At 44.6% G+C, this 60948-nt stretch overlaps 1 protein-coding gene and 1 non-coding gene across 6 annotated transcripts; one reads left to right on the top strand and one right to left on the bottom strand.

The window, feature by feature from the left end:
* Positions 1-213: 213 nt before the first annotated feature.
* ABHD6 (abhydrolase domain containing 6) lies at positions 214-48580 on the bottom strand. 5 transcript variants are annotated; one of them, XM_027522774.1, is made up of 10 exons: positions 48437-48580; positions 34614-34678; positions 26631-26783; positions 15968-16124; positions 14476-14589; positions 12953-13085; positions 9794-9951; positions 6448-6502; positions 6072-6172; positions 214-1303 (listed from the first exon to the last, which is right to left on the bottom strand). In XM_027522774.1, the coding sequence occupies exons 3-10, from the start codon at positions 26747-26749 to the stop codon at positions 1127-1129; spliced, it is 1014 nt and encodes a 337-aa protein (XP_027378575.1). In that variant the 5' UTR covers positions 26750-26783; positions 34614-34678; positions 48437-48580; the 3' UTR covers positions 214-1126. The 5 variants fall into 5 exon arrangements, with proteins under 5 accessions (XP_027378575.1, XP_027378576.1, XP_027378578.1 ...); XM_027522775.1 differs by having other exon boundaries at positions 48442-48577; XM_027522777.1 differs by lacking the exon at positions 26631-26783 and having other exon boundaries at positions 48437-48577.
* LOC113881085 lies at positions 12278-12385 on the top strand. The gene has a single exon (XR_003507939.1). It is a non-coding gene; the product is annotated as a U6 spliceosomal RNA (small nuclear RNA).
* Positions 48581-60948: the final 12368 nt, after the last annotated feature.

The following is a 60948-nucleotide window of genomic DNA, read 5'->3' as shown; positions in this document are numbered from 1 at the left end:
AGCCCCACATGCTGCAACCAGGAGCTCACATGCCACAACCAAAAAGATTCTGCATGCTGAAACTGAGACCTGAAGCAGCCAAACAAAAAGTAAAAACACTTCGGAAATAGATAAATAAATAAGAAAGCAAACAAGAAACACATTTTAAAGTTTACAGAAAACCTGCCAACACTGCACTTCATTAAGAGCTTAGAAACAGAAACCACTGGCATGTTGCTGATCTAGACTTATTATATTTATTTCATGTCATTGTGGTCACTTTTACAGCAGTTTAGATTTTCAATTACATTATTGTTCACAGAATTCACAGAATTCATTAACAAACATCCAAAGGAAGGTTTTTCAGTAGCACAGCAAGATAGAAAAGAGGTGCTTTGGAGTGGAACCCGAGTCTGATTATTTAGATAGATGTCTAGAATATTATTGCTTTATTATTATTTTTTTTTAATAATAAATTATGCCCAGGAAACCCACCCTGCCAGGGTTCTTTGTACTGCACCACCCAGGATCACGGGGAACATCATGTGACACAGAGTGCCGGTCAGATCAGCCCCCTGTGCTCCTGCTGCTCTGCAAGCTTGCTGAGGCACACCGTGTCTTCTGCGCGTGTACTTCCTCCAGCCTGACGCGCTCCTCCACGGTCCTGCAGCTGACGGGGGCAGTCACACATGGGACGCAAAACTTCAATCAGACATAAACAAGGGCTTGGTGAAGGGGGGCTAATGCCCCTAAAACAGCCACTAACTACGCCCGGGAGAATGTCGGAAGCAACAGAAACACCTGGAATCTCAGTCTGTGAGGAACATCTTAAAGGAGATGTCCTCAGTGGTCCAATGTGGCCGCTCTGCAGCAGGAACGTGAGGACTTCTGAGGAGATTTCATGGATGGGTTTCTTTTGTTGTTCCATGTGAATTTGCATTTTGTGAAAAAACATCTTGGAGATTTCTTCATAGCCCCTGAGGCTCTGTGGATCTATAGAGACCAGGGTTGGAGTGGGGGCTGGCTTCCTCAGGGACTGGGGTGCTCCCTCTGCATTTAGGGCAGGGTCCCTGAGAAGTGGTGGCCGCATCAGGTTCTAGAGACAGGAGTGGAGGCTGGGTGTGGAGCTCAGGCTGCGGCCGGGGCCTCAGTCCAGCTTCTTGCTGTTGTCTGTGCTGTGTACAGAAGCCAAGAAGTCGACAAGGAGCTTGGCTGTCTTCCTGGGCCTCTCCATCACCACTGAGTGCCCACAGTTTTCCAGGAGCTCCACCTGGGAGTTGGCGATTGACTTGGCCAACATGTCTGCCCCGGACACATCGAGCACCTGCAGGACAAGAGAGGAAACTAGATGGAAAGGGTTCAGGTGCCCGAACACACTCCGTGGACAGAACTCCCGTCCAGGCCTGGCAGGGGTGATTTTTTGAACCAAGTCACTCCGGTGTTGGGGCCTGTAGCTGTCTGATGGAAGTAACCACGTGCCTCACGTTTTACTCTGCAGCTCGGTGGCAGGAGGTGTGCTGCTGCAGGGTTACTGTGCTGGAAACACAGGCCCTGCCCTGAGGATGCCCTGGTGTGGTGGGGAAGCCAGACTGGAAAGCAGTCAAGAGCAGCGCAAGGTGGTAAAGACTCTGATGGGGGAGGATCCTGAGAGCTGAGAAGCCACAAGGGAGGGGGATCGTGGAAGAGGGACCCGCACAAGGGTGGGAGGATGGTGCGTGCAAGGGACAGCCGTGTGAGCAGGGAGTACATCTGGCCGTGCTGGGAGTCGGGTCTCAGTCTGAGGGCGGTGGGGAGCCTTGGGGCTGTATTAAGGACAGGGACGTGATCAGGCTGGGCCAGGAGAATGCACCCTGCAGCTGGTCCAGGGAAGGCCAAGCTGTGAGGAGGCCACACAGGAGAGATGCAAGAGGCAGACACGAATTATCACAAGCCAGAGGACTAGCTCCTGAAGGCCCTCAGGGGATCCCCGAGCTGCGTGACCTCAGACCCTGAAGTGTGTGAATAACAGCCAGTGCTTTTCCCAAGTGAAGCCCACCATTTTTCCAGGTTTTCAAACTCCCTTTCATTTCCACCTGGGTTACACCTTGCTATTACCAACTCAGTTAACTGACTTTCTTCTCCTTCAGGGTCAGATTTATATTCACCCTCTTCGCTTCACCGCTTTCACCTTCACCTCACCACCCCCCAGACCAGAGAAGGCGGCCCCTCCGCTCTGGCCTTAACGCCAAAAGCAAAATCCCAACAAATTCGAGCACTGTCTGCTTTTGAGCTTTATTCTCCCCAACCCAGACTGGTAATACTAAGATTTGCTGCCCACCAGGAAGTGGGGTGAGCAGAGCGCAGGGCACCCGGGCTGAGAAAACACAGGAAGGAACAGCTGACGGGGAGCATGACGCGATCTCGCCTCTCCCTGCTGGTCCCTGAGAGCCCAGGTCACCTTGGGGATCTGAGATGAAGCAAGGCCGTCACTGTCCCAGCTCTGGTTTCTGACTGACTAACCGCCTCCTGGCCCCACCTGAGTCCCGCGTCTCTGCTCAGGCGTCCACAGAGTCCCTTGGCTGCTGTGAAAGGGGCAGATGAGTCCTCCCTGCTCCTGACGCCCTGGTTCCCGTGCTGGGCATTCTCGGGCGCCTGGCTGATGTTGAGATGGCTGCACACCGGTGCCTCTGCCCCTCCTGCCCCCTGCGCCGGGGCACACCTGGCTTCTCCCCAGTCTCCTCTCCTGGGCCTCCCACAGTCAAGGACAGTTGAGGTGCAGCCTGACTTCCTGCCTCTGCTCACACCACACATGCGATGGGCATGTGCAGTCTGCCCAGGGCTCACAGTGGTGGCTTTCACCTCAGCGTCCACAGGGGCGCTCTCTCAACAGGGACAGCTTTGCTCCCATTTCCCTTCTCACGATGGTCAACAGCGTGAGACGACCAGATACCCTTTGACAGACGGTGTAATTCTGTCTGCCTGCGGGCCTTATAAAGGCTCCATTTCCCACCACCACCTCTTGTTTTAAACTTTTCAAGAACATTCAGTAAGATATGATTTCTAAAGAACGGCTGCAGACAAAAAGGGAGTTTCTTAAGTATAAATCAGTATTTCATTGGCAGGTTTATTATGGATGGATTGTGCCCCCTCCCCAAATTCATATGTTCAAATTCTAACAAAATGTGACTTTACTGGGAAACAGGGTCATCATGGATGTAATTAGTTAGGATGACATCATTCTGGAGCAGGGTGAACTCCTAACCTAGTATGTGGACCCCTAATCTATCGTAACTGGCGTCTTACAAAAATGAGAGGTTTCAACACAGAGATGCACAGGCACCGGGACAACATCATGCGAAGATGGAGGCAGAGGCCAGGGTGAGGCGTCTACAAGGCACGGGACACCAAAGTTCACCAGCAAACTCCCAGGAGCTCAGGCAAAGGCAGGGAACAGGCTCTGCTTCCCAGCTCCCACAAGGAACCAGTCTGCTGAGGCCTGGGTCTTGGATCATAGTCTCCAGAACCGGTGTCACAGTGTTAGTCGCTCAGTCATGTCCAACTCTTTGTGACCCCACGGACTGTAGCCCACCAGGCTCCTCTGTCCCTGGAGTTCTCCAGGCAAGAATACTGGAGTGGGTTGCTGTTTCCTTCCCAGGGGATCTACCCGACCCAGGGGTTGAACCCAGCTCTCCTGCATTGCAGGCAGATTCTATACCATCTGAGCCACCAGGAAAGCCCCCAGTGTATCTGCATGCCAGAACTGGCAGCCAACGTAACTGTGTTGTTTAAGCCTCCCAATTTGCGGTACTTGGTTACAGCAGGCCTAGCAAACTAACAGAGCCATCTGACAAAGCCTGTCAAAGAGCCCGTCAGCATTTTAAAACGCACAAAGCTTTGATCAAGCTATTCCACATCCAAGAACTGACCCTCAGATACGCTCTCACACTGCAAACACACACGTATAATGGTGCACATCAAGGTGTGGTTTAACGGCAAAAAACTGAAAATGACCTAAGTGACCATCAACAGGGCACTAATGCAGCAGGTAATGGAGTACTATGCAGCTCCCAAAAAGAACATAAAATTTTGTTTTGGGCAACAACCATTCACAGATGGTAAATCTAGAGGGAAATGTTTGATGAGGACCAAGATACCCACATGGTCTCGAAGTGCCTCCCTGCAGACTGCTTATTAGTTGCAAGTGGAGAAATAATGTCTATAATGAAGAAATCAGATGTCACAATCAAAATTCCCATCACTGGGATGTCCCAGGCAGGCCAGAGGTTAAGAGGCTTCCACTGCCTAGGGCACCGTTTCAATCCCTGGTTGAGGAACTAAGATCTCACATGCCATACAGTGCAGCCCCCAAAATAAATAACAGTTTTAAAAATTCCCACCACTGAAGTAAAGACATTCTCCTTCTGAGGATGTGAAGTCTTACTACCCATGAGATATTCTGGCCAGGGATATGTATCCCGAATTTAATCATGAGGAAACAGCCAACCAACTCAAACTGAGGAATATTTTGTAAAATAACTGGCCCACACTCTTCAAATATCTCAGTGTTATGAAGGATAAAGGCAGAAAGTGGGCATCATTTTATATAAAAGGAAACTAAAAAGACAAAATATGCAGCATGTGATCCTGGCTACAGGGGCAGGAGGAGGAGCACTCTAGGAAGGACGTCACTGGAACAAGGAATCCATTTGAAATAGGGACTGTACGTTAGTTAAAAGCTATGTCATCAATGTTACATGTCCCAGGTGTGACAATGTCCTGTGATCATGTGAGATAATATTCTGGGTTGCAGTAAATACCCCTTGAAGCACTGGAGGTAAAGGGACGTGACGTAAGCAGCTCACTCCAAATGGCCCCAAAACACATATTTCTAGACCTGCCTAGATGAGGCGGTAAATGTTAAAAAGTTGGTAGTAAGTAAGATGTGGCACATACGTATCATGGAATGACACTCAGCAATAGAAAGGAACAAACTGTTGGCATAGGCGACGATATGGATGAACCTCAGAAACATCACGCTTGAGTGGAAGAAGCCAGATGCAAAAGACCACCACTGTAAAATATCATTTTATGAAAATTTTAGATAACTAAATTCTAGACAAGACTTCAGAAACAGAAAGCAGGTCAGTGGTTGAACAGTGCTGGGGCAGGAATGGAGATGAACTGCAAGTGGGCAAGAGAGAACCTACAGGATGACAGAAGCATTCTGCACCGGGGCCGCAGTGGGGTGGGCAACAAGGTAAATTTTACAGCACGTGAGCTTTTGAACAAGCAGTTAAAACTGATGAAACTGGGTAAAGGCAGATACAGGAGTACTCTGTACTACTTTTACAATTATCCTGTAAATTTGAGATTCTTTCAAAATAAAATATTTAAAGCACTAGAATGTGTGGATCTCTTCAAGCTGATATTAAATGATTTCCAAGGTACATATTTCTCATATATATTAAGCAATTAAGGTACGAAACTGTATATACTGCATGTCTGAAAATCTTATACACAACACTTCTTTATGCACACTGATAAATGCTTAGAATAGAAACAGGCAAACAACAGCCCCTGCCTGCTTTGTGACTGCAGGCTCCCGGGAGCTCTGCCTGCCATTTGCTCTGCATGTCACCATCACAACAGAAGAGCTGAATAGATGTAACAGGAACTTATCACCCACAAAGCTGCAAATATTTAATATCTGGCCCTTTTAGAGAAAGCGTGTGCCAACCGCTGCCTTGGAAAATTTAAAAGAAACACATACAAACTGTAAGTGCTGCCTTGAAGAAATGGGAACTGGGATCTAGGATGTCAAAGAGACCGAGTGTACTCTTATCCATCTTTCCGTAGTCTTACAAGGTTTCTGTACCATGTGACTATCTGGCTTTGAGAAAGATAATTTATGAAAATGCTTTCAAATTGTCTTACATTTTAAGAGGTCAGCGTCACTGCCCTCAACTCCCTGTGAACGCCGGCACTTGGCACCAGGCATGCGCCACCTCTCCCTGGTATCAGAGAGCAGCCAGGCTCCCTTCATAAAGGACCACGAGTTTGTCCTTGGAGGCTAGTGTAACTGGCACAGGCAGCCCCAGGGACGCGCCACATACCTGGTCTTGTTTCCCCCAGATGATCTGCGTGGGGACCTTAATCTTGTCCATGTTCTGATGGAGGGAGTATCTCGACTTCTCACTGACGATTTCCAAAAACACTTCGTAAGGAAGGAAAATAAAGTGAGTGTGGGCTGTGCTGTGGACACCACCAAGTACAGGAATTAGATAGTGTGTATGTATATATATAGGGCTTCCCTGCTGGGTCCCTATGTATATACAGGATATATACAGGGTATATAGTCTTTGAGTCTAAGGCACTGTGTCTTTCTTGAGGGGTCCCAGAAAACTCTCAAAGTCTCAGAAATGTAAGGAAGACGAGCAGGCCACCCATAAGATGTGTCACAGGCTTAGAGGTCAACACAGGGCTACTTACGCTTTCGGTAGAAGGTGTTGTGAGGGATGCGGACATCAACAAGGCCCTGCAGGATCTAGGGATAAATAACCCAAAGTCAGAAGGCAAGGGAGGATTCGTATTCTCAGGCCTCAGAAGGGTCTGGGACAAAGAGGGGAAATCAAAGGCCAGCAGTTTCGGGCATTGTCAAGGTTTGTAAGGACTGGTCTCCAAATTCCCTTGATGGCCATGCAGTGTAATGGGGACTTAGGTTCATAAGAGGCTTTTTCTTTCTCATAAGGAAGGAACTCTGGGAATAACTGTGAAGCCAAAGGACCCCGGTGGCATGTAAGCTGCCTCACCTGTGAGGAATCCTCTGCTTATCCTGAGACATAATCAGAATGAAAATAATATCAAGTAATTACTCAGTGATACCCAATATAAAACAAGGTCTATTAAAAAAAATTAACCACTGGGGATGATGGGCCTCTTAAGCAGTGAAATCAACCACTGGGGAAGTTCTGGGAAGGCTTTCGATGTCCTGAGCTCACTGTGTGACAGGCAGGCTGTGGCGCTGCAGCACATGCCGACGGCCAGGGCTCCTGGACCTGGGAGACCGACCCAGAGAGGTGCTGCGGCCAGAGAACACGGCCCGCCTCTTCCCCACCTCAGGGTTCTGGAGGCAGGGTCCCAGGGCCACATTAGCAGCCGTCACTCCTCTCATCTCCCTAGGAATGGACTGAACCCCTTCAATATACTCTCAGGAGTCCTGCGCACTGACTGAAGTGGGAAGACCCAGTCATAACTGCTCTGGATGAAACCCACCCGCTGGAGCATCTGATTATTCTGGAAGTGGAAGCCCAGAGGTGAGACCAATGGCAAACTGTCCCAACACGGTGCTCAGCATCAGATATTTCCTTTGTTCTACTGTCCATCCTGTACCCACGCATCTCTCCATCTTGCATTCACCCATCCACCCTCCACCTCTGCTCCGCACCCCTGCCTACCCATCCATCCTGCATCTCTGACTCAGACATGCACATGTCCATCCGTGTGTCCACTTAGCCTGCAGCTACCCATCCATCCTCCATCCCTGCTTCATGCAGACATCCACCTATCCATCACCCACCCACGCAGCACCTCTGAATCACATATGCATACATCTACACATGTATCCATCTATCCTCCATCCACCAACCCATCATCCTCCATCTCTGCCATTTCTAGACACCCTCCCATCCATCCATGCACTCGGCCATCCATCTCTCTAAACCCCTAAATCAGTGATGTATGCACACACATCCGTTCATGCACCCCTGTACCCTGCATCTCCCCACACATCCATTCTCCATCTCTGCATTGTTCAGGCTTCCTCCCGTCCACTGATCCATCCCCTCTATACCTAGTACCTATTTCATGCAAGCACTTTGCTGCAGGCTGGGAACAGAACAACCAAAGACACAGTCCTTGCTCTTACTGAGGTAGGAACGGAAGACGCAAAGCAGCCAACACAGTCATTACACAACGTGACACAGTAGGCTGAGTGCCTAGGGGCTCCTCCCTGACTACAAGGGCAAGATTTTGGGATCTGCATTACTTTTTTCCCAGTGTCTTCACTTCTCTGACAACTCAAAACATGGAATTTTCTAAAACCCTACTTGGTTACTCTATTCTGGAAAGAGATCAGTGCTGAGAGAGGACCAGTGTAAAGTCATGACTGAAAAGAGAACTTCATGGACAGAACATGCCACAGAATCTGATTCTGTGATGCTTCCTCAGAGATGGGCCACATCCATTAATGAGTCATGTTCACGACCTCTGCACAGAGCCCATTCTCTCAGCTCCCAGGAGGACCCATCCCACCCCAGGCAGCATCCAGCTCCTGAGACAGAGTGAGAGAATGTGCTGTTGTGAGGTCTCACTCATGGACTCTCGGTTCCCCACACTATCTCCTGCACAACCTCATTTAGACCCATGACTTTTAATACCATCCTTGGCTGATGGCTCTCATTTTACAGCGCAGGCCAGACTTCCCTCAGCTCCACTCATATTTCTAACTGTCTACATGACCCCTGCACGTGATGGTGTCTCAGGGAACTTGAACTTAACACATCCAAAATGGAGCTCTTAGCAGATGCCCCAATCCCACCCTCCCTCCCCTTCCCCTACTCAGAAAACACAACCTTGGGACTTCCCTAGCAGTCCAGTGGTTAAGACTCCATGTCTCCACTGCATGGAACACAAGTTTGATCCCTAGCTGGGGAACGAGAATCCCGCGTGCCACGTGGCGTGGCCAGAAAATAATAAAAAAATTTTTAAAAGGAGGAAGAAAACACTACCTTTATCCAACTAAAGTATCAGAAGTCACCTGTGACTCACATTCTCTCATCCTCCACTTCCCACTGGCCAGTAAGTCCTACCTCCTTCCTTCCAAAGCTTCTCAGATCTCATTCTCCACTACTACTACGCCGTCTACACCCTCATCCTGGAGTAACACAGCACACTCACGGGCTTCTCCGTTTCTGTCTGTGTTCCCCTACAACTCTTAAGTGTTTCTCCTACTGTATTTAGAAGAACTCCAGTCTCCTTCCCATAATCTCTTAAAAGTTCTACATGATCCAGCCTAGTGGTTCTCAAAGCGGTTCTTGGGATTATAAGACATCACACAATTTTCATAATAACACTAAATGTCGCTTGCCTTTTTCACTTTGATTCTCTCAAAAGCATGCTGATTTTCAGAGTCTACAGAATGATGGATAATGTCACCATTCTGACAGCTAATGAAATGAGTACTTGTGTATTCTTGTATTTTAAGTTCTCCTGGGGTTTAATTTCTAATGTGGTACACATCAATAGTTACAGCTTTCATAAAAAGAAGCTCGTTGGGGTTGTCAATAATTCTTAAGGGTGTTAAAAGGGCCCTGAAACTTTTTTTTTTAATGAGAATCTTTGATTCAGCCCTTGTGTACTATTCCAACCTCACCTCAACCCATTCTTTCCCTCACACTCTGGGCTCCAGTCACCCTGGCCTCTCCTTCCAGCATCTTGGACTTGACTGTTTTATGCATCCCTGCTCAGGCTGTTTTCTTACAGAGGCTTATCAAAGTTTCTCCTGCCTCTCTGTTTTCAAGCACAGCACTATCTTCATTTCCTCTAGAAAACTTACTACAGTGTGAAATTATCTGTCTTGTTAATTGACTGCTTCTCCCCCTGGCCTTCTGTCTCATTTCTTCCCCAGGGTGCCCAAGCACAGTGTTGGATACATCGCAGACATGGCACTTGCTGAATGAATGGAAGCTGAGGACAAGGAGGGAACGTTGGGGGATGCTGGCCCTGGCCACCTGAGCACTGGGCAGAGGCAGGCACACTGCCGTGGAGGCCACGGTACCTGCTGGGGCACCTTGAAGCGTACGTAGGAGCAGAGCTGCAGCATCTCACTCATCTCCTTCGGGGTGGTCGGGATCAAGGGAATCTTCTCTACGGCGGCCGACTCCTGCAGTTCTTTGAGCCGTTGCACAAATTTATTATCAGTTGAGTACTGCAGACCTGGGGGATTCAAACCAAAAAAGCTTGGCAATATATCTACCTTCTTACCAAACCCCATTGTATATAGAGAACTTCCAAAATCAGCCCCAGACCTAATGTATCTTAGGTGCTTTCCACTGGTAGATTTCTTTTTAATTGGTACTGGCATCCTTGCTCAAAGTCAAAACCACAATTTGAGAAACACAGGAAAAAAATTTTCTTCTTCAGAACATCTTAAGGGCTGGCTACGCAAACTGGGAGCCCATAAGCACCTCAGCCCCTCCCCTAAGTCTCTTTCATCAGAATCTGCACTTAAGTTGCCACGGGATTCACCCGTAGGACCAAAATTAAGAAGAGTTTGAGAGTCTAGAAGACAACTTGCCTGAGCCCCTCTCACACATCTGTAAGGGTTGAGAGGAGACCTGGTGAAATGCATGACTAGAGTGGACTGACTGAGTACTCCTTCCTTCAGCCTGGACCCACTTAACAATCTCTTATTTGGGGTCAGCACATAAAATGCAGTGAAAGTTGAGTCCCCTTTGGAGCTGTCCCACACGTTGGGGCAGGAGGGCAGGAGTGCCCTCTACACAGTCCCTCTTCCTCCAGGGGACCATTAGGCAATCCTGAGCCGGAAGAGCCTTGAGACTGACCATTATTTTCTATCACCTGACACAGGACACGAGAGTTCACACAAGCTGGTCTATGAAGGGGCGTAAAATTAATTTCATTTCAAACACTCAACAAGTTTCTAGGTGTTTAACTTAGCTGAAGAGCTAGAGCTTAGAAAGAGAGGCAGTGGAAGCCACACTGTGCTAGAGAAACCTACATTTCATAAATCTCCTATATTCAGCAACTCCTCTAAATCTAACGTGCGTATCGTGCAGCTCTCATGATGCCATGGGCAGATTACATGATCTATTTCTTTTTGCTTTAAAAATAATCCTAAACTAAATGTCATGTGGTATATCCTGAATAGGATCCTGGAAAAGAAAAGGACAATTGTAGAAAAACTAATGAAATCTAAATAAAGCCTGATTTTAGTTAATAGTAATACACCCATGTTGGTTTCCTGGTTGTGACAAATTTGCTGTGCTATGTAAGCTGTTAAAGGAGAGAACTGGATGAAGGGTACTATCTTTGCAACATTTCTATAAATTTAAAATTATTTCAAACTAAAAAAAAAAGTGTATCTTTTCATTTTTACATACAAACAAATTCAATTATAACTTTCTAATGGAAACTCAGGTATAAAACTCTTCTCTGGGCAAATCAATATACACTCAAAAAAGTCAGTTAGTCAGTTAGAGCTGACCTTCCACAAGTGATTTAAAATCTAATAACATTCCAGAGGGCTCCAATTCTTCATTTTTTCTTGCCTGAGTTGTGCAACATACGGGATCTTAGTTTCCCAACCAGGGATTGAACCCACGCCCTCTGCTTTGGAAGCACAGAGTCTTAACCACTGGACCACCTGGTAAGTCCCCTCCAATTCTCAGACTGTATCATTATAAGATCAAACAACTTCAGACACAGTGCTTGGGAAAAGGAAAACCCTTTGGGAACTTGCCTTCAATTTCAACGAGCTTGCTGCTGCTGCTGCTAAGTCGCTTCAGTCGTGTCCGACTCTGTGCGACCCCATAGACAGCAGCTCACCAGGCTCCCCCGTCCCTGGGATTCTCCAGGCAAGAACACTGGAGTGGGTTGCCATTTCCTTCTCCAATGCATGAACGTGAGAGGTGAAAGTGAAGTCACTCAGTCGTGTCCGACTCTTGGCGACCCCATGGACTGCAGCCTACCAGGCTCCTCTGTCCATGGGATTTTCCAGGCAAGAGTACTGGAGTGGGGTGCCATTGCCTTAGACCTGAAAACTTAACTTTCTGAATGAGTTGAAAGGTTTCAAAGATAAATTTAGTTATGTTTCAGTAGAAGGTGCACAAGTTCAGTTCATGGTTGGGTTCTAGTGGGTAAAGAAGGTAATGGATATGAGTCATATAAAAGAGGTAGTGAATATGAAAGGACTTCTCCAAAACCCACAGCTTGAGTTCTGGAGTCAGATAGCTTAGGGCCAGTTCCTATCCTGGCTCCAGCACTAACATAATGTGCGCCTATAAAATGGGCATACTATCCTTATCTGGACAATAATTACATAGGTAAAAAGCCACTGAGATAGGTACTGAAAATCTGGACAATTTACTATGTGTAAACCATACTCCAGTAAATTACCAGCGATGAAGAGGGAAGCAAGAGAAGGAAAAAGAGAGAAACATTTTTCTTACTAACATACTATAAATTCAAGTATGAAGATTTATATACATATATATGTATATAAATTTTAAATCCAATTTTAGTGTTCATCTCAGTAGCATATATGCTAAAACTGGAACAATACAGATTCAGATCAGCATAGCTCTTGTGCAAGGATGACATGCAAACTCATGAAGTGTTCCATATTTTAAAAATTAAAAAAAAAAATCCAACTTCAGATCATAATTTCTGAGGACATGTTATAGCTCAAGTAGACATGAACACATTTAAGATCAGACACCAAAGTTTGTTGATTTAAAAAAAAAGCCTGCAATGACAAAAGATCTCTGAGTTTTCAGCCAAAAAAGAAAGACACATAATAACAGTACTTTCACCTCACAAGGTTATGGCAAGGATTAAATCCATATAAAGAGTTTAGCTCATAAAAATTCAATAAAATGTTAGATGTTAATATTATCATTATACTTCAAAGTATTTACATGCTGTGAAGTTTTATACACTTTTAAAATAACCAGCTCCGATTCTTTGTGGGACAAAGCTGGCTCTGTATTTTAAAGCTCAATATAGTTACAATTATGGTTATGCAACTATTGCTTGATTGTACCACTAAGGCAAACTTTTTTAGTATCTCTACAATATTGTCAAAAATATGATTCTAAAAAGACAGTCACAGCAGAAACCACCATTAACTTCTTCAGAGATTCAGCTCCCGCTGCGTCCACGTCACTCACAGGGTGATCTGAGTCTTACAACTCACCCGCAGGACACACAAGGGACAGGCTGCAGACGTCTGATGGGTAGTGAGCAGCATACACCCCAGCCACGTGGCCGCCCATGGAGGTGCCTACCAGGTGGAAGGGCTTTTTGTTCAGCTTGAGGCATTCTACAAACTAGGAAGGGAAGTGAGAAAGGGGCTTGGTTACACAACTGTGGACAATGACAATGGGGATTCCAGAGCTGAAAACTTTTGTACTTCCCATGGGGACAAGCAGAAAAGGGCTATTGATGAAAGGGGATCTGAAATCTACTAGATTATCCAGATGAGCCCTGTTACATGCATGTACTCTTCTTTACCTGACATGGGTTATTGAGGGCTCGTTGGTAAGTGTAAAATCAACAAAGATCCCTCAAATTCATGAGCCAGCAAATTTTAAAAATAAAGATCCCAAGAGTAAATATTTTCTGCTCTGCGTGCCTATTATCTCTGCTGCAACTATTCAACTCTTCTGCTGTAGCACAAAAGCAGCTAAAGACAACATGTAAATGGGTGAATGTGGCTGTCTTCCAAAGGCAACATGTAAACGGGTGACTGCAGCTGTCTTCCAATAAACAGCTTACAAAACTCAGTGACAGATCAAATGAAGCCCACAGGCCCTAGTTTGCTGACTGGCTATAATTTACAGCACTTTTCATCCATCTAAACGTCCACTAATGTAACTACCTACCCATCTGTCTACCCAACCATTCACCCATCCATTCATACAGCTATCCACCCATCCATCTATTCAACCATCCAAACATCCATTCATATAACTATCTATCCATTCATCTATTCAACCATTCGACCATTCATCCAACCATCCATCCAACTTTCCCTCTATCCAATCATTCAACCAACTATCCCCTACATCTACCCATTCATCCAAAAAATATTTATTGGATATCTATTATGTACAAGCAACCACGGTCAGCTGCTCAGGATACAGCAAAAGTCAAAGAAACAAGGTTCCTTGCTTCCAAGTAATACACAGTTTAAAGAGAGGAGAGGGGCAGACATTAAATAAACATCCTTGAATGGAGAAAATATTTAATGTCAACCTGAAGAGTATGAACCATTAAATTTTGAAATGGTTCATGAGCCCCATGACTTTGAAAGCTCAGTCAGACAGGGCTGAAGAAAGATACTAAATCAGAACAAAATGAAAAGATCACCCTCCCCATCCTCCACAACCAGGCAGACATGCTGTTACCATCATCAAGCAGCTGGTAACCAAAAAAATACACTCTAAAAAAATAAACGGTCTTGAGGAATTCTAAACTCCCTTTTTGAAGAGTTGAGAAAATGAGACTGTATTTCTCCAGAAACAGTTATAATAGGTTGAAAGAAGTCAGCAATAAGCCCTGGCCCTCTATGGCTGACCGGGGATACCCTGGGCTGCTGCCATTTTGTTTGCAATTATGAGTCAAAACGGAACCCACGTTGACTGTTCTTCAGACTTGGGGATGCAACGGTGGCCAAGACCCACCTGGGCAGTTTTTTGGTGGAGCCTCTCTGCTTACCTGGTGTATCCTCTTGACTTGCCCATCTATGGACAGGTCATCCAGTGAGGACCGAGTGGTGCCCTCATGCCCTGGCATGTCCACGCAGACCAGGTGCAGGTTCTTCGGGAGGAACTGGGGACACACATGACCAAAGAGTCAGAATGTGGTGTGCGGAGCATGTCCGCCCATGTTTCTGGGGAGGTTCCCCCCACTTACCAAGTGACCTGGACAGCCTCCCCGCTGGGGAGGGAGGAACCTAAACCGCCCCGTGTCTTCCCCTAGTAACATCTGACATGAATAAACACTGCCAGGAGCCTTACAGACAGCAGAAGCCCCCACAGTCTAATACACAATGGGAGAGGCCTCAGGATGACTGGAAAGGGGAGAGCAGAGGTCGGGGAGCAGCTTGTGTCCTTTGCTCTTTCCTGACACCAGCTGGCAGGCCCTGCCTCCTTCTCCTTTCCCTCATCCTCTCTATGCTTATCCCAGTCTTGCAGCCACCAACTTGCCACTATTAATACACTGGGTGATTCTGTTCTCCCAGAGCCCCAGCCAGTTTCAGAGCCCACAGGAGCAACACTTCTCCTAAGAACCATGTCTGATCACCCTAGTTCTGGTCTCAACTCTTTTTTTTTTTGTTTTTTTTTTTTACATTACGATCTAATTCCCTAGGTATTTTTATCCTAAACACCTTCTTCCATTTAAATATATGCCACATTTAACCAGGAATTTGAGATAGATCAGCTATCAATAAACAACTAACCAGTTATATGAAAGATGAAGAGGAAGTCAGAGGTTCATTAAAGCACGATGACTGTCCTGATACTGAACTTTGGAAATAAGAAACTAGGGGATGTGTGAGCCTTTTCGTCCTAATGGAGAGCATGCTTGGGATTAGTCAGGTACTGCTTGAGGTGGGAGCCTGGGGTCCTTCTCTGCCAGACCTCTCCCAGCCCCCATCTTCACCAGCTGTTCACTTTTACCAACTAAAGCAAACTGACACAACCAAATAAACCAGGAGAGAAATGAGTGATTTGAGAAACCATCCCAGAAAGCTGTCAGATCAAGACTGCTCTCTAAAGGGCTAAGGAAAAGAGAAAGCAGAAATGGAAGGAAGAGAGGAGGAGGAGACAGGGAGAGAGAAGGAGAAGCAGAGAAGGGAAGAAGAGGGGAATCTTGGAATATACAGAAATGACTTTTCAAAACCTGGCCTTTGATAGTCATGACAGTCCAAATATGAAGCAGAGTATCAGAAACTTTCCAAAGAAATAGTCATAAGGTGAAATCATTGGTGAGGCACTGATTTTATAAACAACATTCAGCTCAGTAAGTTCTGTCTGAAAAAGGATCTGAATAATATGCTACACTAGTTTAGGGTGCTTTGAGCCATTATACCGGGTTCCCTCTGCTCTCTACCACTGCTGATGACATCATATTTAAGTAGAACCCCCTCTCTTCTTTTTTTTTGCTGAGTGACACCCTCTGAGGAGGGAAGGCTCTGGCACCCCACCTTGACCATGCTGAGCCACATGTCCTTGTGGGCAGAGAACCCGTGGAGCATGAGGATGGAAGGTTTGTGGCCAGGCCTGCCACGGAAGGAGTAGCAGAACTGATAGTCTTCGTGGCGCACATAGCGGACCTGCATGCCCAGCGTCCTCCGCCAGTACCTGGGGACGGAAATACAGGCAAAATCAAAGTCAGCGAGCGCCAGAGAAGCAGCTTCGGGAGGCGGACTCTGTACAGCTTTACTTCGAATTAAGAGCAATGATTCTCCCAGCCCTCGTCCTCTACACAGTCACCCTCGAGGACCACTAAGTCAGGCCATTCCAGAAAGTACCTTACATGAATATTCTGGTATAAATATTCCTAAGCACGCTATCAGGAAGGGAAAAGGGGGCGTTTTCTTAAGAAGCATGACACATGGAGAAGGAAATGGCAACCCACTCCAGTATTCTTGCCTGGAAAAGTCCATGGACAGAGGAGCCTGGCAGGCTGCAGTCCATGGGATTACATGACTGAGCATGTGTGCATGAGGGTGGAGGGTGACGGGTTGGTAGCAATAAACTGGTAGAACTAAAAAAAAAAAAAAAAGCATGATACACAATAATCCTCTGTTAATACATATTTCTAGTAGTTTGAATCGCAGGGCAAAGAAGGCTGTGGGACCTCACGGGTATGTGCCTTGCTCAGCTGAGTTTCAGGAGAATTCAAAACGGCTGGTGGTAAGCCTGGGGAGGACTCTGGAGAGGCCAAGACAAGGGTGGCCTCCCCTTCAGAGAGCTGGCTGGCAGCTCCTGGTGGGCCATGTTCACCGAAGCCTAAAATCTGGGCCGAGCAGCCGTGGACTCGTGGGCCTGAGTGCCACAGGGCGCAGTGCAGCTGACCTGGAAGACCTTACCACAGAGGCACTTTAACTGGCAGGAAATGCATCAAAAGACTTAAAGATAAAGTGTGTTCCCTCCTATCACCTGCAACTCGCTGTTTATTTGTGGAGATGAGGAATCAGACTCTGTCGTCAAGGCTGCCATTGCTGGTGGAGAGGTTACTCCACGCCCACACATCCCTGCATGGGAAGAGAGGACAACTGGAGACTGACCGGCGATGTCTGAATTCCTTGTTGTCTCAGGACTCCACACACCTCACAGCTGTTGTCTTGAATGATTCCAGTGACTGCCTCTCTGTGAGAAACACATTTGCCTGTTTGTGATTCTATCTGAGCAAGCTGGTTTCAACCAACAAAATCTCTGCATTTGAGTCTTAGCCTTATTTATTTATCTATTCTTGGAAGTTTGTTTTCACTGGGACACAGGGGATGGGTTGTGAGACATCTCCACGGGCCTGATCTGTCAGTGAAACATCCATTCTAGTCTTCCTGGGACAGCTTTTAGGAACTTTCTCATCCCTGGGAGCTGATGCTCTTGCTGGCAGCAACCTCTTCAGGTCCACTGGTTACAGTTCCTCCCTGGGGGAGAATCTCCCCCTTTTTCTTGGGGACACTCTTGTTTCCTGACTCTTCACGGTCACTAACTGGTTCCTCTATTGGGAAAGATATCTTCCTCTGGGAAGACTTCCACCGCCAGCTGTCTCTTTAAGATCACTACTAACCAGCTCCTCCTTGGAAGAGGATTTCTTTTTCTTGGGTTTGGAGAAAGATACAGATGACTCTTCCATTCTATCCTCCCGATGGGCCTCCTGAGGCTTCCACTTTCTTCTTTTCGGTCTTGCACTCGTCTCCTGGCACTCCTCCTGAGCACTGCTGTAGTTTTCCAAAGATGTGAAGGGAACTGCAACCAGCCTTTCTTTTTCTTCTTCAAGCATTTCTTCTCCTGTTTCTCCAGCTTCCTAGTAATCTCAGCGTCGGCTTCCTCTGCCTGAACAATTATCTCTATCACAACATCCAGATTCCTGCAGGGCACCTCTTCAGTCTCATAGAAGGACAGCTGTTCCTCAGCTTGCTCTTCAAGTTTTTCCACAAATACAGCTGAGGGCACCTCAGAGAAGCAATCAGTTTATAAGGTGATACAGTATTTGTTTGCCAGGAATTGGGAGATGTGGCCTTTGCTTTTGATGGTTGCCTGGCCAATGAACATGGAGTGGAAATGAGGCCATATTTTGGGGTGTTATCCCTTGTCTTCAGGGCTCTGCAAACCTGGTCCCTTTCCTGGGTCCAGGGAATCACTTACAGACCAGGGCTGGCCAAACAGAACCTTTCTCATACTTAGTGATACTGTGGTTTCAAAGAAGCTGATTGTTCTCAAGAATTGGATTTTAACTGACAAAAAATTAAACCACAAAATAGTGTGGATTTTAATTGTGATGCAGAATTTATGGTAATACACATTTGATTTTGCAGAGACATTACCACTATGGTACATAAGCTCAATATAAGTCATATGCCCTCCTCTGCCGTCCACTCCAAATATATTTTTCCTACAGACTTTGGGAGTAAGAACTTGTTTCTTAAGAATTATCTTATCTGTTCTCTGGTTTTACTCCTTACAACATATGGCAGTTGGTTGAAAGCTCAGCTTCTGTTGGTTACATAAGACTTGGCAGTGCTGGAGTTTGGCCTGAAAATGATTTCAATATGAAATTACCATCTAAACAAATTGAACACTCTGCATGAAGAATCCCTCCAAGATGGAAGATAATTAATTCAATCAGAGATTGACTTTGTGGTACACTTTGTACCAAAGAGGTAGCCAAGACATGCAATAGCAAATAGCCTAAGTGGATCAACTTTATCCCCTTTGTATAAAAAAAAGGGGAGAGGGAGAGGAAGATAAATATTTATATTTACTTGTACTTGCATACAAAAAGCATGGGATCATATACAAGATGCTATTAATATGAGTATCTGGAGCAGAGGTATGAAGTACTTTTGAGAAGAAGGTAGATGGAGAAGGAACAATGGTGGGAGGGAGACTTATCATGTTCTTTCTAGTACTTTTTCAATGAATATATTCTCTATTCAAAACATTAAAGATACAATAAAATTGGCTAGCTTAACAGCTCTATTTATGACAAAATATGCATATTTCAAAGTTCTAAGTCATGACATGGTAACATGAATTTGTTCACTCATTTACATCCCAGTTCATTCATTTTTTGGCTATATGATCATGAAACTCAATTTCCTCATCTACAATATGGAAAACTATTGCATTCTACTGAGGATACAGTTAAGACTAAAAGAGATAATCCAAAAAAAAAATTTTTTTAATGAGATAAGCCATTTACAGTTTTGTTCAACACACAGCCCAACACACAGGAAGTAGCCAATAAATGGCAGTTTCAGTATTATATAAAAAAGATTCTGTCCTTCAAATATATCATTTGCCAAAATTCAAGGGAGAAACGTGGAAAATTTTGTAACACATATGACAGCCATATAAGTGGAATCATACAGTATCTGTTCTTTGGTGATTGGATTATTCCACTTAGCATAATGCTTTCAAAGTTCATCCATTTTCTACACTACATCAGAATTTTTTTCCTTTGTAAGGTTGAATAATATCCCATTGTATGTATATACCACATTTTGTTTATCATTCATGGGTTGATGGACATTTGAATTATTTCCATTCTGTTGGCAATTATGAATAACACTGCTATGTACATTGGTAAATAAGGATCTGTTTGAGTCCTTGCTTTCAATACTTTGATGTATATACCCAGAAGTAGAAGAGTTGGATCATATAGTAATCCTAATGGTGCTCCCCCAGTGGCTCAGCGGTGTCGGAGAATCTGCCTGCAAGCCAGGAGATGCAGGTTCGATCCCTGGGTTGGGAACATCTCCTAGAGGAGGAAATGGCAACCCTGTCCAGTATTCTTGCCTGGGAAATCCCAAGGACAGAGAAGCCTGGCGGGCTGCAGTCCATGAGGTCTCAAACAATTGGACATGACTGAGTGCACACACGTGCACACAAGCACACAGAGTAATTCTGTGTTAAACTTTCTGAGGAACCCCTAAACTTTTGCATGGTAGTTATACCCCTTTACATTTCTACCAGCAAAGTGCAAGGGTTCCAACTTCTCTACATACTCACCAAAACTTGCTATTTTTCATTTTTTTAAAAACTAACACCTATCCTAATGTGTGTATAGTATATCACTGAGGTTTTGATTTGCATGTTCCCTAATAATAAGGATGTTGAATATTCATTTCTTTTTATAGAAATGCAGTTTATATACCCTAAAATTCACCCTTTTAAATAGTACAACTGATGAGTTTTTAGTGTTCATAAAGTTATACAACCATCACCATTAATCCTGGAACATTTCCATCAAAAAGAAACTCAACTACCCACTTAAAAAACAGTTAAAAAGGTAAATTTTGTATTGTGTATATTTTACCACAATAAAAAAGAGAAAGAAATCCATACCCATTATCACTCACTTCCCATCTCCCTCCCCTTGCACCTCCTGGCATCCACTAGTTCACTTCAAGTCTCTATGGATTCTACACATTTTCTATAAGTGGGTCTATTCAATATGTGGCCTTTTGTGTCTGATACATTTTACTTAACATGTTTTCAAGTTCATTCATTATAGAATGTATCAGTACTTCATTCCTTTTTTCCTTTTTTTTGGATTTTAAAAAATGATTACAGGATTTTCTATTAAATGGTAGTAAGTGATACAGAATTCTGTCATTTTCGGTTGACCCATCATGATACAATAGGATTAAGCAAATAACAGTTATATATCCACAATAGTAAAAGATGCTCAGTTTTCACAGTCAATAGCCAGACAAAAAATAAAAGATAATTACAGTTGCAAGCCATAATGGAAACATGGTTAACCTAACTATATAAAATACATACATACAATTTGGGGGGTTAAGTAGAGTGATGTGTTAAGTAGAAGTGCATATGTACACAGGTTTTCACCTGCCCAGCCAGTCCACATCTTGTACTTGGTACATTTAATGTGTTTACATATAAGCTTACTCCTTGGAAGGAAAGTTATGACCAACCTAGACAGCATATTCAAAAGCAGAGACATTACTTTGCCAACAAAGGTCCATCTAGTCAAGGCCATGGTTTTCCCAGTAGTCATGTATGGATGTGAGAGTTGGACTATAAAGAAAGCTGAGCACCAAAAAATTGATGCTTTTGAACTGTGGTGTTGGAGACGACTCTTGAGAGTCCCTTGGACTGCAAGGAGATCCAACCAGTCCATCCTAAAGGAGATCAGTCCTGGGTGTTCATTGGAAGGACTGATGCGGAAGCTGAAACACCAATACTTTGGCCACCTGATGCAAAGAGCTGATTCATTTGAAAAGACCCTGATGCTGGGAAAGATTGAGGGCAGGAGGAGAAGGGGACGACAGAGGATGAGATGGTTGGATGGCATCACCGACTCAAAGGACATGAGTTTGGGTAGGCTCCAGGAGTTGGTGATGGACAGGGAGGCCTGGCATGCTGTGGTTCATGGAGTCGCAAAGAGTCAGACACGACTGAACGACTGAACTAAACTGAACCGATAAGGTAATTATCAATGCATATGATCCTATTACCATTTTCTTAATTGTTCTGGGTTTATTTTGTGTAGGTCTTTTCCTTCTCTTATGTTTCCTGCCTAGAGAAGTTCCTTTAGCATTTTTAATAAAGCTGGTTTGGTGGCGCTGAATTCTCTTAACTATTGCTTTTCTGGAAAGTTTTTCATTTCTCAACAGAAACTCTACAAGCCAGAAGGGAATCGTGTGATATATTTAAAATGACCAAAGGGAAGAACATACAACCACGAATACTCTACCCACCAAGACTCTCATTCATATTTGATGGAGAAATCAAAAGTATTTCATTCCTTTCTCAGGCTAAATAATATTCCATTGTATGGATAGGTCACATTTGTTTATCCACTTATCTGTTGATGGACATTTGAGTTGTTTCCACCTCTCAGCTCGTAGGGATAATGCCACTATGAACATACATATACCAGTTTTCCTGTGGATATATGTTTTCTGTTCTCTTGAGTGTTCTCATTTCACCTAAGAGTAGAATTTCTGGGTCATATAGCAGCTTTTTTTTTTTTTTTTAACCTTTTTTAACCTTTTGAGGAATTCCCAGATTGTATTCCAAAATGCCTGCATCATTTCACATTCCCACTAGCAAAATACGAGGGACCCAATTGCTCTACATCCTTCACTTTTGTTTTTTAGAGTAACTTTCCACGGAAGTATAAAGAATATAGAAAGGCACACATATTATAAGTGTACAGCCCGATGAATCTGCACAGAGGGAATGAGCCCACCACCTGCCACCCAGATCAGGGTCTAGACTACGAGTAGCATCACAGATGCTTTACCTCCTAAAGGTGACCACTGGCTCCCCTTCAAACAAGAGGGTTTTACATGTGTAGGACTTTATCATACAGTAAGTTCTTATTTGTATTTGACTACTTCCACTTGATATTATGTTTGTAAGGATCATTCATGTTGTAAAAGATAGCACTATTTCTTTCCTTATGGTAAATGGTATCAGTAAAAGACTTTAAATGTTCTTTTTGTTTGTTGCTATAAAATAAGAATAAAACTGATTTTTTTTTTAATACATTGCCATGTTGACTAATGCAAGGTTTTGGACTTTCTTTATCTCAAGCCAACATTCCTGAACTATCTTTATTTATTTATTCATTTTTAAATTTATTTATTTTTAATTCCACTGTGTAGCATGTGGAATTTTAGTTCCCAGACCATGAACCCATGTCCTCTGCAGTGGAAGCACAGAGTCTTAACCACTGGACTGCCAGGGAAGTCCCTGCTAACTTATCTTGTATTTAGCAATCTTGCCAAATTCACTTTTTAATTCTAATAAATAATCGACAGATATCATTATTATTCCAGACTTTCTATGTACACAATCAAACCATCTGAAACATCAGTTTATTTCTTTTTTTCTAATTCTTATCTGCTTCTTTCTTACTTATATGATTTCTTGATTGCACAACTGAGTTTCTTTGGGAAAACAAAAATCTTTTAAAATGTCAGTTTTTTTCATCCTGTGAACAGTACTGACAGCTTATACAATGAAAACCAGAGTGGCCCCTGATGTCACCCACAGTGGCAATGGCATCCTCAGCATGGCTCTCTGTGGACTCTCTTGGCCAAGCACATGGTGCCTCCTGCAGGAGCAACCACAGTCCCCACCACTGTGGGACTGTGCCGGCCACACTCCAGGGACACTTAGACCCAGAGAGGGCTGTTGCCAAGACTGGCTGTGGCCCACTGGGGACACTGCTGCTGAGCCCTGAGGAGCTCAGGAGACCCACAGGGAAGTCCGGGGACAGAGGGAACCTGAGAGGCCCTCCTCACACCTGCGTGCTCACTCAGCAGGGAGGCTCGGTGTCTCTGGGATGCCCAGCTACCTCTGTGGGCTCCTCTGGTGGCTCAGCGGTAAAGAGTCCACCTGCAATGAAGGAGCCACAGGAGACGTGTGTTCGATCCACGGGTGGGGAAGATTCCCTGGAGGAGGGCATGGCAACCCACTGCAGTATTCTTGCCTGGAGAATCACACGCACAGAGGAGCCTGGCGGCTACAGTCCAGGGGGTCACAAAGACTTGGACACAACTGAGTGACTAAGCAGCGGCAACAGCAGTTACCCGTGCTGCCTGCTGTTCCTGTTCATGTTGCGATCCTGAAAATTAACTAAACTAAGCCAAGTCTGCAGGGGGAACCTACAGGCGGTGGTGACGGGCAGCTGAGTGACTGAAGGCCTTTGGAGGAGTAGCTGTGGTTAAGGGACATGGGGACTGACATAAAGCTGCTCATCCTATGACAACCACTGTGTCAGCGTCACTCACGGTGAGGTGATTTGAAGGAAACAGGCTGTGCGTCTCGGTGGGGTGGGGGGAGCCGCTCACAGGACTTTGGGCAGCTCTCTGCAGTGGTATTATGGGTTCTAATACTATAATCACAGCCCCCATGCCACAACACTACCCGGCATAATCCGCAAGGATTTCCAGGATTTCCATCCAACAGCCAACTGGGGTTGCTTCTTGGCCTGTGTGGCCGAGTTCATGAAATAAAGAGCATTGTGTTCATCCTCCAGCTACAGCTCTGAGCAGAGTGACAGGCCGGGGCAGGATTTACAGTCACATGCGTCTGTGGGGTGAAATAAAGGGCTGAGTGTTCTCTGTGGGGCCTCTCTGAATTTTGCTGGTATTACTTGTTAATAGAATCTGCCTGCAATGCAGGAGACCTGGGTTTGATCCCTGGGTTGGGAAGATCCCCTGGAGAAGGGAAAGGCTACCCACTCCAGTATTCTGGCCTGGAGAGTTCCATGGACTGTATAGTCCATGGGGTCACAAAGAGTCAGACACGACTGAGTGACTTCCACTTCACTGAACTTCACTTGTTAATAAAAGTGAATTCTATGCGATGAGGCATTCTTCATAATAGCCAAAAAGTGGAACCAACACAAATGTCCATTTGAATGAATCACATGTGGTATAAACCATACCATGGACCACTATTCAGTCATCACAATGAATGAAGTACAGATACATGCTGCAGCACAGGTGAGCCTTGAAAAGTGCAAGAAGCCAGACACAAAAATGTCACCAACAGGAAAATCCAAAGAGACAGATTACTAGTTGCCCGGGGATGAAGAGAGAAAACAGGGAGTACCTGTTAACAGGTATAGGGGTTCTTTTGAGGGGAGATGAGAATATTCTCAATTAGATGGTGGTAATTCACAATACTGTGAATATGTTAAAACCAATTAAATGTATGCTTTAAAATGTGAAGTCTAAACCACATTAGTTTTAACTCAAAAAAGTCAATTATTTGCAATGACATTAATTTTCTCTTGAAAAATCAAGCATCAAAATTATTCTAACAGTCCTAAAGCTTTCTCCATGATGGCCTGAGGAACTTGGGGGTGGGGGACTGTGCAGCACAGAGGCTGGTTTCCACACGTGGTTGGTAGAAACAGCCTTTGGGTGGAACAATCACACCTCTGTTTGCAGCCACATCCAAGGTTATGGGACACATCGTGGAGCTGCCCCCTCTGCTTCACTTTGACTTAAGAAACATGGAATTTGTGTGTGCAGGTCCACAGTGCCTCTGCAGGACTGAGTGGGGCACACCACTCTGGTCTCTTCCCATCAGGGGTCCCATAGGCGTCTTGACCCCACAGCACTCCTGCTGTGCTGGAGTGCTGCAAGGCAGTGGCCTCTAAGCAGCCAGAGTCTTAGCTTCACCAACACAGAGGTGGGTGTTGGGTGACCCACTAAAGGGGTCATCACCTCCCCACAAGAGAGAGTGAAAGATGAAAGCTCCCTTCTGTTCAATTAGCTTCTTTTCAAGGATCAGAGCCTGGCTGGCAGGCGGAAAATTCCACACTCTAATGAAACAAAAGGGAGCCAGAAGGGAGGGTGGATAAAGAGCACAAGCACAGTTTCCCTGCACTCTTCCTTGTGGGGCTCAGAAGGCAGTCCTATGTTCCAGAAGTCCTGGTTAAATCTCAGTGTGCTTCCCTACGGCACAGAGACGAACCAGGTTGATTTCAGTACTTCCGCCTTCATGGGATAAATTCATGCGCGTGTGAGGGGTGATTTTCTCTGGTAAATGGACTGCGGTATGAAAAGTTACTGAAGTACATCATGAGAAATCCTCTCTCTTTTCAACCATAAACCTGCTTTCATCAAAGGAGAAAAGCTCTGCAACTCTCACACCTCTCAGCTTTTGTAACAAAGAGAAAGGAGTCAATCCTTGGCAGGCAATGGTATCTAGACTAGAATTCATGAACAGAGTGTAAAGCATTGTGCTCATTTTTACTTTTTATATTAATTTATTGTTTGTGGCAAGGATGGCAAGCTTTCCACTAAAGGTAGTGATATTTATGTCACTCAGAAATTAATGTAAGATTTTGTTTTAAAGTCATTTACTCTAAAGAAAACACAAAAGAAAACTAGAGGTGGTGTGCTAACAAGGAAAGAAGCATGAGAATGATTTAAGAATGACAGAAGTTTTGGAAACTTTTTTTCCTGTCACTTTACTAATGAACACTTTTAGACAAATCAAAAAACATTCTGTCCTATCCATGCCATGTCCATGATTCTGGTGTTTCTAACTCATTTTTCAGTGATTATCACCATACCTGTCAAAACATCACTGGATCAGAATCCAATGACCAAGAAAAACCAAATGCCTTTCCTACGAATGCACGCAGAATCAGTGATTTTGGGAGAGAGAGTGGTCTCCTGAGCAAAGACACCATTGGAAACCTGGAAGAATTTACCTGGGGAGAAGCTACCAGTACCAATTCTTCAGGAACATTCCCAACATTCCCAAGGACAAAAAGGACACCTTTCAACTTTTCTGTAAGTCTGAAATGAGTGCTCAGTCACTCGGTCATCTCTGACTCTGCGACCCCCATAGATTGTGGCCCGTCAGGCTCCTCTGTCTATGGGATTTTCCAGGCAAGAATACTGGAGTAGGTTGCCATTTTCTCCTCCAGGGGATCTTTCCAACCCAGGAGTCAAACCCATGTCTCTTATGTCTCCTGCACTGGCAGGGAGGGTCCTTACCACTAGCGCCACCTGGGAAGCCCCCCCCCCCGTCTGGAATATTTCATGATAAATGTCGAACAGCCACAACCACAAAGCAAAGAAAGCGGTATGATCATGATGCCCTTGAAAATTCTGAACTGTAAAATGAACTTACCAGTAATAGATTCTTATCAGGGCTGAAGGCCACAGGAGAAAAGAGGCTACGAATGCCAGGATCGGAAGGGCCAGCGTCCCGCCCGCAATCACAAACATGTTAACCACGTCAAGATCCATCCTGCTCTTTAGGTCTGGCTTATACCTAGAGGGGCTGAAAAGACAGACAGCACTGAAACTCTGTCTCAAGAGACAAGGTGAAGAAGCAAAGTGGAAGTGAGAAGTGAACAACCCAGAATGAAGAGAAGGATCAGGAGGAAAAAAGTGTAGGTAATGAGGAATCCTTGAGATGATATTTTTTTAAGCTATAAAGGAAATTTTAAGAACAACTGGTGAAATTTGAGTAAGGACTGGTTATTAGACAATATTATTAGATCAGTGACTGCAGTGATGAAGTAGTGGTTATGTTTATACGTAAGAAAACATCCTTGTTCATAGCATTTGCTGAAGTAAATATTAAGGGCTAAACTATAGTAATATCTGCTACTCACTTTTAAAAGTTGAGGAAGAAAAAATGTATATATGTGTTTGTGCACATGTGTGTGTGTAGAGAAGGGAGAAATAAAGTGAAGGTGGTGAAACGTACTGGTGAAACCAACTGTAACCTTCAACTTTCCTATTAGGTCTGCAATTTTTAAAAAATAAAAATTAGAGGATAGAAGACCTGAAAGACAGAGAAAGAGAGAAAGAAAGAACACGTGCATATGAATGCCTATCTATATACAGAATATCACTGGAAGGTATACATGAAACCAGTAATAGCAATTGCATCTGAAGTGGGCAATCAGGTAGCTGGGAGTCAGGGACAGAGGAAAACTTGCTTTTCACAGTCTACCTTTTAAAATCTTTTGGTTATTTATCATGTACATGCATGAAATGAAGTGTTAGTTGCTCAGTTGTGTCTGACTCTTTGTGACCCCATGGACTGTGCCCGCCAAGCTCCTCTGCCCATGGGAATCTTCAAGATTACTGGAGTGGGGTGCCAATACTTTCTCCAGGGGATCTTCCCAAAACCCAGGGATCAAACCTCAGTCTCCTGCATTGCATGCAGATTTTTTACTGTCTGAGCCACCAGGGAAGCCCTATTCATATATGGGCTATTCAAAAATAAGTAACACAATAAAAATTTAGGAGGGAACACGTCAACATCCGAGCTTCCAATGCACTTTCTGATGTCCTCCCAAAGACTTGGAGGACACATGTGCAGGCTAGAATGGGAGCCCTAGGAGGGCAGGGACTGTATCCCCAGCACCCAGACTGGGGCCTTACCCATTTCCAAGGGCTCTGGAAGTTACCTCTCAATTAGAGGCCCCCACCCAGTTCTGTCTCATGAACAACACGGTTTATTTTCCATAGAATTTAAAAAGTATTTCAAGTTCCATCATCCTCCCCAGTAGAGAAGACAACGCCTGCTAGGATCTGTTGGTCAGGTGTGGCCCTTTGTCACCTGAGGACTCCGTCACTTGTGTTAAGTGTGCGTCTCACTAACATAAAAAGGACTCTTCTTCAAGAAAAAGCACACATCTAGCAAATCATGGTCTTCTTTATATTTCCTGTGAAACAGAGAGCTCTGCCCCATACACCTCTATCAACTGATGTGTACTTCAACTATATAATGATTTCATGATGGCACAGTATGACCTCAAGCCCACTGAGTGTGGGGGTCGGCCCACTTCCTCTGCAAAGGGCAGATGATACATAGTTCAGCATTGTGGGTCATAGGTCTCTGTCATAACTACTCAAGCTGCCTTTGCAGTGAGACAGCAGCCATACAACATGAAATGAATGGGTGTGACCATATCCCAGTAAGACTTTACTGTAAAAAACAGGCTTCGGGTTGTAATTTGCTAAACCTTGACACAGTATACCAACCTCATCAAACAGGCATGGTGAGAGCTTTATCCACTATTAAAAATCACTGCAGATGGTGACTGCAGCCATGAAATTAAAAGATGTTTACTCCTTGGAAGGAAAGTTATGACCAACCTAGACAGCATATTCAAAAGCAGAGACATTATTTTGCCAACCAAGGTCCATCTAGTCAAGGCTATGGTTTTCCAGTGGTCATGTATGGATGTGAGAGTTGGACTGTGAAGAAGGCTGAGCACCGAAGAATTGATGCTTTTGAACTCTGATGTTCCAGAAGACTCTTGAGAGTCCCTTGGACTGCAAGGAGATCCAACCAGTCCATCCTAAGGGAAACTGGTCCTGGGTGTTCACTGGAAGGACTGATGTTGAAGCTGAAACTCCAATACTTTGGCCACCCCACGCGAAGAGTTGACTCACTGAAAAAGACCCTGATGCCCCCCTGATTGGGGGCAGGAGGAGAAGGGGACGACAGAGGATGAGATGGCTGGATGGCATCACCAACTCGATGGACATGAGTTTGGGTAAACTCCGGGAGTTGGTGATAGACATGGAGGCCTGGCGTGCTGCGATTCATGGGGTCGCAAAGAGCCAGACACGACTGAGTGACTGACCTGAACTGAACTGAAGAGGCTGAAGCAACAAAGGTACAGAGAGGCTGAGTAACAGATTACTGACTTGGACCCACTCTCTTTGCTCCTAACTCCACATCCTCTGACCTTTTTTTTTTTCAAATGGCCTTTCCTCAGATTTTATAACATCTTTGCTGTTAAATAACCACATTCATCACCCCCAATTTCTTCACGAAGATGTGATGTCTCCATTTAGATGTTTGGTCTCTTGTGAGAGGCTTGGTGAAACAAGCTCCTTAGTCCAGAGGGGGAGGCAGAGGCATCTGTAGATGGTCCTTTCAGTTCCATACACACTCTACCTGGGGACAGCCCTGATTCTACAGCAATGAAAGCTGCTGCCTTCTCAGTGGCACGAGCACTGCCTGTGCTTCTGACTCAACTCTTCCCTCCGTTTCTCAGTCACTGTAAACAGCTTTTTTCCAGCCCACTTATATCACTCACTGGCCTCTTTCTCTTCCTAGAACCAGAGCTCCTTGAGGATAGGAATAATGCTACATGGGTGTTCTCAGTGCCTAGAATAGCACAGGACACAAATAAGGTACAAACAAATTAATAACAAAGTTACAACGTGGGTTCAATCCTGTTTGTTTTAGGGACAGCCATCCCCAATGATGTTGACTATTTTCTTTTTCAATAATTACAAAACTCCCAAGAGGAGTCACCTATTTAATGCTGGGTACAATTTATGATGCTAAAAAGGCCTCACTGTCAAGGGGTAAGCAAATTCATGGCAGAGTGAAGGGAATTTTACAGATCTGTTTGAAGACTGTGGGTCACAAAACAGTTGATGAAGATGGGGGCTGTCAGATTCAAGAGGACTTTTCTTCATCACATAAAGAGTGCTGAGGGTCACCATGAATTCTGATTCCTGAGCCGCAGGAAGTTAATTACATGATGTTCTTTTAGACTAGGAATTAGAACATTTTATGCCCAAAGCCATATTACGTCACTGACTCTGACACTGGCGATGGGAACTCCAACTTGAAGGCATGATCATCAAAAAGAAACCTCATTAAAAAAAAAAAAAAAACTTCATGGCTTCATCAGTGCCTGCTACGGACGTCACAGTCAGTTTGGGGGAAGGTTCGATCTGGCTCCATTCTGCATTCAATGATAGAATAAAGTCTTTGCTAAGGACATTTTGCAGAGCAGCATCAATTTAGCAAGTCTTGGACTTGTTACAGAGACTCCTGCGTACTTTCCCTGATGAGGTCAAATACAGCCAGGCCCTGAGTGAAGCCACTAATGTTTTCTGAGGTGTCTATATACAGGTCTGGCCATTATTCCTACCTCTATGACATCCTTCTTCTGACAAAGGACTTGTATTTAAAAAGGCAGCTGCCTAGAAAAAAAAATTAACAAAAAAAAAGGCAGCTGCCTACCCTGCTGGGGTTTGTTCACAGGAAGCTCTATGTGCCCAAGGGGGAAGCTGGGCACAGAAAAACTGAAGCCTTATGAGCCTGGAATCACCAATGACTGAACATCAACTAAGGGGTAGAACACGGGGCGCCCCTAAGCACAGGCCCACACAGCAGGCATCTGCAAGATGACTTCAGGCAGCAGAACACTCAGGCTATCTGACACCAGGTGACAGTCCCATACAACCTGAGAAAGTCATCTTTTTTTTTTCAGTTCTTTTCCTGTCTTGCTTAGGTCAAAGAGAAACTATGAGGGTGGTTATTAAATAGCTATCTAACCCCTGAGCCTCCTGCAGGGAACAGTACCTAGCTATTTAATAGCACTGTTTCTTTGTGTTGATTTTTATGGATATTTTCAATTTATGGGAGTGATGCAAATTAATTTAAAAGGAGGAACTAATTTAAAGAAAATGCTAACTAGGTGATACATGGATCTGGTGAACATCTTGGTGGTGACATGAATGGCTGCCAGGGTAGATGTGAGTGATGGACAGGCCCCAGGTTGGGGGCGGGGCGCTCAGGCTGGCCCTTTCACACTTTGACTGTGAGACCTTGGTTTCCTCATTTAATAATGAGAACATTCATCCATAGTAATGAGAAAATTCATCCAAAACACCTTTTCTGTCTTTTCCTACTCTGGTGGCTTAAAACACTTCTGAAATTATGCCAGATAACTGAAGACTAGGATCTGGCTTGCCCAGCAGGAGAATCTTCCTGCCTGTTACATTTTCCCTGGAACCTAAAACAGTATCTAGGAAATATTAATACTTGGTGCTTGGTAATGTTTGAGTGTTTGATAATGTTTGAATAGATTGAAAAAGAAAAATGCACCCGTTTTACATATCTGGTGCATCAGGTGAGGCTCCCAACACGTAAAGACAGTGACTTTAGCAGCTCTGCAGCACAGTCTGAAATGAGGGACGTCAGCAAGGAGAGCCCGCCTTTATGGCATGAGGGAGGGTAACACACTCTCACCCAGAGACCCGGACCTGCCACATGGCCTTTCCCGGGTATCATCTAAGCTGTGCATTTGGAGCCTTTATCTCTGAATGCAGGGACAAAGATTAATCAGACTCCAATAAACATCTGGACTCAAGTTCCCAAGTTTAGTCTGGGGTGAGAGGTTAGGTGTAATGCGTCACAGTTGTCTTTTAACATACTCTCTGACCTTTAAAACCCGTCCTTCTGAGTACTGACACGTTAAATCTTAAGATATAACGCAAAATTCCAAACAGAACATAAAACATTTTCATGGAATCTTGGCTTCCCCTAGACATCTACTCATAGGCCATCAGACTTGACACACTAACGTCCTGGTCCCTTCAAAAAGAGGAATATTTTTTTAAAACTATAGCAAAAATACTTTAGCCACCAGATGCGAAGCACTGACTCTTTGGAAAAGACCCTGATGCTGGGAAAGATTGAAGGCAGGAAGAGAAGTCCCCTGAAACAGGATGACATGGTTGGATGGCATCACTGACTCACTGGACATGAGTTTCAGCAAGCTCCGGGAGTTGGTGATGGACAGGGAAGCCTGGCGTGCTGCAGTCCATGGGGTCCCAAAGAGCTGGAACATGACTGAGTGATTGAACAACAACAAAATAGCAAAAATAATGACCATGGCCACTACCACCGTGGCCAAAGACAGAAGAGCAATAGCCTCCATGTACTGAGTGACTGTCGCATGCCAGGTTCTACGTAGATGGTTTATATACAGCCTCTCATTTTATCCCCCACAATGCTGGGAGTAGGAAGCACTTCTCCCACCTTAAAGATGGAGGAATAAAGACTAAAGAAGTTTACGAGTGCCCCCAAGGTCACCTGACTGGTATGCGGCATGGGCTGCATTTCAGTCCAGTCCTGCAGGTATGTCTGCTTCTTTGCCTTCTCTCAGCACTTACTAAGCAGGTATTTATTGTGCATCAGTTACACAAAAGGCACGGAGTTCACTGTCCCCTTCAACATTCTTTGTACTTCTCCAGAAGTATTCTGAGAGCAAGTAACATGCTAACTTTACAAGTTAACAAGTTACCACCGTATTCTTGCTGGTGTCTTTTAAAAACTAACCAGTGCTGCTTATGATTTTTTTTAATTCTGCAATATGCAAATTCTTTCCAAAGAATATACTCTTGAAATCTGAGTATAAAATCCCAGCTGTTAAACATTTTTGCATCTACCCAACACTAATTTCTGAAACTAGACTCTTGTAAAGATAAACCAGTTTCTCAAAACTATCAGTAATGATCAATAGCTAAAAAAAAAAAACATAAAGGCACTAAGACTCTCTTGTGTGGAAGTCCCAGGATTGAAGAGAGAAAATAATTAGAGACACAAACAGTTCACACTCCTTGTCACATCTATCTCTTCCATTATGGAGGAAAACCACACCGAACATTCCAAGAAAGCAGTTAAGCTTGTCCGGTCCATCACTGAAAGTGTGGCATGACCCTAGGATTATTGCCATGAGATGCTCACCTTTCTCCTCCTGGCCTCGTCTCCCCTTCACTCTGGCTAAGCCTACTCTTCCTCTGTACTCTGCAGCCCTGACAGCCCTGATGTATAAACAAGCTATGGCTATGAGCACGCCTGGCCTGGTTCCTAAAATTCTCTGCTCCCTCTCTCCCCTGGATATTCCCATGATGCTCTCCTTACTCTCAGTGCTGAATAGTCCCACGATACACTCTTCATTGTCTTCCTTGAAGAACTCACCATTTCTACACCCTCCACTACTACCAGGAAACGCAAAAAGTCAACACTTCTGGCCAGGACCTCCTTCCAGACTTTTCCAAAAGCCTGCTTGGCTATCTCCACGATGCAAAAGTCCTACAATGTCTCAGGGGCATCTCCTCTCCTTCTCCTGACTTGCTGATTTCTGCCGACAGTGTCCCCACCAGTCTGGCCTCCCAGACTGATGTATCTTTCACTCTTCTTCCTTGCTCATCACTCCTGTCATGTGATGGCCAGAAGGTGTCAGCACTGAAGCCAATTCATCTGAGTCTAGACAAAATGCAGCTTATATGTGGCTATTTACATTTAAATTAAGTAAATAAAATTCAAAATTCAGTCCTTCAGTCACGTCCATCACGTCCTTAAATCCTTGAGAGTCATGTATGAATAACAGCTAGTGTGTTGCACAGCACAGTTTTATGGGGGTTATGGCCCCAAAAGCCCCTTACAACCAATTCCTTTGGCTTAACATTTACTAGGAATGTCTCAAGGGAGGAAACATTCCCACCAGATATGAGAGTTCATGAGTCAGATCCCAGCTCCCTCAACTACCCGACCAGGCCTGGGTCATCTCTCCTTGCTCCCGTTTCTGTGAAGGCTGCTCTGTCATACCCCATTCAGTTGTTACCAGCTGCCAGAAGAATCTTTGTAGCCCACACCAGGGACTGCGGCCTCTTGTCTAGTGTAAACGCTGATCACCTTTATGATCCCAACTCAACTTCCTGGCCTCACACCTCTGTTTGCACCCACAGAGCCTCAGGCCTCATCTTTCTCATGCTGCCCACTTCGTGCAGGGCAAGCGCTCTCCTGTCCCGCCCACCTGATGAACTCCTGTCTGCCTTCAGGACTGATTCAAGTGTTACACTCCCCAGGAAAGCATCCCACTGCCCAGAGGCCCAGGTCTTCTGACTCCCTTCAGACTCAGAGCCCTGCTCCCTGCACAGTATCTGAGAAAGGAGTGGGGGGTGGGGTTTGGATACATATCTTGAGCTTTAAAAATATTCAGGGTGGAACTTCCTTGTGGGTACAGTGGATAAGAATCTGCCTGCCAATGCAGAGGACACAGATTCAATCCCTGGTCTGGGAGGATTTGACATGCTGTGGAGCAATTAAGCCTGTGCACAGCAATGAAGACCCAGCTCAGCCAGAAAAAGAGAAACAAAAAATTTTTGGTTCCAGTCCACTCCCACCAGACCTACTCAACCAGCGAACACCCCACCTGCTAACAGGCTGGCCTGCAGAAGGTTGCCAGGGAGCTTACAGAGTAAGTCCCATCACATTAAGGGCTGTTTCTTTCCTTTTTTTTTTTTGTAATCTATGATGTGAAAAATCCATACTCACTCTTCAAAGAGCACAGCCTTCTTTCCCAACTGCTACTGGCTCTGGCAGAAGCTGAAAAGGAGACTCTGGAATCACAAGTAAGAAAATGACAAAGCATTAAATCATATCAGAGAATATGAATTAAGTGCTAACAGTCGGCAATAATGCCAGCCTCACTTGAGGCGGAGCCTTTCCTCCTTTGCAAAGGCAAAGTGCAAACATCCTATGGTTTTAAAGTTGCCTCTGGTTCAGGTCACTTCCCCCAGTTAAGCAACGTGCACAAAGGGCACGCAGGGCATGTGAGATAAAAAGCCTGACCAGGAGGGCATGCAAGCTGAAGAAGTATTCTGTGATGCAAACGAAGTATGGGACTGAGCTGGTGATTACTATGCTGCACAAATGAGAGAGGCAATAAGGGAAACAGGCATGCTTGGGTGAGAGGGGCTTCCGGAGGCTTCAAACTTAACTAAGACCTTCAAATAAAGGTTAAAACTCCCCTCTCTGTCTGGGGTTCAGTTCAGTTCAGTTGCTCAGTCATGTCCAGCTCTTCGCAACCCCATGGACTGCAGCACGCTAGGCTTCCCTGTTCATCACCAAGTCCCGGAGCTTGCTCAAACTCATGTCCATCAAGTCGGTGATGCCATTCAACTATCTCATCCTCTGTCGTCCCCTTCTCCTCCTGCCTTCAATCTTTCCCAGCATCAGGCTCTTTTCAAATGAGTCAGTTCTTCACATCAGGTGGCCAGACTATTGAAGTGTCAGCTTCAGCATCAGTCCTTCCAGTGAATATTCAGGACTGATTTCCTTTAGGATGGACTGGTTGGATCTCCTTGCAGTCCAAGGGACTCTCAAGAGTCTTCTCCAACACCACAATTAAAAAGCATCATTTCTTCGGCGCTCAACTTTCTTTAACAGTCCAACTCTCATATCTATACATGACTACTGGAAAAACCATAGCTTTGACTAGACAGACCTTTGTCGGAAAACTGTCTGGGGTTAGGGTTACCTAAAAGCTCTACTCAGAAAGAAAAGAGAGGAAGCTGGCAAACCAATGGGCAAATGAATACAATATTTCTACTAGAGTGGCTAACAAGAGGGGACTACAAAGCTCATAAGCAGGGCTGGACAGTACAGAGATGCTGGCCAAGACACCACAGCAGAAAAATGAGGAGATAGGCAGATGGGTAATGGAAGGTAAATCCACAAAACCCCTGAATTATTCCAGAGGGATCAAACAGTTAAACATAAGGGGGGAAAAGTACGAAAGTTCTAGAAGAAAACATGAGAACTCTGGAAAAAATCTTCCTCAGTAAGATATAAAACCTAGGGGCCATAACATAAAGATTAATAAGCTGACTGCATAAAAAATCTTTTTAAATGACACACGGAAAGGGATAGCATGAATAAGATTAAAATCTGTTGATACATATCAGGCAACAGACTAACAAAGGGTTCCTACAAATCAATAAAAACAACAAAATCTAATAGAAAAATGGGCAAAAGATTTGAACAGATAATTGAACAGGAAGGAAATACAAATGAGTCTTAGCTAAAAAGATGCTCAATCTTAACTTCATTTACAAGAGAAACACAATTTAAACCTCCAAGGTGATGGTGATCTCTGTTCCCCATACTGGCGAACAACAAAAGTGTAACAACAGACAGTGTAGCTGGGGCTGTGGGGTTGCCCTCAGCAACATAATTTTACATTCCCATTAACAAAATCTACAGATGGCATTTTGACAAAACCTGCAGCAATGTAAAATACACACACCTTTGATCAAATCATCTCTAATTTCCAGGAATTTATTTATGCTCATACCTGAACATATGTGAGAATAAGTTTGTACACGGTTATTTGTTATAGTATTACTTATCATGTCAAAAAAACCTGGAACTTACATGCCCACTCATAAAGGACATGTTAAGTAAGCGATGGTACAACTTTATAAACAAGTTATAGTGTACAGTCATTAAATGCAAATAAAATTAATATAAGCCATTACGTATTATAGGTTGGGCATAAAGTGAAATAAATAGGCTGAGCACTTCCAAAAAATAATTATATATGCTGCTGCTAAGTCGCTTCAGTCGTGTCCGACTCTGTGCAACCCCATAGACGGCAGCCCACCAGGCTCCCCCGTCCCCGGGATTCTCCAGGCAAGAACACTGGAGTAGGTTGCGATTTCCTTCTCCAATGCATGGAAGTGAAAAGTGAAAGTGAAGTCGCTCAGTCATGTCCAACTCTTTGGGACCCCATGGACTATAGCCTACTGGGCTCCTCCATCCTTGGGATTTTCCAGGTAAGAATACTGGAATGGGTTGCCTTTTCCTTTTCCAGGGGATCTTCCCAACCCAGGGATCGAACCCAGGTCTCCTGCATTGCAGGCAGGCGCTTTACTGCCTGAGGCACCAGGGAAGCTGTCTGTTCTATTTGTCTCTGTGGGTAATGACCCCTAAGGTACATAGTTAACTTTCAAAAGCAAGGAACAGAAGAGAATGGGTAGGATAACATCTCTTGTATTGTGTGAAAGAGAGGAAAATACGCATGTTATTGCTTACCTATGTGTAAAATGTTTCTGAATGGATGCAGAAGCAGCTGAGAACCAAACGAGTCGGGCTGGGAAGGGAGCTGAGAGGCTAGGGGCAGAGATGAGGGAGGCTGTTCACTGACATGAACCATACCTCTTGAGTTGCTACCATGTGTGTGTAAAAGGTTTTCCCTCTTTAATTAAAAAATACAACATAGGGCTTCCGTGGTGGCTCTGTGGTAAAGAATCCCCCTGCCAATGCAGGACATCCCTGCAGGGATCTCAGGTTTGATCCCTGGTCTGGGAAGATCCCTGCAGGCCATGGATCAACTAAGCCCATGCACCACAACCACTGAGTCTGTGCTCCAGAACCCGGAGCCACAGCTACTAACTCCATGTGCAGCAACTACTGACGCCTGCACCCCTAGAGCTTGTGTGCAACAAGAGAAGCCACCACAGTAAGACTGCACACCCCAACTAAAGAGTAGTGCTCACTGCAACTAGAGCAAAGCCCGCACAGCAACAAAGACCGGCACAGCCAAGAATAATTAACTCTTAAAAAATAAAATAAAAAATATAAACTCCTCAAATGCAATGGTCTATCCTATACAGTAGCCATTAGCCACATGGTAGCTGTTTAGATTTAAACTGATCAAAACTAGGTAAAGTGTAAAAATCAGTTCTTCAGCTGCACTAGTCACATTTCACATGTTCAACAGTCACAGAAATTCTATCTCCTTTATAGTTCTGGGAAAGGTACTGATAAGAGGATTCACTCTGTCTTGCTTTATACCATATCACTAGCACCTGATTCCCCATGGGGGCTTTTGCTTTAAGAACCATCCAAGCCCATGGCCCCCTCCCCTGCTTCTACCACCTAGGGCAGTACTGTGGCCAAGGAAACTTGGCCGAGCCAGGCAGGGCCTGTGGACAGAGGATCAGAGAACTGGAAAATCCTGCTACTCAATCCTCGGGAGAAGGGGCACAGCCAGAGGAGAGGCTGGCAGATCAATAAGGGGCTCAGCTGGAAGGCAGGTAGCTTATATACCCTGCGGTATATCTTCTAAAAAATCATACTGGCAAAGAGACAGGGCAATGAAACATGCGCCATGTGCCCTGAGCTAGCCCAGCACCTTCAAAGCATCAGCCTCTGGGGTCAAGATGCAGCTGTGGCGATAGTCTGAAATAACCACCTGCCTGAAACCATACTTTAAGCCAGGCAACCCCACAGGGATACAAGCCAGTCTCCCACTGGATAAAAGAGAAGCCAAAAGCCACTTGATCCTTTAGCTCTATGGACCCAAGTCTTCCGACTCTTGGGGAGCCTGGGACAAGCTTTCATTCGAACGCTTCTCTACGAATGAGTGCCAGTGTATGCACTGTCATTGGCTGAGGGCTGTTCTCAAAGGTAAAGTGCTAGAGCATCACAGAAGTGACTATCTGTCACAAGACTCAAAGAAATTAAAATAGCCCTCTGTATGGGCATGCAGTGGCAGAGGCCTGAAATAGAACCTCAGAGCCCCAAAACACTCTCCCATCTCTGGAAGCTGTGCTCTGAAGTTATGACTGATTTGAGTTGTTGTATGTCAGAAACCAGCACAACACTGTAAAACAACCGTCCTCCAATCAAAAAGCGAGCTGAAAAGACTATTGTTTAAAAAGAGGAAAAGCAACGAGATTACAGAGGGTTCTGACATTTCTAAAGGAGGGAAGCTGGTCTACAGTATTTTCTAGCTAGTGTGAGACAAAAAGGAGCTCTCTTATAAACAGCCAGCACTTTGATCAGGATAAGATTTCTGGCTTCCAGTACGAGGTCCAGCATTCAGAGCCCTTTGTGAGCTGGTCCCTACCTTCCTTAACCAGAAGCTCTTCCCCAGAGATCTCTGTAACTTGGGAAAATCAGCATCAGAAAAAAAACTTCATAGTTAAGAATAAAACACACTTTTGTTTGGAACTCTATCCAAATAAGTAAAAATCAAAAGCTGTCAGTTCTAAGATCAAAAGCAAATATGGAACAAAATAACTGCCGCCTATGCTAATTCTTAGAACAGCGAATGAATCTCATGTGGATTGCCTTAAAAGTATGCTAAATCCTTCCACTTAACATCTGGTTGTCACAGTGCTATCATTCAGGGGACATTTTTGCAAAAATATTTTACTTACAGCTTTCCCAAAGGCCTCCCAATCCTTTGAGCTTCAAGTCCCTCCCTTCTCTTCATCAGTTAACAGGTCTCACATTGCCAGACTGCCACCCATTACAATCTCCACACGTCAGTCAACCAGCCCCCCAACATCCCTTGCTGTGATTTCATGAAATTCTGTCTCTGTCAAGAGTTATAATTTCACTTTCTAAGGTAGGTCTCATATTTGTAAAATGTCCTTATGTCTTGGGAGGGACAGATAACCAAGACATGGATGCTCCAGGAGCCTGGCTGGACACCAGGGTTAAAAAGGGAGGAGGCATGATGGGGTGGGACCCAAGTGCATAAGTGGCAAGTCCAGCAATGGATAGATTCCTGTTATAACTGCCACATTCCCCCTAAAACCTGGAAACTCCGGGGAATTCGTTACCAGATAGGCTGATAATCTGACCTTCTGGTGGGGGCAACTGAACTAGCTTTGTATTTTTCTCCACTTCCCCATTTTCTGTTGATCTGAACTACACACTCTATCTACCCCCATCTTCTAACAAATCATTCTGGCAGAACTAGGCGTTATCTCCTTCAGTGAACCTTCCCTCAGTCCCCCAGCTGTCAGTAACCTTGACTTCCTTCTGCATGCCAACAAGTATTTGTGATCTGTGTCTTCTGCTGTAATATGAAAACACTGGCGGCACCCTGCACTAGGCTGCAAGCTCCGTGAAGACAAGTCTTACTACATCTCTGCAGGTGCCACGGCACTTTAGCATCACCACGCCTTCCCTCGGTGGGCACTTAGTATAACACCAAACGACAAACAGGCAAGCCATGAATCACAGTACTGCCCCACCAGCGCCACTGCGGGCCATTCCTTCACTCTGTTCTTTATGGTCACTAACAAAATGAGCATTCCTCACCAGAGTAGCTTTAGAGACTCCAGAGGGGCAGCTGAGACCCAGAGAGCTTAAGCAAGCTGTCCAATGGCACACAGTTCTTCTCTTCTTCTGCCCCACTCCACTGGTGGCTCACAGTGGCCCACAGCGTGACATGGAAGGCCATGGACAAGTTGGAGCCTGCCCATCCTTCACATGTCATCCTCTTGTATCCTGCCCCCTATTTTCCTGAAAGATCTACAATCCTGACATGGCATACTCCTTCACACCCACAGGGCTTCCGCACAGTGGCTCCCCTACCCCCAGCACAGCCCTGCTTGGGGGACTTGAGGTTACATCCTTCAAGTCTCGGCTAGGAAAACATTGTGTTGTTGTTGTTCAGTTGCTCAGTCATGTCTGACTCTTTTGTGACCCCATGGACTGCAGCTCACCGGGCTCCTCGGTCCATGGATTTCTCAGGCAAGAATACTGGCATGAGCTGCCATTTCCTCCTTCAGGGCATCTTCCCAACCCAGGGATAGAACTCGCATTTCCTGCTTGGCAGGTGGATTCTTTACCACTGGGCCACCTGGGACCACCCCACCTGTAAATGCTTCTCTGAGGGTCAGCTGTGCAGTTCCATAACCTACGTTCACGTCTCTGCTCTGTCACTACCAGCTTTGGGACCTCGGCAAGTCACACAACCTCTTGGAGCCTCAGTGTGGGGAGAAAATCAAATGATGCATGGAGACTGCTCAAAGCAGGGACTGGACGGTGATGAGTACTCGCTGCACAGCTGGGAAGCACTGGCCTGCTCTCCTGGGAGGAGCTGCACAGCCGTGCCACTGAAATTGAGCAGGACCCTATGGGGCCCTCCTGGGCACAAAAGCCTTTCTGTGCTCCCTCCTTATCTGTAGGAAATAGGTTTCATTCAGCCTCCTTGACTTTCCCTGAGTTCCACAGGGCAGATTCAAACAGTTGCTAATCAGGGAAGAGAGGGGCTGCAGAAACAGAGGAGTAGTCGAGAAAGAAAAGTTCAGCCTTGGGGCAGGGTCCTGGTTCCTCCTCAAGGAACACACAGAACACTATCTTCGATCTCTTCTATAGGAACTAAGGCTCCCACCCAGATTGAGGATGGTAACTTCAGGCTGAGTGTAAGATTCCTGGAGCACAGCTTTGACCTCACCACCAACCAAGCAGAAGAAAGCCACAAACCCTGCAGCCCTCAGCTCTAATTTGCCTTTTAAAAATGTCTCCCCTCAACCCACTGGGGGAGTAACCTGTCCCCTTCGCTTGGCCCTGCAATACATGTACTCTGCTCCAGACTCCGCCATTTTGGGGTGTCTGTCCGCACTGTGTATTGTCCACACGAACTTGTGTTCAGGAATACGCCTCCATCACCCTGCACTGCTGCTGTGCCAGGTCTGCTCAGACGCTTCATCAGTAAGCAGCTCTCTGTCGCTATCTTTATATTCCCAGAGTCTAGCCCATAGCTCAGTTCCCAAACTTCATCACATATCAGGCTTGAATCCTCTTCCGGGTACATCACGAGGCAGATACCCAACACCAGCAGCCAAGAGCCACAGCTTCTGGAAAACCACCTGAGCAAGGCTGCTGTCACTCTGGGTAAACATTTTACAAGAAGAGGATCTCAACGTGCAGCCCTGTAAGCACCTCTGCTCACACCTTCTGCAGGCAGTACTGTTTTCCTGAAAAAGCAGTTTCCTTGGAACAGCTGGAAACGCTCCGATGACGGGCAACAACATGCTACATGGCTGCCGGGACTGAATATATGATCAAGAGGGTTTCCGAAGGTCTAGTTTAGGAGAATATCGTGATCTTTCTTGAAGCGGGGACTATCTTCATGGTTAAGGAAGACTTTGGTTTGCAAAAATTACTTCTAGATGGTGTGTGCTCGGTCGTATCCAACTCTTTGTGACCCCATGGACTGTAGCCCACCAGGCTCCTCTGCCCATGAGATTTTCCAGGCAAGAATACTAGAGTGAGGAGCTATTTTAAAGCTCCAGGGGATCTTCCAACCCGCATCTCTTGCGTGTGCCCACATTGGCAGGCGAATTCTTCACCACTAGCAACGTCTGGGAAGCCCCTAGGGGACCCTATGTCTCAATTAGGGTTTCTCAATCATAGCACAAAGGACATTTGGGGCCAGATTAATTCTTTGTTGTGAGGGGCTTTCCTATCCACTTCCTAAGCATTGTGAGAGTAATTAGCAGTATCCCCTGCCTCTAACCAGTGGAGAGAGGCCCCCAAGTTTTGATAAGCAAAAATGTCTCCAGATGGTGCCAAATACTCCCTAGGCGTAAAGCTGCCCTCACTGGAGACCTATTTCTACAGGAAGTGAACCCACTCAACTCCAATCTTTATTACGGCAGTTAATCAGTGAGGAACATTTTTAGTCACTCCCCAAATCTACTTTGAAACATTTTCTTTCAGTGCTCAGGAGTTTTTTTTTTTTAAGGGCACAGTCTTGAAGCTGTTCTTTTTTTTCTGCATTTTATTTTTAACTTGAGGATAATTACTTTATAATATTGAGTTGGTTTCTGCCATACATCAACATGAACCAGCCGCAGATATACATATGTCCCCTCCCTCGTAAACCTTCCTCCCACTTCCCTCTCCATCCCACCCCTCCAGGCTGTCACAGAGCATAGGCATTCCCTGAATCATACAAGCAAATCTCCACTGGTTATCTATTGTACATATGGTAATGTTGCTAAAGCTGAAACTCCAGTACTTTGGCTACCTCATTCGAAAAGGCCACTCACTGGAAAAGACTCTGATGCTGGGAGGGATTGGGGGCAAGAGGAGAAGGGGACAACAGAGGATGAGATGGCTGGATGGCATCACCGATTCAATGGACGTGAGTTTGAGTGAACTCCGGGAGTTGGTGATGGACAGGGAGGCCTGGCGTGCTGCCATGGGGTCGCAAAGAGTCGAACACAACCGAGCGACTGAACTGAACTGAACTGAATGTATATGCTCCTCTGTCCATGGAATTCTCCAGGCCAGAACACTGGAGTGGGTAGCCGTTCCCTTCTCCAGGAGATCTTCCTGACCCGGGGATCTTCCTGACCCAGGGATCAAACCCAGGTCTCTTGCATTGCAGGTGGATTCTTGACTGTCTGAGCCATCATGGAAGCCCTGTATGTTTCAATACCATTCTTTCAAGTCATCTAACCCTCTCCCTGACCATAAGTCTATTCTTTCTGTCAGTGTCTTCTCTGCTGCCCTGCAAATAGGATCATCCATACCATCTTTCCAGATTCCATATACATACCTTGCCAGGCTTTCAACCCTGGCTGCACAATACCCAGGGAGCTTTACGAAAAGAAACAAAAACAGATTCCTGGAATTCCTAGGCCCCACCTTCAGAGATTCAGATTCAGCCTGACTGGGGCAGAGGTCAGAGAAGGTTCTAACAGGCAGCCAGATGCACTGCCCAGAGACATTTCATTTGATTCTCCCTTCTCCCCCATCCTTTGAATCTGGCATTGTTAAAAGCCAGCAAGCCATTCTGCCAAAATGAGGCTAAGGGAATTTGTTAACATCTTCATTCTTAACAATAAAACATTCTCTGCATACTCAATTTCTTGGCCTGCAGATGACTTGCCAGAAAGAAGGGAATTTAACTCTATAACCACGTGACTTTCCCATAGCCTTATAGATCTAAAGACTGCTATCCTAAAGGACTATTTTTTTTTTTTGGCTACACCATGCGGCATGTGGGATCTTAATTTCCCAATCAGGGATCAAACTAGGGCCCCCTATGTAGGAAGCGTAGTCTTAATCACTGGACCACCAGGGAAGTCCCTTCCATAGGACTTTCTGTGAACAAAGAAATGTTCTCTGTTTGCTCTGCCTAATATGGTAGCTGCTGGCCACATGGCACATGAGCACTTGAAATGCGGCTAGTGTGACTGAAGAACAGAATTGTACGTTTTATTTAATTTGAATTAATTTAACTTTAATAGCCATATGTGGCTAGAAAGAAAGTGAACTCGCTCAGTCGTGTCCGACTCTTTGGACCCCATGGACTGAAGCCTACCAGGCTCCTCAGTCCATGGAATTTTCCAGGTAAGAGTACTGGAGTGGGTTGCCATTTCCTTCTCCAGGGTATCTTCCCAACCCAGGGATCGAACCCAGGTCTCCTGCACGGCAGGCAGACGCTTTACTGTCTGACTGTAAAGGACAGTATGAAAAGTGTTTACATCCCTGCAGGGTCATAGAAATAAAGAAAAGCTGTAACAGCTACTAAATTTCATACAACTGTGAAACTTACAAAACTTTTTCTTTTTTGAGGGGGGGGATAACGGCTCTACAATATTGTGCTGACTTTATGTCTTATAACATCTAAACTCGACAGTCCTTAAATTATCAAATGGGATCCTAACATATTCCAGTAAAGAATCTTAGGAGAAATTTTTAAATAAATTTTTTTTTTTAATTTGCAGAACTAGCTTCCCATCAAATTCCAAACACTAGCTTTGAAGGTGACATTCTTGGCCTCTTCTTCTGAACACTCACCGCTGTAATGACTGATCTAGTCGTCAGAATAACCAGAAGTTGGAAAAGTATATGGCACGTGGAAGTGGATTTCCACAGTCTCAGCAGTTTACTAGCCTACTAGGATAAAGCATTCGTTTGCTTTCTTTTCCTCCAGACCCAGGTAACCTTTGAATCGAACCTCTTACTCCCAAGATAGGCCTGAACCAACCACACACACTGCAAACCAAGGTCATCTCTAAGGTTTTTTTTTTATTCCCTCCTATCATTAAGTTTCATAATCCCTTACAACTGCACAAACCACATTGACGCATTCATTCTAGGTAACACAGATTCTCACAGAGCTAGAAGGTCATATATTTTTAAAGCTTAAAAAATAGGCAATTTTATCGCACTGTAAAGGCAACGGATGATATATCGCAGTTCAAGACATTCTCAAAGGCAGGCCTTTCCAAGCACAAAAAATTCTTACCTCTTCTTGGCTTGAACTCCCCTGACCCATCGCTAAGCAAAATTAGTATGAGCCATATAGTAATGAGTTAATAATTCTCCAATAATTCAAAGTAGTGGTCACTCTTCATACTAATAGGTATTTACTGAGTGCTTATCATGTGCTGGGCCCTGTGCTTTACTTTATCTAAATCTCACCACTGCCTTCTAAAGCAGGTATTATTACCAGAAGCTGAGGCTCAAAGAGGTTAGGTAACTGGCCCACAGCCCCAAAGCTACCCAGTGGTAGAAGTGGGATTTAGACCTGAGTCTCTCTGATTTTTCTGGTGGGACCCCTCAGCGTTATGAACAAACATGTAGTTATAATATTCAGTACCTCACTGAGTCATTCTCCCTGTGATCAGCTGCAGCTCAATGAAGGGAGTTTGGGGTTGCAGGCTTCAGAAATTCTGAGCTTATCCTTACTTCAGAAACCACCCCATCCCCCATGGACCTCTCTCTCTGTCCTGGGGCTTCACCAGGCAGGTGGGAAGAGGAGTCTTGGGGAACACTAGTAATCCTAACAGCACGACTGCACCCAAGAGGATAAGGCAGACGTGTGCTGCAGAACTTTCCAAACACCATTATGGGAGTAGAAGGTGGTAGGATCCCAGCTACACATCCCAAGGGAGAAAGAAAGAGATTTTAGGTGGGAGTAGGGGAGAAATCAGGAGAGTGTTTTCAAGGGGACAGACAAGTTAAGACTCTAAGGGGTAGGTAATGTTTTGTTAAATCAAAAACAAATGGAGACCAGCCTTGAAGATTCCCTGAGCAGATGATACTAGTGTAGCTACACAAAGCTTAATTTAACTTATTTCGGAAGACTCACTTATGTCAGTTCTCGCTCATGTCCCTAGAAATCATACGCAAAACCTGAACTGTTTCCCAAGGTTGACATGAGGTAACTACTGACTAATTCCCTATTATTTAAGAAAATTCTAATATTATAACCATCTACTGTAAAGAATAAACCACCACTTCTTTCTCACTATATAAGCTGCTTTACTGCAGATGGTGATTGCAGCCATGAAATTTAAAAGATGTTTACTCCTTAGAAGGAAAGCTATGACCAATCTAGACACCATATTAAAAAGCAGAGACATTACTTTGTCAACAAAGGTCCATCTAGTCAAGGCTATGGTTTTTCCGGTAGTCAAGTATGGATATATGAAGAAAGCTGAGCGCCAAAGAATTGATGCTTTTGAACTGTGGTGCTGGAGAAAACTCTTTAGAGTCCCTTGGATGGCAAGGAGATTCAACCAGCCCATCGTAAAGGAGATCAATCCTAGGTGTTCATTGGAAAGACTGATGTTGTAGCTGAAACTCCAATACTTTGGCCACCTGATGCGAAGAGCTGACTCATTTGAAAAGACCCTGATGTTGGGGAAGATTGAAGGCAGGAGGAGAAGGGGACGACAGGGGATAAGATGGTTAGATGGCATCACCGACTCAATGGACATGAGTTTGGGTAGACTCCAGGAGTTGGTGATGGACAGGGAGGCCTGGCGTGCTGCAGTTCATGGGGTCGCAAACAGTCGGACACAACTGAGCGACTGAACTGAACTGAACTGAAGCTGCTTTAAAACAGTTTATCCCTGAGCCTCGTTCCACTGTTTTGGTTTTTACGCTCCTGGTTTTGTCTTTTTGGAGTGTGCACAATAAATTTTTACTAATTACTACTACTCTGGTAATTTACTGGTTTTACTTGTTTTATTTCTGAACTTTTGACAATTTAGACATTAGAGATTCCATGAAGAGCATTCCCAGAGCAGGTGACAACCTAAAGAAAGGCAGCAGAGGGTAGAATGTGTGTTCACTAGCTTGGGTTAGAGCAAAGGAAGCAGAAAAGGAAGGACATCACGATGCAGAAGGGGAGGTGGGCAGGGTCTCCAAGATCCCAGACTGAAGGGCTGAGGCAGCCATCAGAGAACCTAGCAAGTACCAATTAACCATCCCAGGACCTGTTTTGCACCCCAGTCCTGGCACTTTCAGGCTGTGTGGCCTCACGCAAGTCCTTTCTCCTCTTTGGGCATCAATATTCTTAAAGAGGGTACCAAGGATCCCTTGCTGGTCCAAAAACCTAATTTTAGAAAAATAAACTTATGCCAGGGACACAGGTTATTAACTTCTGTAATTTCTAACTTTCTATATTAAAAAATGTTGATAAAAATTTATTAGTTACAATAAAGTAAGCCCAGTGGTTCAGAATGGGGGCTTTGAGGTGACTCAGTGTGTCCTGGGAGGGACCCATCTCTGAATCCCTCTCATTTTTCCTCTGAGAAATGGGCACAATGGAGGCACCTACCTCATATGGGGGTATTGGTAGGAGTTCGACAGGTAAGGTTTTCAAAGGTGCTTAGGAAAGGGCCTAACACCCTGTTTTTGCTTACTGTATGTCAGCTCTTATTAAGAAGAAGCTATTTTTAACCCCAGCCAGGTGGAGTCTGCCATTAGGGATTTCTGAGCCGGTGAGAGGTGAGATCTTTTCTTTACCACTCAGCCCGCGGGCACAGAAAAGGATTCATACAGTGGCCTGCTGGCACAGCCTTTCAGTCTACAACCTCTTCCTGCCTCCTTCGGCCAGGCCTCCTCTACTCCCCTGCGGGTTCAGGGGTACACAACCCGCAGGAGCAGCCAGCGTTACACAATCCGCATTTCCAACTGCCAGGAAGCCCTGGGGATGCCGAGGTTGCCGGGCGGTGCAGTCGGGGTGGTTGGACCAGCAACCTGACTGACAGGTTGAGCGGAGGAGAGGATGCAAAGGAACTGAGGCAGGGTGGAGAAAGAGCTGAAAGGCTGCTGGAGGTAAGTTATGGTTGGGAAAGGTCTTGAGGGGTGCACATGTCTGGGGCAGGATGGAGGCAGATGACAGCAGCTGGCAGGGCAGCTGAGCTGTAGCCTCCAAACCATTGAGGCACTTGGGGAGGGGCGCCTACGGGCTGGTGCAAGCAGCGGGGAGGCTGAATAGAAGCGTGCAGGTCCCGACCAGTCCTCATCTTGTCTGGGTGCTTAGGGCAGCAGGCAGCCCGGCCCCGGGAAGTAGGGACCAGGGATTCAGGAATGTCAAACCTATCCAGGTGCAGGAAGGGAGAGCGCAGGGGCTGGTGCTGGGGCTGGGAAACGGAGGAAAAAGGGAGGTACAGGTCCCCAACCCTTTTTCTGGAAAGAGGTCAGGCAGTCCGGACTCGGAAGTGTAGGGTAGGTCATGGGGCCATTGGGGGAGCCCGGGAATATTCCCTCCTAAATGCGCACCACCAACCCCCTCGCCTCCCACCCCGACCGGCACTCACCTCACCTGACCTCAGCCGTCTGCAACCCCTGCGCTATCCAGACGTCCGTCCCTGGTCCTGGCCCCCAGCTCGGACCCGGCTACTGCGCGGAGCCTGGGAGCGCATCCGCTCTCAGCTCCAGGCCCGCCTCTGCTGGGCGTCTTAAAGGCGCAGTGCGCGGGCCTACGTCCCCCGACAGAAAAGCTGGCTCCGCCCCCGCGCTGCTCCCAGGCTGCCGCGTTCCGTCTTGGAGGCTCAGGGGCGAGAACTCCTAGCTCTTGGGCATTCCCAGGTCGTAGGGTAAAGCCCGGAGGATAAAGTTGGTATTTGACACAACCCGATCCCACCAACCTGTCTCTAGACATCCTAGAGCACCTACCGTGTTCCCTGTGCAGCCCCAGGTGCCGGGGAAGGGGAAGGGGTGGCAGAACCCAATCACCCCCGCCTCGGCCCCAAAGCTTTGACTGGAGCCTGGGGGAGGGCTGGAACCCAAAGGGCCACACACACTTCCACAATACGACGACAGAATCCTTTGCGGCATTGTTTATTTTGCGTGCTCAAGTCGCTCAGTTTTGTCCAACTCTTTGCGACTCTATGGACTGTAGCGCGCCAGGCTTCTTTGTTCATGGGACTTCCCAGGCAAGAATACTGGAGTGGGTTGCCATTTCCTTCTCCAGAGGATCTTCCCAACCCAGGGATCGAATCTACATCTCCCCTGTCTCCTGCCTTGTAGGCTGATTTCTTTACCGCCAAGCCGTTTTCTGTTCAGAGGCTCAGTCGTATCCGACTCTTTGCGACCCCATGATTCGCAGCACGCCAGGCCTCCCTGTCCATCACCAAATCCCCGAGTTCACTCAGAATCACGTCCATCGAGTCAGTGATACCATCCAGCCCTCTCATCCTCTGTCGTCCCCTTCTCCTTCTGCCCCCAATCCCTCCCGGCATCAGAGTCTTTTCCAATGAGTCAACTCTTCGCATGAGGTGGCCAAAGTACTGGAGTTTCAGCCTTAGCATCATTCCTTCCAAAGAATCCCAGGGTTGGGGGATTCAGAATGGACTGGTTGGATCTCCCTGCAGTCCAAGGGACTCTCAAGAGTCTTCTCCAACACCACAGTTCAAAAGCATCAATTCTTCGGCGCTCAGCCTTCTTCACAGTCCAACTCTCACATCCATACATGACCACAGGAAAAACCATAGCCTTGACTAGACGAACCTTTGTTGGCAAAGTAATGTCTCTGCCTTTGAATATGCTATCTGAGCACCTACTGTGTGCCTAGCATTGTTGGGCACCACACCCGCCAGTGACTCAGGCTAGATCTCTACCTCGGAAGGGCTTGGAGGGACAGACAGATTCACAGGCAAGCAAAGTAACCCTGCCCTATGTGGGGCATCTCATTTGGTGCTGTCAGGTGGGCACTGTGCTCTTCTGAGACAAGGAACTTGCCCTGAAAAGCACAGAACTGGGAATCCCAACCCTAGATCATCCACCTCCAAAGTTCTTGGGTGCAAAACTCACCATCTTATAAATTTTTCAAGCACCATGGGTTAAATCCCCACTATGGCCATTTCTTCATTTTAAGGACAATTAAACCTCACTAGGCAAAAAAAAAAAAAAAAAAGAAGGAGTGTATAAAAGTCATCACCCATTAAAACTCAAATACTGTTTCTGTCTAGTTTATCTGCCACCAAGCCTACGTTTTTGAACATCTGGCCTCAGTTTACCCCCTCAACAGCATTTTAGCACCCCAGGGGCACTGGGGCTGAACTCTACTACCTCAGCCTTTGCCAAGAACTCTCATCCTTTCCCACTTGGCCTGGCTACGCCTTCCTCTTTTCCATATTGTTGTTCAGTTGCCCAGTGGTGCCTGACTCTTTGTGACCCCATGGACTGTAGCATGCCAGGCCTCTCTGTCCCTCACCAACTTCCAAAGTTTGCCCAAGTTCCTGTCCATTGCATCTGTGATGCCATCCAGCTATCTATCCTCTGACGCCCTCTTCTTCTGCCCTCGTCTTTCCCTCCATCAGGACCTCTTTTTCATATCTCAATTTAAATGCTACTTCCTCCAGGAAGCCTTCCTTAAATTCCCTTTGGACCCACACTATACTGTGGGCTCCTTCCATCAAAGTATTTATTCATTCATTTCACAAATATTTACTGAACACTTACTACGTGCTGAGCCTGTGTGTGTGTGTGTGTGTGTGTGTGTGTGTGTGTGTGTGTGTGCGTGCGCGCGCGCGCACACGCGCAGTGGTAGCGGCGGCTGCAGCAGCAGAGGTGTCTTCCTACTGTACTGAGTCTCTGGCTTGCCTGCTTCTTGCTCCAGATCTAGGTGGGATCAGTACTCAACAGGACTTTCTCGGCCGTTTCAATCCACCACAAAGGCAGCCTCAGGCCTGCCAACCTGGCAAAACCTGGCTGAGTTGGGCAGGTCTTGAGTTCTAAGAATGGGACACAGATGAGAAGCACCAGAAATGTAGCTAAGAGGAATCTCCAAGGCCACTGGAAGCCCTGTAAAATCTGCCTGTCAGGGCTGCTGGAATGCATCCAGAGTATGGGGCAATCTCCCTGGCTGGGGCCAGAGCATGTTGGACATTTCATCACTCAGACGTCAAGAGTTACATCTGACCTGCTTCATGGAACTGTTCTCAGAGCTCTGGGGACAATTTACTCATCAAAGACCATGTACCTTCTCTGGCCTTACTTCTCCTCACTGCCAAAGTCTTTCCAAGCTAGCAGTCCTTCAACACCCTCAGAACAGGTCCAGAGAGGCAGCAAGGACTAAAACTGACCTTTAATCCTCACTTACCATTTTTCAGCAAATCTCAGGCTCAGGGAGCATTCACCAAACAGCTGCTGAGGGGGTGAATGAATAAATAAGGGAATAAAATTTATGGATAACTTCCTGGAAGTTCCCACGAAACCACCGATAAGCTTCACTTGGTGGGTCTGAACACATAAAAACACTTAAAGCTTAAATTTAATTTTTTTTTCCTCTCCAAAACCTAAAAATGGGTAAGTTATCTTTCTTCTAATTCATAGTTTGTGGCCCCAGAGGCCTCCTAGGGTCTGCAGTTTCTATATTCAAAGAGGCTTTTTTCCCCAGAGTTTTATATTTAGATACACTGAGCCCCAGATGGGAGTCACCTTCTCTGTGACTCCTCTCCAGCTGGTGACTGATAGAAGAGAAGCCTTAAATAGCTCCCATTTCACAGTGAAGCTCAGGAGGCAGGAGGAGAGGAGGGGACTCATGTGTGGTCCATCCCGGAGTCAATAACACCCCTGAACACTCACAGAGGAATCAAGGGTGGGTGGGAGGACAGGGAGCAGTCCAAGGGGCCATCCAGGTTCCAAAAGGCGCCTTCAGTCATGTTCAGTATAAACTCCTTATTACCTGACAGGTCTCATCCCAGCATTAGGAAAGAGTTCAGAAACCTCTCCTCTGCCAGCATGTGCGGCAAACAGGCCCAGGCTTCACCCTGCCATGCAGTCTACGGAAAGCTCCTGGACTCAGCGGCATGCCAGTCAGAACAGAGTGATACTGATGGTCACCACTTTTTAATGCACGCTTATTACTGATCGGGCACTGGGCATCACCTCACTTAGTCCTTACAATCACCCTGGGAGATATGCCAACCCACTTTACAGATAGAGCTCTGAGAGGTTAACAGACTCACTCAAGATACCATAGCCAGCGGTGGGGTCAGCAGTCAAAGAAGTTCATTCATTCATCAAACATTACCAAGGACCTACTACATGCTGCGTACTCTCTGGGTGAACACTTCCTGCCCCCAAGGACTTAAGAGTCTTTTAATAAGATGAAATATTAGTAACAATTCGATCAAGGATTAAACACAAGCTATGGTGGAATTACCGAGAAGGCAATGGCACCCCACTCCAGTACTCTTGCCTGGAAAATCCCATGGATGGAGGAGCCTGGTAGGCTGCAGTCCATGGGGTTGCTAAGAGTCGGGCACGACTGAACGACTTCACTTTCACTTTTATGCATTGGAGAAGGAAATGGCAGCCCACTCCAGTGTTCTTGCCTGGAGAATCCCAGGGACAGCGGAGTCTGGTGGGTTGCTGTCTATGGGGCCGCACAGAGTTGGACACGACTGAAGTGACTTAGCAGTAGCATGGTGGAATTACGAGGAACAACAGGTACAAATTTGGGCCAAGTACAAATGCAACATGGTTGAGACTTACATGCTATATCATATGGAAATATACATAGGAGAAAAATGAAATACATGATACCACATGTATATGGATACCAGCTAGACAGCATCCCTGGGTCTATGGCCAATGCGCACAATCCAGTCTCCAAAAGTTTACCACATGGCATCTGCAAGCCAACCATTGAGCCCCCTGCACAATATGCTATTCATATGTCACCACCTCAAAGCAGTTTTCCCAGATTATCTATGCAAAAAAGAACTAGTTCATCACCCATATCCCTGCTGCTGCTGCTAAGTCGCTTCAGTCGTGTCTGACTCTGTGTGACCCCATAGATGGCAGCCCACCAGGCTCCCCCGTCCCTGGGATTCTCCAGGCAAGAACACTGGAGTGGGTTGCCATGTCCTTCTCCAATGCATGAAAGTGAAGGTGAAGTCCCTCAGTCGTGTCTGACTCTTAGCGACCCTATGGATTGCAGGCTACCAGGCTCCTCCGTCCATGGGATTTGCCAGGCAAGAGTATTGGAGTGGGGTGCCATTGCCTTCTCTGCATATCCCTGTAGCACATTGTAAATGAAGCTGCATTTACTCATTTCAGTGACTCCTGACTCCACTGATTGTGAATTCCTTTTCCATCTCCATCTCCCCAGGGACCAGCATGATGACTGGCACAGAGCAGGCAAATAATAATTAGCGATCATGTGTTGAGCTCTTCCTGAGTGTCTCACTTTTCCTCAGGTGCTACATATATTATCTCAATGAACCATCCCAACAATCCTATGAGGTGGGTACTATTATTGGCCTCATTTTAAAGGAAAATTAGCCTCATTTGAGGAAATTGAGGCTCAAAGAGGTGAATCTACCCACGATCACTCTGCTAATAAGTGATACTGCCAGAATCCAAACCAAGTTGTGTATGTCTGAATGCAGTCCATGTCCTAACCACTAAGATGCCTACTGCCATAACTAGTAATGGAACTGGTTATGAAAGATATGGCAAAGTCTCACCTTAAAAGAGCTTACAACTAGAAACCTATGAAATTTTTAGGCAAAAAAAAAAAAACTTCTTTACAAACAATTCAAAATACTTATACATTTATTTGTAACTTAAGTAATTGTCAAGTATCTGTTTATGCACAGGACCAAAGTTGTAGGGGATATATTTTGACTCTGGTATAAATTACAGGATGAGTTATTATACATCAATGAAAGAGTTGAGGAAATTATATCATGAGACAAGTCAACATATGTCAGAATGTAACATATGATCCTGGAAAGAAGGACTTAGTAATCAGGAGGTTATCAGTTCTTAAACTATTGATTCATTTGTTGAAAATGCCAGTTGAGAACAGCCCTAAGTCCGAGAGGATCCTGGATGGGAAGGAAAGGGAAGCCTCTGAGACAACAGTGTGACTGCTGTAGGGGAGCAAAATTTGCCACCCTAAAGTATGTCTCTTTGGCATGAGGATTAATTTAGGTTGATTACTTTTAAGAGACAGAAGACTCAGGAAATTTTTCTTTTTACCTCCCCCTTAGCTCCCTAAAGAATTCAGGTAACAGGCCTGTTCCCAGGATAGAGTTATCATAAGACATATCTTAAGACTCCACTCTGTGTCCACTGTCTCTGCCTGGCCCAACAAATACCTATTTACTGAGCACTTGCTTTCCCATCTTCATGTGACTTGCCTTCTCCCCTTTGAAGTCCCAAACCACTACCTCCAAATATTCTCTGTTGTCTTTAGCCAAAGATGATATTCAAGGTGAGGGTTTTGGCCATGTTGGCAAGTTATTCAGTTCTCCTGAGTCTCTCCCATATATACATGTTATTAAACTTTGTTTGATTTTACTCTGTTAATGTATTTCATGTCAATTTAATTATTAGACCAGCAAGAAGAACTTAGAAATGTAGAGAAAATTTTCTTCCTCCCCAACACTACACAACTAGCTTCTGGCCCAGATTTTCCAAGCACCTCTGTGTAAGTTAGAAAATGATAGAAATTTTCCAAAAGATTAACAAAAAGCAAGAGAGACTAATACTTAAAATAGTTGAGACTGGAATGCCAAAGAAAAGTTTCATTTAAAAGCAGATTTAGATCAAGAAGATGAATTTAAAAAAAGAACTGAGCACATGTAATACTAACAGATGGCAAAGGGAAAGCGAAGCTACCAGTTCCTGTTTACTTAATCCTCATCACAGCGGAATATTTCCATTTGGTCAGGTTAGAACATCACAAAGAGGACATCACAAGCCCAGGACAGGAAGAAAAGACATGGGAAGAACACCCAACAACCTAAAAAATTAGTCCCAGTCATGAAATTATTGCCCAGGGAACCAAAAGGATATTTAGATATGATCTCAGAAACATATTTGGTGATCTTCAGTAAGTCATGCCAGAAGACTCTAATTAGAGTAAGGGGTCCTACTTCAAATAGAAAGAGTGATACAGAAATCTAGAGACCGAGAGGCTTGGTGCTGATTTCTAGCAAAGTTCTGGGCTTGATTATGAAACTAAAACAAAAGAGGTAACTACTAAGAGCTCATATAATCACAAAGGAAGGATATTTCAACAGTTACTAGCGTGAGTAGATCTGAAGACTGCGGTGGGAATTGTTTACAGACTTTGGACAAAACATTTTAGTTAGGCTTTGGACAAAACATTTTATTATCTGTTTATGGGCAAGATGAAGCAATCAAGGCTGCATAACATCACAGCTCAGTGGATTCGTAGGAGGTTAAACAACAGGGGCCCAACTTTCTTTAGTCTGACAATTTCATACTGGAAGCAGTTTTCTAATGGAAATTCCCCAATTCTCTGTTCTAGATATATATATTTTTTAATTTAGATAAATAGAAATCCAATCTTGTCATTAATTTTAAATCAAAGGAAGGAAAATCAGGGTTCAAAATTGTTTCAATAATAAGGAATATGCCAAAAACATGGTGAAATTTTGCAGTGCCATCTTTAGGCTTTTAAAATTCAAATGGTATCTCAGCATATGGTAGACCAGATATTCTGAGGCACCTTTCTCAAAACACTAAAGAGTAGGGGGCAGAGAGCAGTAAATAAAAGTGAAACACATGGTTGTCCCCAGACCAAATATGTACAGCAGATCCATAAACAATACTGGGAGACTAATACTTGAGCTCGAAGTTGAAGCAGCAGCACCTGAGAGCCCACATTTCTCAGGACCCTCGAATGCTTAGAGCAGCCTTGGGGGAGCAGCATTTCCTCACTCCAAGCACAAATAAGGATGCTCTCTATAAGAGAGCACCCAGTATTCTCACAGGTCATGATTAACCAAGTATACTGATCAGGAAGACATCTCTGGAGAAATTAGTCAGATATATCAACTAAGAATGATATGACATAAAAAATATGAAAAAAGATATGGAATGTGCAGGATAGACTGAGAAGATCTAAAACTCCATTTAATCATCAAAGAAGGGGAGAAGGAAGGAGAGGCAAAGTGTGAAGCAGTAATAGCTGAGAATTTCCAAAGCATAAAAAACATGTGACTCCACAGATGTAGGAAACCTATATATAATGCAGGATAAATAATAAGAAATCCAAACCAAGAAACTTAGTAGTGAAACTGCCGAACACTAAAAAACAAAAGATCTTAAAAGCAGCTAGATTTTAAAAAAAGAAAGAAAAAAAAAGGATTACTCACAAGAAAAAGGAATTAGATAGCAGATATCTCAATGGCAACACTGGAAGCTAAAGAACAATAGAATAATATCTTCAAAGACCTGAGAATTGGATACTCACCATTTTAAGAATGAGAGTGAGATACAGATTAAAGCAAAGTGATTTTACAACTGGAAGACTTGACTAACTGAACTTCTAAGATACATTTCAGAAAGAAGAAGCTGGAATCGATTAAGAACTGAACTGAAAAGAGAAATATGAGGGAAGACACAGGTAAATATGGTCAAATCAAAACAAAACTCTCCGTAGAAAACAATAATGATAAAAAATCATATATAATTTGTACGTTTAACACAAAGTCAGAACTAAAATGCTGGGAAACAATAAATCAGAAAAAAGGTGATTGAAGTTAAAGTATCCTAATGCCTTTGCATCTGTGTAGAAAGTGAATTAGTACATTAATTTTCGCCTTCATTAATAAATGTATGTTTAAAAGTCAGTGGTATTCACTAAAGTAAGACATATATCTATATATGTACATATGTACATACATATATATCTTTTGAACTAATAGAAGGAAGAAAATGACATAAGTCAACAACAAAAAAAGGTCTATCAACCCAAAAGAAGTATATTAAAAAGTGACACTCCCCCCCAAAAAAAGATAGTAAAAATAAAGCCAGATATACTAATAATCACAATAAACATAAATTAACACATCAGTTAAAGTCAGAAGTTGTCAAGTTGAATGTTAAAAAAGTCTAAGAGGCATTGTTTCCAGAGGTACTCCTAAAACATAGGAATTTGGAAAAGTTGAAAGTAAAAGTGCGGAAAGTTATACACCTGACAAACATCCAAAAGAAAGGTAGTGTAGCTAAATTAGTATTAGATAACATAGACTAACACTCCAAAATCACTGCAGATGGTGACTGCAGCCATGAAATTAAAAGACGCTTGCTCCTTGGAAGAAAAGCTATCACCAACCTAGACAGCATATTAAAAAGCAGAGACATTACTTTGCCAACAAAGGTCTGTCTAGTCAAAGCTATGGTTTTTCCAGTGGTCATGTATGGATGTGAGAGTTGGACTATAAAGAAAGCTGAGTGCCACAGAATTGATGCTTTTGAACTGTGGTGTTGGAGAAGACTCTTGAGAGTCCCTTGGACTGCAAGGAGATCCAACCAGTCCATCCTAAAGGAAATCAGTCTTGAATATTCATTAGAAGGACTGATGCTGAAGCTGAAACTCCAATACTTTGGTCACCTGATGCGAAGAACTGACTCACTGGTGAAGACCTTGATGCTGGGAAAGATTGAAAGCAGGAGAAGGGGACAACAAAGGATGAGATGGTTGGATTGCATCACCAACTCAACAGACATGAGTTTGAGCAAGCTCTGGGAGTTGGCAATGGACAGGGAGACGGTGTGCTGCAGTCCACAGGGTCGCAAAGAGTTGGACACAACTGAACGACTGAACTGAATATAGACTAACAAAAAAAATTATTAAGAATGGAGAGGATCACTATATAATGATAAAGAGTTCAATTCAACAACAAAATATGTCAGTTCTAAACTACAGAAAATATATAATTTATTACTAAGGAAATGGATGAAATCTTTAATCAAAGGAAAACATTAAGTCCAAAAATATTAAGAAAGTTTGGAAGCATATCTAAACTTTCAACGGATAGATAGATCATTCTACTCTTTCATCAGTTTCTCTGGAAAATAGAGAAGATGTATTCTCAACTCACTTAAAGATGCCAATCTAAATTTGATACCAAAACAATCAGACCAATTATGACTCATAAATAACTCAAACACACAGAAGTAAAAATCCTAAGCAAAATACTAGTAAGCTGAGTCCAGCAACACATAAAAGGATGATACTTCATAACAAGTTAGGAAAACATTCTTGCAGTTAACCACATCAACACATAAAAGGAAAATTATAAGATCCTCTAAATAGTTTCAAAATTTTAACATAAAATCCAACAGTCTCTCATGGCAATAACTCATAGTAAACTAAGTGGAGAACTTCCTTAACTAGTTAAATGGCATCTACCAAAAACCTCTAGCAAATATGAGCCTGAATAATGAAAAATTAGGAATACTTCCTTCAAAATCAGAAGTAATTCTAATCAAAATCTCAACAGGGCTTTTCAAGAAAGATGAGCTGATTCCAAGATTTATTGGAAGAGCAAAGGTCCAAGAAAAGCCAGAATACTCCCAATGAAGAAGAAAAGGTAGCTATTAAGCTTATTTAAAATGTACAGTTATTAGGACAGTATGTATTCAGGCTGTTATTGCTTAGTTGTGCCCAATTCTTTGCAACCCCACAGACTGTAGCCCACCAGGCTCCTCTGTCCAGGAGATTTCCCAGGCAAGAATACTGGAGTGAGTTGCCATTTCCTTTTCCAGGGGATCTTCCTGACCCAGGAATTGAACATGAGTTTCCTGCATTGGCAGGTGGATTCTTTACCATTTGAGCCACCTGGAAAGCCCATGTATTCAGGTAAGGATAGACAAAAACACTAATGAAACAAAAAGCAGAAAAACATACTCATGTACACAGGGTAACTTGGTTTATGACAAAGCTGTCATTTCAGATCACCAGGGAAAGGAAGACAATTAAGTAAAACTTGCTAAAACAATTATTCATATTGAAAAAAACAGAATTTAATGATTCTCACTTCTCCCACAGTAATTCAAGATAGATTAAGACTTCAATATAAAAGGCAAAACTGTAAACTTTTAGAAGACAATATAAGAGAATATCTTTAGGATCTTTCCAGCACTTGACACAATAAGGCTTTTTCAATCTGGTGGGCAAAAGATGGTATCTCACTGCAATCTTAATCTTCATGTCCAGGATTAACAGGCTTGAGCAATTTTTCCCAACCCAGGTCTCCCACATTACAGGTGGATTTTTTTTTTTTTTTTTTACCATTGGAGCCATCAAGGAAGTCCATCTCTTTCTTTAGTATTTTGGAATTAAAAAAACATTAATTTTAATTTAGTTAAATTATCCTTTCTAATTAGTGGCCTTTTATGTCTTGTTTAAGAAACCCTTTCCTATCTAGCCTGAGCCACGTGGCTAGATTAGGGGAGATGTAACACCCCAGGGACACCAGGGATATAGGTACTGAATTGTGACTAATGACTTCTGGGCTGGCAAGAACCCACAGATGGTGGTGCAGATGAGGAAACAATAGATCTGGGTGTCTGAGTCACTTGAACACATTTCTAGTGAAGATGGTGGGCTCTGGTTTCATGAAGCCTACTGTACCATCTATTAACTCTCTCTGTAAACCTGAGTTTCTTCATGTACAGACAGGGAACGATGATGAAGAACTGATAATGGCATCAACCTCACAGGGCTACGAAGATGATCGAGCCAAACCAAGCGTTTGCTGAGCCTCGTTTTAGTGATGGCGGTTCCACATCACTGTGGCTACATGTCATGTGATCAATGCCGAGTTGGATGTGACTGGGTCTCTATGGAAACACAACTTCCGCTCACTTCTGTTTCCAGCAGAGTCTGCTTCCAATCTGAGAATTAATTTGCAATATGGTTTCTTTTTACTTTTTAAAAAATTGCATGCTCTTTATTCCCCAAAAGGAATTCTTGATTTAACCAGCAATTTAGGCATTCAGAGAGACACTGTATTTTCTTGAGCTTCACAGAAATGGACAACTTTTAAAATATATTTTTTGAGACTTTATCTGCATCATGTTTACACGTGAGACCTCTGACGCAGTGCAAAGTAATGGCTGAAAACACAGATTGCTCTCTGGAAGGCCTGACTACCATTTACTAAATGTGCATTTCTGACAAGTTACTCTCTCTGGGTCCCAGTTTAAACCTCTGTGAAACAGGGGTAATAAAGTATTTAATTCATATATTTCTTCTCAGTGTTTCTAAATTCTTAACAAAATAAGTGTGTTGGCTACTATAATTCCTCTCCCACCTACCCATTCCCCTCTTGCCACGCCTGTTCCCAACATCAGCGTGACCAATTCATCCTGATTTGCTTGGGACTTTCCCTGTCTTTACACTGAATACCACCCCACTCCTCTCAGTTTTGGGCCAACCAGAATTGCTGACCACCCTCCGTGATTCTACAGTCAGAGAAATCACAATAGTCCAGATAAAATGGTGGCCAATGGGACTCAAGAAGGTTTGGGTCCCAGATTTACACTGGTAATTCAAAATCATGACAGTTTTGTGGCCACAGGATAAACAATGATAGCTCAGAGGCACAGAATACTCACTGAAACCGAAGGTGAATCCCATTAAGTATCGATTTTTAAGTCCCTCAAGGGCAGAAGCTGCCTTATATATCTTTGTACCCCTTGCACACTTAGAAGGCTGATTTCTTAAGGCCATGTGCTATGAATGGCTGGCCTGCATCTAAATCCAGTTTGGGGATGACTCTGGAGCAGGTTCTGCCTGTGCGGGGACAATTCCAGTCTTAAATGGGATTTCTGCTTTGTAACACTCATGAATCACTAATTGGTTAAAGACTGAATTTCAGCTTTGTGACACTCATGAATCACTAACTGGTTAAAGATTGACACCTTCTGCTCATAAATACCCTCCTCACCCTGTCTCTATGATTGATGTGGTTTTCAATGGTTTATGAATAATTGCCTAATGCGTGATGACCCAAAAGGGGTATCTGCCCCTAGAGAATACCACACACCTACT

The sequence above is a fragment of the Bos indicus x Bos taurus genome, chromosome 22 (assembly GCF_003369695.1).
Source record: "Bos indicus x Bos taurus breed Angus x Brahman F1 hybrid chromosome 22, Bos_hybrid_MaternalHap_v2.0, whole genome shotgun sequence".
Lineage (NCBI taxonomy): Eukaryota > Metazoa > Chordata > Mammalia > Artiodactyla > Bovidae > Bos > Bos indicus x Bos taurus.
The sequence above is the reverse complement of the archived record's forward strand: the minus strand, read 5'-3'. Positions and strand labels throughout refer to the sequence as shown.

What these genes read in the sequence shown, in the direction of transcription:
- ABHD6 (XM_027522774.1), bottom strand. Translation starts at nt 26,749, where the DNA reads ATGGATCTTGACGTGGTTAACATGTTTGTGATTGCGGGCGGGACGCTG. An exon ending in CTGATAAGAATCTATTACTG is followed by an intron (nt 16,125 to 26,630) that starts GTAAGTTCATTT and finishes TTCCGTCCCCAG; the next exon opens with GTACTGGCGGAGGACGCTGG. An exon ending in CAACACCTTCTACCGAAAGC is followed by an intron (nt 6,173 to 6,447) that starts GTAAGTAGCCCT and finishes TTCCTTACGAAG; the next exon opens with TGTTTTTGGAAATCGTCAGT.